The sequence below is a fragment of the Cupressus sempervirens genome, chromosome 5 (assembly GCF_028749045.1).
Source record: "Cupressus sempervirens isolate cs-2001-9-10 chromosome 5, ASM2874904v1, whole genome shotgun sequence".
Taxonomy (NCBI): domain Eukaryota; kingdom Viridiplantae; phylum Streptophyta; class Pinopsida; order Cupressales; family Cupressaceae; genus Cupressus; species Cupressus sempervirens.
In genome coordinates, this window is record NC_143122.1 from 738,335,230 (window position 1) to 738,407,318 (window position 72,089).

Genomic DNA, 72,089 nt, shown 5'->3' on the forward strand with positions numbered 1-72,089 from the left:
GGTTTCTTCATCAACACCTAGACAATAGAGGCCAGATGTCCTGATATGCACCAAAAAAAATAAAATAACTGAATTCATTTATATTACTACCAATGAAAGAATATTATATTACTACCAAAATTTATTCTCTATCATGATCATTATGAGGCTTCTTTTGTCTCAATGTTCTTTCATTAGTAGTAAGACAAAGTGCATCAATAATAGATGAACTAGGCAGTCTACGAAGATCTTAGACATTATCACAGAGTGGGATTGAAATATTCCCCTCCAAAGTACACACAACACCTAGATTCTAGTCATTGATTAGCATGACTTGGGCTCTCCACATCTTCAACAAGATACCATTGCAGCCCTCTCTAGAGCTATACAAAAGTAATGTTTCTTTTAGATTTTCAATCATAGAATCCCACACTCTGACATCTTAAATTAAAGAAGTGAGCAAAGATTTTTTCAATCTTTCCATGGAGGAAAAGGAATTGTATATAAAAGAACAAGCTAGGAGCCCTATTGACTATGGAAGAAAATTAGGATACATCCTAGATGCTAAATTGGACCAGGGAGATTATTATTAGAAATGATTGAAATTGGGTTCATGTTCAAAGTATCCCAGGTGTCATCACTGTTAACAAACCTTATATTAATTATTATCATTTGTTAAGTTTGAATATATTCAAACTTAATAATTCTTAGATAAGAAGCTCACAACTTTGAACACAACTTATCATTGTTGAAAGTGCAGTTTATAAGAAATTCATAAGGTATTGGCTTATGTTGAAGATATTGAATCATACCAATATACAATGGTTATTTTGGTTGAAAGGATAGGTAATAAGAAATGGGATATGTATCAAACTTATACTGCTCTATAACCTTCAATGGCCATTTTTTTCAATTCATAATATTCTCACCAAGATAAGTTTATCAATATTGATCTATTGTGACTTTAATGTTGCTGAGACATAATTAGTTGAATGGTTGTATACTTGTTTCACTCTACACTTAAAATAATTTTTGTGCTTTTATAAGTATTAGAATGACTTCAGTAAATAAGGTAACATGGAGCCGCATATCACATAGAGACATGTCTCTATGTGAGACATGTCATTTATGAAATTATCATTTGTTACCATTAACAATTGTTTGATTACCCTTACTCAGTGATATCATTATCACAATCATGATTGATTATATATGATGCAATACACCATAATGTATTGATATTAATTACTGATGCACTTCAGAAATAATGTGATTATTATTAATTTCAATATAAATTTTCATGTATATGTATTTAATAATATGATTGTTATTAAATACACATACACAATTGGTGATTATTAGTCATATATATCATAGAGATATATTATTATAAGGTAAAGGATGGATATCAAATGTCCAAGGTCAACATGCCACATATACATTTGATTGTATTTGTTAGAGTAATTTGACTAAAGTTGCATATCTCTAACAAATTTAATAACCCACCTCCTTCTTTAATACAATAACTAATGTGTAATTGATTCACCTCTCTTCACCTACATCCTCCAAGATCTTAAGTCACCATGCACCTTAACACCTCATTCTCTAACCTTCTACAAGATTTATTATCCAATTGATAGGTCTAGCCCTTCCCAATATTCTAAATTCAAAAGTTGCACTAGGACGCCTAAAAGGGGCTCATTCCTAGTAGCGTTGTTTTTGCCAAATTTTCTCTAAACTTCACAAACTTCTACACAACCACCAAAACTATTTATAGAATCTCATAGAAGGTATCAAACTATATCTAAATCTCTAATATTGGTTTAAGATCACAAGTTTTCAGCTCTTTTCTACCAAGCCCTAGTTCCTAGGACTTTTAGGGTTTAAAATGTTGTTTGGCCTTATAGGCTCATTCCCACAAAACCCATTAAGAAAATTATTCCACAAGCATTGTTGGCATGGTATTTCCATCCTTTCCACTAAATATTTTTCCTTCACTAGTCCTAGAACACCTTATGCACTATGATTCTTAGACAACAACATGTTAAACTTGCAGTCATAGTCATTAAATTTAGTGTTGCATCTCCATCTTATGCAAACTCCCAATATCCTTACCCTACATACTATCTCAACCTTCCAATAAAACTAGCCATTAGGTGCCAAGAAGTTTGGGTTGAAAGAATGAAAGAAAATAAAAATTTACCTCTAAACCCTCAATCCAGACTTAGGGTAAGCATCAAGTATAACATAGAGGAGGTTTATGGTGCTATTTATGGATGGATAAAAGTTCTTAGTCCAAGAATAAATTTTAGTCCAAAATATTTATGTTGCAAACTAAATCATGTAGAGGGAAAGGGTTAAATTTTAATGTGAGTGCCAATCCATCAAAACAAATGAATAAAAAGTTTACAATTTTTGGACAAGTATGAATAAACTAGGACTTTAATAGAACAATTCAACTCTTGATGACACCAAAATTTTCTTTCAAAACCATATGTGAAGATATAAACATTAAGTACATGTCCAATTTTTTTGTAGATATACATAGTAGTTCCACTACATTTTTCTTTTAGAACCATATGTGGGTCAGTGCAAGAAGTTAGGTCTCACTTTTGGCCAAAAAGTGAAAAAAAAAAAAAATTGGTTTTGAAATATTTTGTCAATTGATGCCAAAATTTGAGCCATTAAGAGATTAAATATTTAAAAACTTCAAAAAAATAAAATTTAGTACCTAAGATCTTCTTTTTGAATATGTAATTTATTTGTATACCCATATGATAGATTTTTTTTGGTATGGATATTTAAAAACCACTTTTTTAAAATACCTATTTTAGGACCATACCACACTCGCATATGGACACCATAATTTGATAGAACTAAATTATTTTTTGCAAATCCTTTTAAATGGAGTTACCCAACACACCAAAGATTGATGAGAATATTTTTCTTGAATTTTTTAATGAATTTTTTTTCAAAATTTCTAATTGTCTATTAAGGTAAATTTTAAAACGTCTCGTATATGGACACCATAATTTGATCAAAATTTCACTTTTTTTCAATTTTTTTAACTTCAAAAAATTGAATGTAGATTGATGGCATATAAATTAATTTAAGAAGAACCCTAAAATAAAAAATTTATTAAAGTTTTGATGAACATTTAAATTTTAAATTTAGGTACCACCTTTGATTTAAAAATAATATAAAAATAGCAAATAAAATTATAACACTATAAACTTTATATTTCTGAAATCAAGACAGTGAGAGCTCTAATGGGTTTTTGTTTTGTAAAAAAAATTGATCTGGAAGACCCTCTAAAAATTATTGCAAGGAATGAATTTGTTAGTTCAATACCTTAGCCAAATCTTGAGAGGCCAAGGCATAGGTATGGTTTCACCAAGCCTGTCTCAAACCGAAATTTGAGGTAGAAAAACACCCGTCTCATGTTGTAAGAAATGGGCACCGATTATTTTAAATTCAAAAAATGAGTACCCATTTTGAAAAACTAAATGTGGCATGTAAAATCTCCCAAAAACTAAAAAAATAAACTTTTTTTAGGAATGAGTACCTATTTAACACTTTTAAAAAATGGGTACCTATTTATTAAAAATTCAAATTTTTAATCTTTTGAGAAACAGGTACCCATTTTTTGAAAATAAAAAATGGGTACCCAATTTAAAAAAAATAGGTGTCCATTTTTCAAATTTAGGGTCGGGTACCTGAGCCAAAAATGGGTGCCTATTTTTTAAAATTGAGTACCCATTTCTAAGAGATCTCATTCTATGAATTTGACTTCCATGGAATTGCAACTCAATTTTGTGCATTCACCCATCTGTAGATATAAACATTAAGTACAACATGTCCAATTTTTTTTATAGATAATATACACATTAGTTAGGTCAAATTTTTCTTTCAAAACCATACATGCATATATAAACATTAAGTACAACATGTCCATTTTTTTACAGATATATTTTCTTGTGAAGAAAGACAACGCTTGACAATACGAACCCAAAAAATAATAATGAGAAATGGATACAATGTGGTCTTAATTCTAGAAACAAATTGATAAATTTAATTGTCCTTGCAAAAAGTGTAAGGGCTTAAAGAACTGAAGAATTCTAATCACAACAACCTGGAGTCATTGTAGGCAACATGGTCACATTGAAGGGGGCCACAATTTTTGTCCATTGCTAAAAGTGGATTTCCTACTAGAGGAACATGGAGGTGTGAATATCCAAGATGAGGATAACACTCCCATAGAAGAAGATGATAATGTGCCAGAGGACATGATTTTAAGAAGATGGTATTGGAGTAGGTGATGAAGAGGGTCATGATGATGATACTAGCACATCTGATAATGATGATGAAGATGGTGATATACCTTTACTTGAGAAGGTACATAAGCTCCTATACTAAGGCTCCCAAACAACTCTTCTCTTTACTATAGTGTTGCTAGTGAACTTAAAGGTTATGAATTATTTATCCAATGTAACAATGTCATGTATGTTAAGGTATGTCATCTTTGTCATCTTCAATGTTTGTATATAATTACTATTCATTATATTAACAATGCATATTTTTTGTTATAGGTTGATAGGTGAGTTTTTGTTACCACCATCAAATATTTTGCCTAGTTTGTACTAAGAATTATCTACCATTATAAATTAGATTAGAATAAAGTATCAAACAATGCATACATGTCCCAATGATCACATTCTATATTATAAGCAACATGAATTTACAACAGAATTCTTGATTGTCATATTAGTAGATATCAGTTAGATAAAATAACAAAAAAGGTCTCTCACAAGGTTCTTTAGTACATTCTCATTATTCCACATCTTCAATGATTATTTAGGTGTACTAGTTTGGCACATTTCATGGATTACCATGCATGCAATAGAAGTTAAGATGACATTATGTGAATACCTATGTATGGTTCTACATTTAAAGAGATAGAAGAAACCTGGTCACATTTTAAAGAAGAACCTCATATTCTAAAGATTTCATTAGCAGTGGACAATGTCAATCTATTTGGAGATATGGGATCTGTTTATTCAATGTGGCCTACTTTTGTTATTGACAATAAGATTTCTCTTTGGATGTCCATAAAGAGGGAGCACATAATGTTTTCAATGATTATGCCAAGTGTTTTTTCATTTAATAGTTATCATAATTAATTTACAAACAATGCATGAAAATTGTCATAATAATTATGTAATGTTTATGTTCATTCAATTGCTAGGCAAGTACCAAGTTAAAGATACGAACATGTATATTAAGTCCCTAATTGATGAGTTGTTGAAGTTATGAATGACATCACTATGTATGAAATCTCTAGACCAATAGGACATCAACAATTTCAATTCCATACAATTTTTGTATGGACAATACATGATGGCCCTAGGCTAACTCATTTTTGCAATATGTTATATTGTTAAGATCGCGTATTTTTTTGTCTATTATAGTGTTTACACACGATTTTTTTATACTTAAGTTCTGCATGATAATTGTACATGATCTTTTAGGTCTTAAGACAAGGGGAAAATTTTCATGTCCAGTTTGTGGTTCAAAGATGAAATCTCATGATTCAAGAAGTTTAGGAAAATAGGTGTTTGATAAGTTTAAGCACTTTCTCCACAATAATCATAAGTATTAAGTTACCAAAAAAAATCTTTTTAATGGAAAATAAGAGATATCATCAAGGCCACAAAGAATGACACCTCATATATGGAAGTTGGAATACAATCGACTAAATCATCGAGGTAATGTCCTGTTTGTGTTCTGAAGTTTAAAATTTATATTTTGATATTTTCTTATATTTAGTAATGATGTAATTGATGCTCATGAAGGTCATCAAGGCATCAATGGCCAACTTCCTAGAGGAATGAAAATTTATCCTGCTCAATTTAGTAGGTTACTATACTACAAGGATCTCACAATCATACATTTGTTTGATACTATGCATATTGGAAAGAATGTACTAGAAACACTATAAAAAATATTGGATGAAAGGCATGATAGAGAAAAAATTGCCAAATTTGTACTAACACTTATGAATCCAATCATGAACTAAAATATTTCATTGAATCAAATAGCAATGGAGACCACATAAATATGAGTGCCCTTCCTTAGTTATTAATGGAGCAACAAACTGATGATTATAAGAAGTCATTAAAAAACAAAATTTCTCACAAGATTTTATGCAAATATAAGCACTCTTGTATCAAATAAAGGTGATTTTGGGCTAGGGTTGAAAATACATGATTGATATATCTTATTCAAGGTAAGTCATGTTCTCTATTTACAATATATTTTTAAAATTAAATTTATTACCTATTGCATTATTTAATAATATATTGAAATGATCATTTTTAAATGATTGTAATATGTCCTACCTCTATCCCTACCAAACCAGTTTGACAATAGTATTAAATAAATTATATATAATCTTGGAAAATACATAAGGTTATAAGTGTTAGATTTGTATAATTTTATCTAAAATCTCATTTATATGTTCTTGTATATTGAATCTATTTTAGGTGGTTATCATCTAAAGAAATTGACAAAAAAATATAAAATATTGAAAGAGAAAAATTCTAGCACTTATGTGTGACATGCAAAAGTGTCTATATTCAACCTTTTTCAATGCTCAAGAATACTACCTCATACATCAAGTTGAGGAGATTGAATTGTTCGGACCTATACAAACTAGGTCAATGTGGATGGTTGAGAGGCACTTAAAATTTATGAAGGGCTTGGTTTGAAAAAGAGCACATTATAAGGGTTCTATTGTAGAGGGATATATGGTATACTAGACCATGGTGTACATTAGTGAATATCTTCCAAAGTTTGCAACAAATATCCATGTAGGTTACACTTGAGAACCCAACTCTATTAACAAATTTGAAGAGGAGTACCTGATCGGGAAAGGTAGAATGAGGAGAGTGAGAGGTAATTATAAGTTGTTATTTTTTAGTTAATTAATTATTTTCCATCATTTATATATTTTTCTTCTAACTAGTCTAATTATTTTCTTTATATTTGGTTGTGAGTGTGATGCACTACATTTGTATGTTGCAAACAATCTTGATTAGATGATAGTATGGATTGAACAGTCTAAAGAAAATGGTTGCTCATTACCATGGGAAGGTGTTGCATCATTCATTAAAGAAGCTCAACATAATGGAGATCCTAATGTTACACCAATGTTACTTGATCTAGTATATGGCTTAAGAGATATAAAGGTACGTAGAAGATTACTAATCATGAGCCTTAAGTTTAATATCAATTTCACAGATTGATACAAATAATCTTGACATGTTTGAATAATTGTAGGTCAAACACCATAGAGCTATGTACTACCATGGTCATAAATTTTGCATTAAAAAGTCAAATGAAACAAAGAAAACATATGATTCTGGGATAAGTGCAGTCTTTGCAGTCACCAATATTTTGTCTAGAACTAACATACATTCTCAAAAATCTAAAAATTGATACTATGGCATTTTAGATGATATACTTGAGTGCAACTTTAACTCATTCGAATTATTTCTATTTGTGATCAAGTGGTATAGGCTATGACTAAATCAAAATGATCCTGATAGGACTATTATTAAACATGATAGTGGATTTACAATCATTAATACAAGCTCATTTGATCTAGTTGGAGATGAGCCCTATTTTCTTCTAAGTGAATGTGAGAAAGTGTTTTACTTTAGCATTGCGCACAAACTAGGCTATTCATTTGTTGTTAGACATGATCTAAGAGGAAGATCACTAAAGTATAATGTGATGGAAGAAGAAGATAAGAAAGTATCATAAGATGAAGTAAATGATGATCATGAATTATTGTTACCCAATGATGAAGAAGAAAATGATAATGATTTTGGTCATGTTGACAATAATGGTGATGATGATGATGATGACGATGTTCATGATCATGCTGATGAAGATAATGATGATCATGGTGATGATGGTCATGCTAATGGTGGTGAAGATGATGATGATGGCAACAAAGATGGTGGTTGTGACGATGATGATCAAAGTGACATGTGTGATGATGGTGATGATGAAGACATGGATGAAGATGATGATCAATGACATGATCAATGAAATGTCTATCAAGGTACTATCAATGTCAAGTATGATGGGTCATTATTTTTATTTATAGAAATTTGTTTGATTTTGATGAATGCATCATGTACAATTTTTGTCTTCTACATAATTTGTAGTTTATAGAGAATCGTAAGCACACAACTTTTCATTCATTACAATTTGAGTGAATTTGATAAGCGAGGTGACCAACTTTTTGTTTCAAAACCATATGTGCAGATATAAACATTAAGTAGAACATGTAAATTTTGTTTATAGATACAAAAATTAGTTATACCAAATTTTTTCGCCAACTTAAGAAAAATGATTTACATATGCAGGCTATTCAATGCTTTTGACTAGGATCCTACACAGTCACATGGATCAATAGGTATACGTCAATAGACACTATAGATACAATTTTTCATTTGCATATCTTTTCTTTACCATCAACATCAACTTTTTTCCTAGTGCGTCTCTCATTTTATGGATTGAAGGTATCACCAAATAGTTATTTTTCTCATTTTTCTTCCTCAAGTGAGGAAAATGTGGCAATAGAAGACAAAAGTGAGACATCTAGTAGGTCTAAAATAGGGAGATCAACTAGAGGTCAAAAGATTAGGAGAAAATTCAACAAATGAATGCAATTTTTTCTTGTTGAGGGGGAGTCATCTCCTTATGATAATGAGAGCAAAGGTGATAGAGAGGTTCCCTTAAGGTACACACATCTTCAAAAAGAATGGGTACCCAAAGAACTACCTCCAGTTAACACTAATTTTTCTGTTAATGAAAGGATATATTGCATAGATCCATCTTCATTACATGATTTGGGCCTATTTTCCATGGATGGCATAAAGGTATGTTACAATAAAGTTATTGAATTGATTGAGTATGTAAGAGCTTGTTACAAGTACAACAATTAGATGCAGATTGTGCACTATAAAAAAAAGTATGTTAAGGTATGCATTGTCACCAAATTATATACGATGCAAATAAAATGATCAAATTAAAATTTTCACTATGTATATTGATGGAAGGCCAAGAGTAACAGGGAATATTGTAGGATTTATAAATAATTCTCAACCTATGACAACTAATAAGTTGGTGAATTGTATATTCGAGGCACACGAGGGACATCATGTTTTTGTATTTGCAATAAAATCAATAAGTGTAGGGGAAGAGCTTCTAATAGATTACAATTTGAATCATGTAGATACAAAAAAATCCCTATCATGAGACTAGTAAGTATAACATTTAAATCAATTGCCTCCAATTAATATTGACACTAATATACAATCTACTTTATTATTAATATTTTTTTTGGGAAGTCTATTACTTTTATTTTGTTGCTGATTGCTAAGAATTACTAATCTTTTTGACAAGGCAACAAAGGTAGACCACCACACACAAGCAGGGATGCACCATCTCACACACCTTTAGTGGAGGTAAACCTTGATTATTCTAATTGTTCAAATTATATAGAAACAAATTTCATAAATTATTATGTTATTGTCTTTATGGCTTTGGAGTTATTTTGATGGAATTTTACTGAAATTGAATTTTATAGATATACAGCTTAGTTTCACTAGATTTTTCTTTGAAAACAATATTTGTAGATATAAACATTAGGTACTGCAACATGTCAAATACTTTTGTTTCACTGTTGATTGCTAATAATTACTAATCTATTTCATAGGGCAACATAAATAGACCACTACATTGCATAGGTGCAGATGCACCATCTCATACACCTTCTTCAGCAGAGGTAAACATTAGTTATTTTAATTGTTCAAATTATATATAAACAAATATTATATTATTATGTTCTTCTTGTTATGGATTTGGAGTTATTGATGAAATTTTACTGATATTTGGGTATGTGCAGGATCATGGTGTGCCAAAAAGTGGCGATCTGAAAAATATGTAGTTCTGAAATGCCTCAAAGAATTTCAAAATCTATTTCCACTTTTTTCCCACACATCCCGATAATAAATGAAAACAATTAATACCTTTATAATTCCTACTATATCTTTCAATACCAACCTTACATGGTCATCTTTAAAACATCCTGAAAATGTGTTTTTGGCATGTTCTTATGTATTTTTTACTTCAAGCGTGTAGCCAACGACTTTTTTTAACCAAAATTTGATGTAATGAAAAGGGTTTCTTAAGAATTGTCTTAGCTTTTCATAAATGTAAGTTTTGTCAAATTACAAGTTCATTAAGTAATTATTACTTATTTTCTAATGGAGTTAGCTACAAAGTGCCGATTAACATATTGGTTGAAAAATAGCTATAACTTTCAAACCATATAAGATTTGTGAAATCCAAAAGATGTGTCACATTCTATGCTTTGACTAGTATAAGAAAAAAAAAACTTAATTTTGATTTTTTTTGAACTAGTTAAGGTGGTTAGACACAAGAGTTTTTTAATTCTGAAAATAGTATAGTAGAAAATTCATAATTAATTATTTATTTGGAATAAAAATTGCCAAAAATATGCGTCACATCCAGGCATGAGTCTACTTTTTATATCTAAAATTATATTTAAAGGAATAGTAAACTAGCCAATTCATCCCATTGTCACAACACATTAAACATACATGTTTAAAATTAGAAATTCATAATAGCTCATAAATGTACAGAGCTTCAAATCATATTCATGTAGACTACTATCAAACACTACACAATTTGTTGAATGCCAAACAAAAACTACTTAAGCAATGAGCTACTTAAATATAACTCTACGGAATCCTCTTTTAGGAGCTTCACTATTGAAGAATTACATTGTTCCTACCAAAACAAAAAGATCATAAATTCCAAAAAAAAAAATACTAAAATTCTAACTAGAATACACTCATTAGAATAGGTAGCATAACTATTGGTATTGTATCTATCATTCCATTCTCTTTTGCTACATGTTTTCTCTTTACTTCCAAAACAAAAATAATAATCATTGATATCACAACCAATACAAGTCCAAATCCTATTCTTTGCAAGTGTACTATCCTTGCTTCACGCTTAGTGAACCTCCTTGTAATGGGAACAAATATTCTATTGTAGATTGGAGTAAGAATGACTAGAAATAGGAAAGGAATTACTGATAAAGAAGCTACTGGGATTTTGAAATGTTTTCCCATGCTTCGATCCATTGTCAAACCCTCACACACAAAAAATGTTTGGAGTTGTGCTAGACCTATACTCAATAGTATTGTACTATTAAAAATGGGAGCCATTTCAATAAGAATTTTGGCTTCTTCTACTTGGGTCACCATGCATATTCTCCACCCAATAGGCTCCACCCTATTTTAAAATTGAGAAGAATCCTCCCTTAATATTATTGCTTTTTCAAGGAATCTATTAAATAAATTTAGAAAAATAAAAATAATTAGCATTTTTATTCTCTATTACACAATTTATGTAAGATGTTTAATAATAGTCCTAAAAAATGTTGAAGATTATGTATATGAACTAGTTTGTATGTACAAGTCTCTTGATAAGGATGATTTCTTCCTTATCATGTACTTCATATAAATTATTCAGATTCTATGGAGTTCTCAACTTATTGCTTAATTAGTATTATGAAATAACTAAACTATCCTCTCAATTTATCTAAGTGACAAGACAACACAAGTAATGTATGCATATGTTGCTTGGACTTTATTTTCTTTTTATCATTTGCTTCTTAAATTTATAATGATTTTGATTTTTTTTTTGCTATAGAAAGAGATATGGTATTACTATTGTATTTTAAATGGGAAATACAAGAAGCTTGGGGCAGTCTAAGAAAAGTGTAAGGTTGTTAAAGGCAGTGTGAAAGATGGATCCAAAATCATGATCATCATGGGACCTAAAGTCAAAATGAGCATAATTATGTGGCTATGGTAGAGCATATGCTCAATTATTAGTATCGATGTTTTTTATTTTCTTTTGATTATTGTGTCTATGTGTTTCTTTATGTCTATGTGTATAAAAAACATTATCTATAGAAGTTTCTGTATAGGTCTAATGTTATTTGTAGGGAATACTTATTTAATCATTTGGTTTTATAGGCCATGGTGGTAGTGATGAGTTGTAAGGATATGTACCATCACTGGATTAGGTTGTTGAAGGCACAATATTCATAAACAAGTTTCCATATATTTAACAAAATAGGAAGACATTATTATAATTGTACAATAATATATTACACCACATTATCCTACAGAAAATGTTTCTACAAAAAGTAAGATTAGAGAACCTAAGAGTGCCATTCTTTTTTGTTTGGCCACTCAATAGGAGACGCAATTATCTTGAAGGTAGTATTCTTTCCTTCTTGATTCAATGGTTACAAATTACTAAGATATTTCTTGGAGAATTCCTTGACTGACATGATTTTGATAAATATGTTGGATTTACTAATTCTAGTTTTCAATCTTGAAGTAATTAAACACATTACTTTTCTACCTATTATCATTTATTTACTGTGAATATGATTATTAAATGTTTCTAGCACCTACTCACCTTGAATTTCATATAATATATGTTTGAATGAAATATTAGTTCCTAATGTTAAGAAAATGGTATGAGGAATTGTCACAACTTCTCTAGCACTACATGTGTGGACTGCACATCTAGTTTTTGTGGTAAGACACTAAATTTTGAATTGGATTTGTTTTTAAGAGCATTTTCCCTATATTACACTAGTCAAAGATGATTTAAGAAGTATGGAACTCATAACTAAGTACTATGATGTTAGGGGGATCTATCAATATAGGTTGGGGGATAAATACACTAATCATGGAACTTATATATAAATTAATTTCTTTAAAAAATAATTAAGAGGTTTCTAACATTACAAAATAAAAATAAAAGGTTCAAGCCAACTTTAAGAAAGAGAAAATTTGAAAAATATTTCAGTATTTTAGTAAATGCAACATATATGGCATCTGGATGTGATGGTTTAACTTTTAACTAAACAATGATTGGACACTTCAAATTGAAAAAGTAGATACAAAAGCTTTCTTGCCTACAAGGTGATTATCTCTCTATAAATTTTTTTTGATGAGTGACTCATAGTTTATGGTTGACACCAATGGAAAGAGAAGTTCTTTATCAATGTTGGTATAGATTGTGGCCTCACTATGGTAGGTTCTATTATGTGTTTTTTCTCATTGTGATGGCTTGGTTAATGGTTTCTCTTATGATTCTTACAATAGGTACATAACTCTTTGATAGCTTCACTTATGATTAAATCATTGCTTGGCTACCATCTAGTCACAATTAATAATCTGTCTTTTGAGAAATATTGAGCTAGAATGTTGACTGGTAAAATTTCAGTCCATTCTAGAAGTTGGAGCTAAAGGAAACAAATGAAGGTTGAGCTGGTTACAATATTGCCTCATACGAGTTTCAATAAAAGATGTGTAACTTATTCGGTGTTTTTAATGTATACAATAAAAATTTTGTTTTTAGTATGTTGGTGACATCTTGGTATCTTGGTAGTAGATGGTGATGCCATAGCCCATGAAGATAGTGGCCACTACTAGATTGGGATCATTAAAGAAAAACATCTAATATGTATATATCTTATATTTCACATTTAATCACACCTTTCCTTCATTAACTACTATTTAAGATTATCAATGTATGCTAATCTTTGCCTTATATGCAATGATTTCTTTCTTTAAGCTAATCATGGCTCTTCCTTAAATAACTTATCAATGGATTAGATGACCATAACCACTCCTTGGGTGATAATTCTCCTTCAACATAAAAGGTAATTGACATGTGTTCCTAACTATTACTTTCTTCTAATATATAAAGTAGGATCCCATCATAACATATGAAGAAAAGATTCCTCCACCCCTTACACCCTCTTTGTTTACAAGAGCTATTATTCTGATGATTAAATGCTGATTATAACAAGTTTGAATCAGATTAGTGAGAGACTAATCCCAAATATGTGTCTACTGCTTATGGCTCCTTTTTTGCCGATCCCTCCTCTTGCCTTTGATGCCCTATGACAATTGACAATATATCAATATAAATCCTCTAAGACAGGCAAAGAGACATCCTTTTCCGTGATTAAGACTTTCCTAAAGAGAGGTATCTATTTATATATTTATGTTTTCAAGTAATTTCCCACTGAGAACAAGTTTAATTGAAGTTATCTAAATGGTTGATTACAATTCTTAGTAAAGAACAACTACCATCCAAAGTGCTTTGTCTTTAACAATTTCCATAACCATTATATTCCATATCTTCTAGTTTAAATATGTAATTGCTCTCATGCTCCATTATTAGATACGATATAACCTCCCCCATAATATATCCATGAAATAGAAAACATGTGTCAAACTAACATTTGTAGATGTCTTGACCTTTATCATCGAATTGTTACCTAAGAATTAGTAGTGATAATGAAGATTCATTCCCATATGGAGATGGCTTAAGAATTGATTGGGCTTCATATGCTAACTTTTCCTTCTCACTTTTCACCATTTCCATCCCTAGTTTGGTACATTAATCGATCTTTCCATGTTCTAAATGTATTTTATTTGGGATATCATTTAGATACTATTTGACATATATTATCATCAATATTTGTTGATTATTAATAATTTTTAATATTCCTATTTGACATAGAAGGATCACTAGTTTTCTATTGTAGCTTTCAATTGCAACATGAAACTCTTATGATGATATAGAAGCTATCATAGAATTTCTAGAATGAAAAAGGTTTAAATCATCAATTTTTTTTAACATGGATAGTTGCACTATGATAGGTGCTCTCCTGAAACCCAAAATTCATTGACATTAGTGGAATAAATGGCATAATGATAGAGATTCAAATCTAGCAAAATATTTCTCAAGGGTGGTGCAACACTACCTTCATAAGTTTGAAAATGTTCTATAGTCAATCTCATCAAGAGACAATGATGATGTTTGAAACTCCCTAGTTTGGCAAAAATGAAGGGAAGAGAATGAAAAGACCAAAGCATGATTGGGATTACAAAAGGGTACAACTCCCTTATTGCTTCTGTGGTCATGTTTTTGGCACAAAACTTCTTCAAGTCTAGCTCAATTCTCTTGGTGGATCTATGCCATTTCAACATTCTTGTGGGCTTATTTTTGGACTTTGAATGGCTTCTATGATTTTCTTCTTATAGGTCACTACTTCTTTCTATTGGTTCATAAGATGACGCTCCTTATTTCACTATGTAATTAATTATTGGAAAGCACCCTTGGTGCATTTAATGTATATGGGGTTTTGGGCTTATAAATTTTGGCTCTTCTTATGTATGATAGGCTACTTTATGCATGAGCCCTTTATGTATTTGGGTTTGAGGATTTCTATACAAGACTCAATTATGGGTTTTTAGATGCTTAGCACAAATATGTACCTATGCTTTTTTGTGGCTAGTATATAGGTTTTGATACAGATAGTACTTTATTTTGGACTTTGTATTATGATGGTTATAATGAACAGAGTTTTTCTTTGCTGGTTCTTTTCTCTGGGAGCCCTTTTTGAACTAGTTCTTTTGTGTTTTTAGTATGTTGGTGACATCTCAGTATCTTGGACTACTTGCAAAAACTTGTGGAAAATAAAGGATAGCTAAAAGTCCCAAGGATAAAGAAAAGGGCTAGGGATTGTGTCTGATTATTGTGCATTGAACCAATTAGAGTGTGAACAGGTCGTGAAGTACTTCAAATCTACCATTTGGCCACCAATAGCTAATGTTTTCACCTTGAGAATGAAAACTTCAATAACTATTAAAATCATGTTAATCCTTCATTGTCTAGAAATTATGTGTGGTTTTTTGATCTTGATAGTTCTCATTAGCTTGTGAAGTTATGCTCTTTAATTGGTCGATTATTGTGTAAAATTTGCAAGAATGCACTCGTGATCGAACAAAATAAAGTTACTAAAATACATTAGGTGGTTCAGAATTTTCCAAAGCAAGGTTTGTCTAAATATCTAGCAATAATTATAAATTAATTTCATGAAGCATTTTAGATTATATAATGTCCTCAATTATTCAATAAATGTCCTTGATTCTTCTTACTTTTAATAAGAAAATTGGAAAATGGAAGGCCACTGCCAAAGAGGACAAATCTAGTAAAAATTCAGATAAGAAAAAGATAATCAAGGACCTAAAAAAGCCAAAGAGGCCTCCTAGTGCTTTTTTTTGTTTTCATATATGTAAAATTATTAAACCTTTGTCAACAAGGTGTTCTCTTATTACAATTAGGTGAGAGCCTATAACCTATGAGCACAATATTCCCATGAAGACACATATCTTGTAGATACATTAGCCCAATGAAGACACCTAACCTATGGATGCAGTGATCCAATGAGAGTTAGAATTTTGGTTATTGTCACAAAAATGATTCCATTTATGTTAAAACCTTGCTATCATGGAAGATCTTCATGTGCATCCTTGTGGTGGTTGATTCTTTGAAGGGAATCCTTGAGAATATCAAACTTGACACCCCTAATGATTCATGGATTTAGACTCTACTCTTAGGGCCCGTTTGGTTGCTGGAATAGCACACGAATTGGCATTGAAAATTAGAATACGATTTATATTCCCTGTTTGGTTGGCAGAATTGGAATGCGGAATAGGATTACGAATTCCCAAAATAGCCCAAAACGAGCTTTTGTCAAATCTCAAAAATACTTGTAATTGGATTTGCCCTTCCCATTCTCAATCTCAATTAATCGTATTTGACAATCTGTCGGGTCCGTGTTCGACGAGTGATATTTTTGGGGTTAGGTTGAACTCCTGCTCATTCTGTTGTTTGTTGTTTGTGAAGAATGTTGTGTTTCTGCTCATTCTGCTATGAGGAAAGCTACGTTTCCACTCATTTTTCTGTGAAGAAAGCTCGTTCTGCTGTTTGCGAAGAAAGCCCATTCTTCTGTTTGTGAAGAAAGCTCCGTTTGTTTACTAAGGAAAGCTTTAGGGTTGAAGGTGCTAAGGTGAGCTCTTCTGCTACTTTTTCCCCCTTTCTGCCCTTTTGTCTCTGCCGTGCTATTTTTTTATCAGAAATTGGTGTTCTACACGTCTGTGGTTTAAGCTGAATGATGAACTTTGAGAGATCAAAGACTAGCCCTTCTTATGCAAAGAAAACAAATTGTTTGATTTCAGGTCCCCACCAAGAAAGATAAGACTTTCTGCTGAAAAAATGTATTTGCTAGTAACTCGACGCTGTTGCATGCTTTATTTGTATTTTGCCCACTACACATATTTCCTAGATCGTATTGGGACTTAATGCTTTAATCTTTCCCACTAAAAGTTTGCCTGAACTTTATTTTCCCTCTAAATGCCCTAGCAATAGTGATTACAGAACCACAGATGAAGAGAGCTCAGTCAACGAACTCTGGAACAAACCTTGGAACTTAAACTGGTAGATCTGCCCTACCATTCGCCAGGGGGAATGATGTGATCCTTAATCTCGCATGTGTGTGATTGCTAGTGGTCCATGGAGAATAGAAGCCCAATCAGCAGGCACGTTCGTAGTGGACCGGTGAAGCGAGAGGCAGGGGCACTAACTACTCATTCCTCTACATGCGCATGCAGGGCGATATGACTCAGCAAGCAGACCTTGAACGAAGATCTGACTTCTTCCCCAACCCACCCTCTGCGGCTGCCCACAATGGCAATAGGGGACCAATCCTTCCATAGATATATTCCCTCTCTGAATGGTAGTCGGTGAGCCGCCCCTCTATGGTTCTATTCGGGCCAAGTCGGAGGGTTGGAAGCGTAAAGCTGGCATAGCCTGACTGATATTGCTGCCCGGGTGAGTTACGCAAGAGAGAGAATTCCCTACTGTATCTTCTATGTAGATGCCGCCAACTTTCTTTCTATAGTTGGGTTGCCTGCTATGTGGGGATGAACTAACTTGCATGGGTCTGAAAAGAATATTGCACAATATGCTCTATATCAATGTACTATGTGAAAATGGCATTTATAAGAAGACAAACAATGATGTGGGAAAAGCCCAACAGTCTGTAGTAAAAATTGCAAATTGCCCAACATGTAATAGTACTTCAAAGTATGATATCATGTTAAGACTTAGTGAGTCATTCCAAGAACTTACAACTGAATATGAGTCGGATTCAACAAATCTGTGGCAAAGAATTGCAGATTTGGCTGAGTATGCTAAGAAAAATAGAGTATAGGTAAGATATTATAGTTTTTTAAACTGCCAAGTTTTCACTTTAGTTTTTCACCAAGTCCAAGTCAAAAAGAAGCTTCTTGAGTTTTCACTGGGCCTGAGCCTCAACACTTGCAATGAGATGGTCAACAACAACACAATCTGACATTTAATCACATATTATGGTTTGCAAAATCTAGTAAAACATCTCTGGATTAGATCATTAAGTAAATGAACTACAACAAGCTGAACTAGTTGTGGTTATTGACCACTAATGCCTATTGTTCTATGTTGATAACAAATCAACGCATACCTAAATTGAAGATATCAATCATGCAAATTAATCTTGGCTGTGGGGAAATAATAAGAATGTCACCTATTCACAACAATTTGGCTCATTCAAGTAATGGATAAAAGGGGCTGAAATAATAGCTATACCTGGCCACATAGATTGTATCTGCGTATATTACAGTCACATATTATGCATATATATGTTGCTGTGCAGTCAGTTTGGTTACTCAAAAACCATGCAAGTACATATACAAATAGCGTGTATATACATTAGGCCAGCCTTATCCCGAGTTTAGAGATGCTATAGATTTTCTATATCTTGCATGTAATATTTATGTTTACCCATATAGCATGATATATTCGCTTTCTAAAACTGCCCACACAACCCAACCCAACAGGTCACATAGAGAAACTTTCTATGAGCATACCACTCCAACCTTTGTGTTTGCTTAGCTTTGAATGCCAATTTGCATTCAGTCAATTATTACTACACCAACCATTTCCACAGCACCATTTATGCTGATTGCATGAAAAGTAAAAATTTATTACGTACAAAATCAATGACAAACTAGAAGAGTAGATCCATACCTACAATCTAGATTATTTTGTCCTAATTCCTGGTTCCATTCATCATTTCTCTACATATTTTTTGTGATTTATGCTCTACATTTTGTTAAGAAGTGTCCTCTCTTAAATGGGTATTTTGGGATGATAACGTGTAGAACAATAAATATATGATCAAGTTTTGGTGAGCCCATTTTTGTTTGACTTGTTTTTGCTTTTTTGAAACTGACATGTGCTGAATTTTTTATTTCTGCAGTTGTATATCTATGTTTATGTTCAGGAATTTCTACTTTGTCAAGTTAGAGATATATCTGAGATAGTACTAATTAGAAATATTCATATCATGTGAAACATATTTCATCTTAATTTCAGTTTTTAAATCATTCTGAGGGTTGTTTGACATATTGAGGGTATCTATTGTGTTAAATTAATCATTGTTATTTGTTATTTAAGAAATGAACGTTCAATAGTTGTCATGAAAATGCCACATTTACACATCAATTAGAAATATATAATGATGATTTTTAAAGGCTTTCGAGTTGGATATGTTAGAATTTATCTCTACCTAATAAATTCTCTTCTTTGAGTCTCTAATAGTTATTTAAAAAATGGTATGACTTCTTGAAGTTGTAAACAAGTTATATTGATGCTCCCACATGTATAGTACTTTGCATTAATACCATTGATAGGGACATTGATAGTAGAAATGGCTATTAACATTCTTCAACATTGACTTTCGTTTGAAGATTGTCTCTTCCAAGTACTCATAATGATGGGATTGAGATTGAACCATCCTTATTGATGGGTGTCCTTGAGTTTCTTGTTTGCATCATCATCTTAATAGGTTAATAACAATGGAGCTCTAAGTAGTGTTAATTGGACCTAGATGCAAATATTAAACACTCTTATCTGTGCACTGAAATAGTTCCTTGGCTTGAGGTTAATGACTATGCTTTTTGGATTTGCTAAGAATCTACTTGGATTAAATCAAGAGTTTTTTGGGCTCTTAGTTGGGATTTGACACATAATTCATCATCACGTCAGGATGTCTGCATTGTTGTATGTTGTTCATACCTAATGTGTAATCTTCATCCCTTTAGGTTTTGATTAATGCTGTAGTCCTAACTCTAACAAACGTAGCTGTGCTTTTATTTCTTTTGTACAGATCTTAGCCTCTTATGCTATTATTAAATTGTTCCACCCAAGTCTTGCTTATCTCAATTAGACCTCTTTTTGCAATCTTGTGTGTTGTGCATAAATGATACCTCTTTGTTCCAATGTGGATAAATGATACCTGCATACATTTCATATAGAACTACATCAGTCAACTTCTTTGCAAAAATTGAACAAAGAATGGTAAATAGGTAAAAGTTTAATCTAATAGTAATTGCACAAATTTTATGTCCAGCAAAGACCTAAGATAAGAAAGAAAAGGAACAAATCAATTTTAACACATCTACCTCAACATTTTTTGCCCAAAATTAGTTGCCACATGAAGAGCTGAAGCAATTATTTTTTGTAATATTTAATGACAGTAAATATGACTCATTTCCATGTTGCTTCCATATGATTTTCCATGTTATGTCCATGTTGTTAGTAATCACTCGTCAATATCAAATACTATTTGTGGAGATTGCAAAAAAAGAATCTAATAGTAACTCCATTATGTGGTTGTAGGTTATTCGATGGATCTTATTGATGATATTGAGGTTCATGGAGCCATAGTTAGGAAGATCAAGATCATGCGAATACTTGCTGTTTTGCTTGCCACATTAGCAGTATACATAGTAGCATCTTCACAAGAGGCTAGAAGACATAGGCGTAAGCGAAGAAGAGCTACATGTCCTTTTTATAAGCATATCATCCATTCCAATAACACAGATTGCCATGACCAAATACGAATGAGTAGAGTAGCCTTCTTTCGGTTGGCCAATATTCTAAGGCAAAAAGGGAGCATTCAAGATACGAAAAACATAACATTGGAAGAACAATTAGTGATGTTCCTCCACACCCTTGGGCACAATCTAAGGAATCAAAAGATTGGCCATAACTTTTCTCACTCGGGAGAGACAGTGAGTCGACACTTCCACAAGGTCCTAAAGGCTATCTTAGGGCTTCATAGAGATTATGTTTTACCACCTGTTGCAACTACACCTCCAGAAATAGCTGGGAAGGACCGTTTTGATCCGTATTTCAAGGTAAATATCCTAGTGGCATGTATTTCATTGCTAGAGAGTTATGATTATTAATTTATATTAGAAATTAATATTGCTTGCTATAGGATTGTATTGGTGCAATTGACGGAACCCATATGCCAGTTACTGTCGATGTGGACATTCAAGCAAAATATCGTGATAGAAAAGGCAATTTGTCACAAAATGTCTTGGGTGTCTGTTCATTCGACCATAAGTTTCAATACATTCTTGCTGGTTGGGAAGGTTCTGCAGCAGATAGTCGAGTGCTTGCTTCAGCTCTGTCTAGAGCAGATCCACTTGTGGTTCCTCCTGGTATATTAATTCATATTTGATATAATTATCTTGTCATTATATTAATTCAAAATCTTTATGTTGTATTTTGACTATATCTTTATTTCCATTTGTGTAGGCAAATTCTATTTAGTTGATGCTGGGTATCCAAATGTACCAGGATTTCTTGCCCCTTATCGGTGTACACGCTACCACCTAAAAGAGTTTTGTAGAGCAAACCCGATCAGCACTCCCCAAGAGTTATTTAACCACCGACACTCCTCTCTTAGGAATGTGATAGAGCGAACATTTGGTATATTTAAGCAACGTTTTCCTATATTGAAGCATGCAACATCCTATAGCTTATTTACCCAAACAAAGATTGTTTTGGCATGTGGCATACTACACAACTTCATAACCATAGAGGACGGTCTTCCATCCGAAGTGGATATTGAAGAGGATGACGATCGTGTTGGGATAAATGTGCCAATTCTTGAGACTTATGGAATGAATCAACGAGATAGAGATGATTGGGGTAAATTTCGAGATGAAATAGCCCAAAGGATGTGGGAAGACTACGACTCTCGAGCTTAGTTGTATTGCAAAACATTAACATTTATTTGCACTTTTTAGTATTTTGTTCATGGATCATAACCTATTCATGATTGTTTTGTATCATTCAATGCTATTGGAATCTTGAAACTAGTCTGTTATGACATGTTTACTGGAATCTTGAAACTAGTCTATTATAAACTAGTCTGTTATGACACATTTGTTGGAATCTTGAAACTAGTTTGTTATGACTCCTTTTTCTTCTGATGTATGACTCTAGGTTTATTTTCAGATTTCTCAGCTTTGTAATTTATCTGATACTTAATTCTCACTGCTGAAATATTCATTGCCTTATTTCCACGGTATTTTTTTGATACTTAAATCTTTTCATACTTTATTATATGTATTTATTTGTTATGATCATTTACTACTTAATTTGAAAGGCTGCCTGTGTTTTTTACTATGTCTGATCTATGACTGTTGCAAAAGTATACTACATGTCTGATCTTTAGATTTAACTTGAATGTATTGTTTATCACCTAAGTTTGTCTACTCAACAACCCTTGTACCATTGGCCCCTTTCTCACGGTTCTTTTCTAAGACTGAATTCCTTATATCTGCATATTCTCGACTTGATAAAGCATCTTCATCAAAAACATGCTTTGAAAAATCCATGTTGCTGGCAAGTCTCCTTACTATTCTTTGTTGCTGGAGTTGCTGCTGTAATTAACTTGTTTACTAATTTTTTTGTGTTTAAGCTAACTTGCAAGTGTAGCACGGTGGCTGTATTATTACTAGATAACCCTTTTATACTACTGACATATCATAGTGTAGTATTGTATAATCATTTTGTTATGTCAACCATTATATTCGATGTGATTGTTGGTAAAAGAGTTATGTTAGATATTGATTGGTTTTTGGAAGTTCTACAGCTACCCATTGATAGTTGTAAAATGTCAATCACCAATCTTTTAACAAGAATGGATGAGGAGGTACATGTGACTGCGATCGCTACTTCAGCTAAAAATGCCAAAGTAGTGTGGGCAAGAGAGATGGAACGAAAATTTCTTGATTTTCTTTTTGAGCAGATTCAATTAGGAAGAAAAGGTGATGGGGGCTTTAAGAAAGAAGCTTGGACAGCAATACAAAAGAAATTCAATGAAGATATGCATATGAATCTTGGAAAGGACAACTTTAAAAACAAGTTAAAGACATGGAAACAAGGTTTCAGAATTATGAAAGAGCTACGGAACATGAGTGGTTTTGCTTGGAATGAGACGACTCAATGTGTCGATGCCGAGGATAGTGTGTGGGACGAGTTGCTGAAGGTAATGTTTTGTAGATAATATTTTAATATCAGTAAATTATCTCTCAATCAATTGTAATGAAAGACATCTAATTCTTTAATTTTTCCATCATGTAGAGGAGTTGCTTCAAAAATGCTAGAGTGTACAAGAGGCAACCGTTCTTCTACTTCAATGAGTTAGCAATCATTTTTGGGAACGACATAGCTGAAGGAAATGCAGCAGCAACAGCTATTGAGACCGAAGAAGAGGGGCAACTATTTGAAGAGGCTGTTGATCTTGATGATGATGGGGGCTTCAATACGCCTATGGATGGGGGCTTCAATACTAATGAGTTTGAAGAAGAGAACCTTCAATCAAACAATTCTACTACATCCGTAAGACCAAATCCTTCTACGCCAACAGCAAGGAGGCAAAAGAGGAAGAAGCCAAGCATGGCTAATTGTTTGGATGTCATATGCGAGAGCATCCAAAATATAGATCGAGGCATGACTAAAGGTCATAGTATAAATGTTGATAAAAGAGAAGAGAAGAATGATATGTCAAGTGCATATGCTGCCCTTAAGGCCATGCCCAGAATTACTCAAGAGACCATGATTGTAGCATATGACTTTTTTACATCTGAACCTACAAAAGCCTGGGCATTCGTAGGGATGACTGAAGAGGAGAGGGAAGCTTACATTAGATATAAGTTCGGAGGAGCTCTATAATATATTACAATCTTTATGAACATAAAAATATTTTTGAGACTATTCGTGAATTTAATATCTTTTTGAAGCCATATGTGTAATCCTGATAGCTTATATTTTATACATTACTTGCAATAGTTGTTTCTATGTTTACGGATATAATGATATTGTTGAGTGGTTCAAACTTGTGAAGATCTATATTCTCAATCTTTTCTCTGTTTGCTTCAGCTTCAGTAGCACTGTTTTACTAATAAGTAATGCTTGAATTATGTTTTATGGATTACTCGTACAAGTTGTTTGTATTCCCCAAGTTGTGATGTATTGCTGTATGCAGTGCTGTTATGTATAAAATAACTTATATTGTTGTTGTATGCATTGTTTTATTCAGCAATCTGCATTGCTGTTATGCACAAAATAACTCATATTGTTGCTGTATGCACTTCTCTATTCAGCTGTATGCACATTTTCTATTTAGCTGTATGCACTTAAATTTGTATTCATGGTGAATACTTGAAGCTGTACTTCCACATTAAACACTCAAAAATATGAAATTTAGGTCCAAATACTACAAGATGCTGCTACGTACTTGTCCAGCTATTACCTGTGATGTAGTGATGATAAAACACTCTTTAGCCACATGGCGAAGCACTCCCACATGCTTGTCAACCAGCAAAAAAGGCAATAGCAAATAAAGTAGTGCAGAAAGAAACTTCTTCTCTTGTTTATGTTGAGTTTAGGGTGTGTTAGTAAGTTGTGGGTTGTATCCAGATACATCCTAGCATATTAGGATGTATCAAATATGTTTCTATGATGAACTGTTGCCTGTACATGACACTTTGGATATGATACATCGTAACATGAGTATGGGATATGATTGCAATTAAGCCAAAGTTGTAATATTACATAATCCTTTATTACATTTGTCATCAAATTGAGCTCAAATAGGTTGGTACAATACTAAAAACTCTAGAGCTATTGGAATCTCATTTAGGATATTAAAGGTTCAGTTCTATCTTTTATGAATGTAATCAATTTTATTGTTTTGGGATATAGCCTCTCTTATTATGTTGCTTAATTCTGTATGAGTTGGGAAAAGTTACATATCTACTCATTTCAATTGTATAACTTTATATTGATTATTGATAGTCATAGGCAGATTGTGAGTTGTGATTACAAATGTAAATGTGCATGTCTTCACTGTCTATAGATTAGGATTATAAATCTGAGTTCATAGGTTCTTTATACATTCATAAAACTACAAATTTGCTCCTTTTTATTTTAGAACATTGTAAGTTTAAATGAGCATGCCATGGATATTATTTTAGAAAATGAATAATCATGTGTCAAAAGTTGTAAGTCACAAGGTATTTGCAACGCTAGCAAGATTGGACTGAGAAGTCACAACATAATCCATTGAATACAAATTTCAAAATATATTTTACACTTTTGTAGTAATTTCTCATTATGTTTGTTCATTATTTATATAGGTCGATGGATTTGACAGCTTCTTCAATGTGTCGATGTGGTGCTGGACCTGTAGCAATGAAAATGTCACATATAGAGAAAAATCCCCGGCGTAAGTTTTTGTGTTGTCCAAATAAAAGAAATGGCTGCAATTTCTTTGAGTGGGTCAAAGATGACTCATCTACATCAACCACATCAAAATCTACACAAGAAGAAAGGAAAGATTGCAAGTTGTGCATTGTGCGGGAGACATCTGCTAGGGAGATTGGTTCCATGGCGAAAGTCGAAATCACATTTCAACGTAGACTTAATTCTATTCTAATATTTATAAACACACTATTGGTGATGGTGATTGTAATTTTACTAATGAAATGACCATTTTGTTGTAAAGAACTTATGATCATGGAGACTAAATCTTTTACAAACTTATGAAATGAGCAAATATTACTAATTTGACGAGTATATTATTGTGTATAACATTTTTTGTGTTTATATCTATTCATTTAAAAAATGTTAAAAAAAAATAATTTTACCGAACTTATGAAATGAGTAAATTTTACTAATTTGACAAGTATATTATTGTGTATTCATTTAATAAATGTTAACAAAAATAAATTTATCGAACTTAAGAAATGAGCAAATTTTACTAATTTGACAAGTATATTATTGTGTATAACATTTTTATGTTTATATCTATTCATTTAAAAAATGTTAAAAAAATAATTTTACCGAACTTATTAAATGAGTAAATTTTACTAATTTGACAAGTATATTATTGTATATTCATTTAATAAATGTTAACAAAAATAAATTTACCAAACTTAAGAAATGAGCAAATTTTACTAATTTGACGAGTATATTATTATGTATAACATTTTAATGTTTATATCTATTCAATTTAAAAAATATTAAAAATAATGATTTCTTATTAATTTCATTAAATAAAATAGATTTATAAAAAAAATTCTCTTTACAATAAATTGAAATAATTAACCCAATATAATAATATATTAAAACAAATAAAATATATTAAAATAAATAAAATATATTAAAATATAAACTTAAATGTATTCCAATTCCAATATTGTACAAACAAACAAGGGAGTAACATATTCCCAATCAAATACTATGCGAACCAAACAAGAATGGGATTGGTCTTTTCCATTCCCATTCTCCATTTCTATTCCTATTCCAAATTTCCATTCTAATTCTCTATTCCTACGCTTGCAACCAAACGAGCCCTTAATGATTCATCTATGGTTGGTGATGGTGCCATTCTTTGCTCCATATGACTAGGCTTAAACAATAGAAGCTCCCCTACTCACTTGCATAAACATCCCAAGATCTAGATGCATGCTCCAGCCTTCTAGATCACCATAATGACACACTGGAACAACAACCATTATTGAACCACATTTCCAAATTTGTACCAATGGAGTGAGAAAGAATAGTGTCTTTAGGGAGCCACGCAGAGAAAATAGGCTATTGGTTCATTTCGCTCTTATAGATATCATGTCACTAATTTCATTTTGAATATGGTACTGCATTGATCCTTTGCTCATTCTTTGAAATGACTCCCTTGTCAATCGTGATAAGCATCCCAATTGCTAGATAATGGCTTGCTTTTCACATCTCTTTCCAAGAAACCACAACGATAACTACTACCAAACCATTCCATAAATTGTGTCAAAGAAGTTGCATAGAGATGACTTTGGGCATGCTTCATGACCCTCCAATGGAAAGGATGCTAATTCCAATATTTAAAATCTAGAAAACGTTTCTTTCTTGAACACTAGCACTGATTCTATTAGAAGGTCGTTGGGAGCTTTTGTTATCAAATCTCCCATTAGCCATGATACATTCATAACAAATTGCTAGAGAACCAAACAAGGACCTAATGCTAGATGAGGGCTCACCATTATCTCAACTTCAAAATCATTGAACAAATGCATTATAGAATGGCAACCATTGCCAAGCCTCCTTCAAAATTGCACTAGTCGAGTGAGCAAAGAAGATGATCTAAGAGAGAGTCCATAGGTAGGCATTTGTTGGGGGATTCATCCACTCTATTTTTTTTTAAAACAACATAGTTTGGTCGAAATTTTGACCATTTCCTCATGGTTTTCCACCAATAATTAGTTAACATTTTGACCATTTCTTGAAAGTTTTCCACCAAGAACAAGTCAAAATTTTGACCAACCCTTTGGTCATGACCATGGCATCCTAGTTGTGGGATGGGCCAAAATTGGAAATTTTGACCAAGTCTTGAAAGTTTTCCACCAAGAATTGGTGGAAATTTTGAACAATTCTCAAAAGTTTTCCACCAAAAATTGGTGGAAATTTTGACCAATTCTTGAAAGTTTACCACCAAGAATTGATTGAAAATTTGCCCAATTCTTGAAAGTGTTCGACCAAAAATTGGTGGAACTTTCCACTAACTCTTGAAATTTTTCCATCAAGAATTGGTCAAAATTTTGACCCATTCTTGAAAGTTTTTTACCAATATTTGGTCAAAATTTCAACCAAAAATGACAAATCAGTGTCAGAAAAAATAAAGACATTTTGATGAATGTATTTGCTGAATTTTTTGACCAACTAAAAATTTGGACAAAATTTTAACCAACCTGGGTCAAAATTTCAACCAAATTTCATCAAAAAATGTGTCCAAATTTACAAGTGTTAGGACCCCTAGGGACCTATTTGGTTTGTTTGAATGGGTCAAAAGGGGTCATAGCATAACCTATGACCCCTTTCAAACCTATGACCCCTTTCATTGCATTTCATGACAACATATGTCCCTGGGGGTCCTACGACCCCTAGGGATGTATTTGGTTTGTTCGAATGGGTTGAAAGGGGTCATAGATTATCCTATAACCCCTTTCAATGCATTTCATCACAACATATGTCCCTAGGGGTCCTAGGACCCCTAGGGAACTATTTGGCTTGTTTGAATGGGTCAAAAGGAATCATAGGACAACCTATGACCCCTTTCAACACATTTCATGACAACATATGTCCCTTGAGGTCCTAAGACCCCTAGGGACCTATTTGGCTTGTTCAAATGGGTTGAAATTCATGATAACATATGTTCCTAGGGTCCTAGGACCCCTAGGGTCCTATTGGGTTTGTTTGAATGGGTCAAAAGGGGTCATAGGATAACCTATGACCTCTTTCAACAATTTTAGGATAACAAATTATTACTATTATTATTATATAATCTAGTAATATATTAATATTATATTTAATATATAGTCATATATTATTATATAATATAGTAATGTATTATTAATATTATTATTATATTATTATAATAATATTATTATATTATTATTATTATTACATAGTAATGAGGCCTTAGACTAGGGCAATCGATGTAATGGGTCAAATGGTGTTGTTGGCTTGCCTACAACCCCACTCAATCCATACCATCAATAAGCCTTTGTAACTACGAGTGTAGGATCCCTAGGGACACATGTTGCAATGCAATGGGTCCATTGGGGTCCTAGGCTAGCCCAAGACCCTATTGGACCTAATCCATCAATTAGGGTCCTAGGAACCATATGGAACTATTTTATTTGTTTTAATGGGTTGAGAGGGGTCATAGGATAACCTATGACCCTTTTCAATGTATTTCATGACGACATATGTCTGTAGGGGTCCTAGGACCCCTAGGGATCTATTTGGTTTGTTTGAATGGGTCAAAAGGGGTCATGGATTATCCTATGACCCCTTTCAAGGCGTTTCATGACAACATATGTCCCTAGGGGTTCTAGGACCGCTAGGGACCTATTTGGTTTTTTTTGAATGAGTTGAAAGGGGTCGTAGGATAACCTATGACCCCTTTCAACACATTTCATGACAACATATGTCCCTAGGTTTCTTAGGACACCTAGGGACCTATTTGGTTTGTTCAAATGGGTTAAAAGGGGTCATAGGATAATGTATGATCCTTTTCCACACATTTCATGAGAACATAATGGGTTATAGGATAACGTATAACCCCTTTCGATGCATTTCATGACAACACATGTGCTTAGCAGTCCTACAACCCCTAAAAGCCTATTTGATTTCTTTGAATGGGTCGAAAGGGGTCATAGCATAACCTATGGCCCCTTTCGATGTATTTCATGACAACATATGTCTCTAGGGGTCCCTAGGGACCTATTTAGTTTCTTTGGATGGGTTGAAAGTGGTCATAGGATAAGCTATGACCCCTTTTGATGCATTTCATGACAACATATGTTCACCCCTAGGGACCTGTTTAGTTTGTTTGAATCTGTTGAAAGGGGTCGTACGAGAACTTATGACCCCTTTCGATGCATTTCATGACAACATATGTCCTTAGGGGTCCTACGACCCTTAGGGATCTATTGAATTTGTTTAAATGTGTCAAATAGGATTATAGGATAATGTATGGCCTCTTTTGATGCATTTCATTACAACATATGTCCTAGGGGTCCTATGACCCCTAGGGACCTATTTGTTTTGTTTGAATGGGTCAAAAGGGACCATTAATGCTGGATGGGCAGGTGAACCATAGTGATACTATTGTTTCGATATTGGAGAGCCTCCAATGTTCATGACCACCCCATATTGAAGAGCCTTCAAGGTGCTATAAGTGTGTTTGTGCAAGTGAACCATAGTGACATCTTAAGGGATTACAAAGATCATTTCAAATTAAACATATATGATATAAATTTAAATTTAAAATTTCATCAAAATTTGATAATAAATGTTGTCAAAATGTTCTTCATAGATTATTTTATTTGAATTGAATATTAAAAAACATGATCAAAATGATGGATATTCCATAAACATGAACAATGCACATGACCCACGATAAAGTTAACAATACTATACCAAATTAATATGTATATCATTGTGCACATAAATGACATATATATATATATATATATATATATATATCAAAGTTCATGTATCTGTAGACAAGTTATGAAAGTATATATCAAAATACATAGATCCATATACATAATGTGGCTGATCATGCCATTGAAATGTTTACAATATCAATGTGTTTGTAAATAATGTGGCATATGTCATCTCAAAATGTCTCATGATGCATCCTATGACAGCTATATTATCCTATGCTATTGTTGGTTGATCAGAATGGAGCCTCTTCATTGCACTAGGTGGATCATATGCCTTGTACATGAAAAAAGAAGGAAAACCCAAAGTTAGACTACTAAATTTATATGATTCCATGTATCTAACATTGAATTACTCAAACACATAATGATCCTTTTTTTAATGAAGATTTATAGTATTTAACTTTCATCATAAATACTTCTATTTTCAACCTCTTCTACTGATTAGGAGTCATCTTATATGTCCTTGACAATGCTTGAGCCTCTTTGATTGTGGATTGTATATGTTCAAGTATGTTTTTCAAATGGATCTAAAAATTAAACTATAACATTATAATTCATAGCATACTAAATTTATAACATATAAGCAAGAATTCAAACTACAACTTTTCTTTGTTGACTCCTCCTCTAGATATAATGGTTGCATGAGCAAAGATACAAAACTTTGATGTCTAGCCTGCTATGCACTAGGTGTTTCCTATGAGATATCAAATCTTAGTTGTTAATATCATGGAAATAAAATTTTAATTTGTTTATGAAAATAAAAAATAAATGATACTTATACTTAGGATGGGGCTTTCGCTATGAATGGAAATGCCAGAGGATTCGTGATATTGAATCTTCCTGGTGTCATCACTAGTAGCCAAACCATGTACAATAAAGAATGTAATTAAATTTTATTACCAAAAATATTTTACAGGTATGCATCAGTATCTAATCATTTTAAAAGAATATAATTACTTTTCCCTTCTCTAGGGGTTGTGCCTTACCCCTACACTTTGGCCCCCACTGACTGATGATACATGCAAGAGAAAAGAAAGATTAGAAACCATATATGCTCCAATATCAAATAGAAAAATAATGACAAAACAACACAATGTACCATAGATGTCTCAAGGACAAATGAAATAGCCAAGAGTATGACATTATCAACCTATTTTAGCTCCTCCTCAGTCATCAACTAAACATGAATGAAAATCACATACATTTATAAGTTAGTATTGGCTAAAATTAATCTATTATAAAGATTAACTTTAAATCACATATGACGTATAAAAAAAATTTATACATGTACTGATATCATAGGATCTCATTCCTTTGCATGCCCCTTCTCTCTCATGTTAGGGTGTGTAGTCTCTGTATGTGCATCTACTGTATCCTCCTCCTCAAATACAAATCGATGCTTAAAAAGTTCACCTTTAGGACCTAGAAAAATATTCTTTCATGTTATGCAAGTATAGGGAACACAAACATGTGATGAGTTCGCCAATGATGGACTTGTGGCAACATCATCAATATGGGGAGACACCATTGACCTAGCCTGGGATATCAATAAGCTACTCAATCTATGGATGGCTCTAATAGTCTAAGATCTAGCCTCTACAATGATATTAGGATGTTGCACTTGAGGAGGGGGATGACATTAGTAGGGGCAACAAAATTAGTAGCTTTCTTTTACTGGACAAACGGTTTATCCTAAGGAGCTCCTCCTCCTACACCCATGTTGGGCCTTGAATGCTCTAATAGTTCACCTTGAGGTGCAACACAAATTTGGCTTACAATTTTTTAATGAAATAAAATGACTCCTCTAAATTTTTGTGTGGAATTTTGTCAAAAACCATCCACTAACCTGAAAAGTTTGCACTCGTAACCTCATTTGTGTACCATTTAATTGATAATTTAGGCTTTGTTGTTCTACTAGTTCACCAGTTTTTAGGTCTGCAAAAAGATTAACTATATCATCCTTAGTTATATTTAAGGTTGAAACCTCATCAAAGTCCAATCCATCATCAAACATGGCATGCATTTGGTAATGCCAGAGATGAGCAAAATTTTGTTCATTAGTAACTATTTGAATATTATCCACTATGGTGTTTAACATGGATAACATGGGAGCCAATGTAGGTATATTGTTATATGTGGTTTACAAAATCCCCAGTTTGATGAGATTTTAAAATATCAAATCTTTAATTTGAGGAGAGTTTTGAGGGAGTAGGGGATGATTTGGTGGATGGTATTTAGGGGGTACTAGATATTTCGCTAGAGTGAACATTGTTTCTTGGCTCAGTGTCATCATTTAGGTCAGCCATACCTATTAAATGGCAAATCATAGTTTCTATTAAAAAAATCTAAATTTCAGCAATTTATATTTTAAAAACCATAATTTTTAACATTATATTTAAAGTAACTAATTTATATTAAAATTCATTCAAACCATTAAAAGATACCAAAAAAATATTACTCATATCTAATACTCGTTCCTATATCCAATACCCATTCTTATACTCGATACCCAAAATGGAGCAACTCAAACAAACAAACAAACCCGAAATTGAAGTGCCAAAAATTGCTCTTGGTTTTTTTGTCTTTAAACTCTATGTTGCAGGTTTTGGGTATCTGATTTCATATTAGATACCCAATAATAGATCAAATACCCAAAAAGGCTTGGCCCAAAATGTTTTGCCTTGGTATCAAAATGGGTGGAAAAAAGTCTGAGCGGATTTTGAAATAGTTTTAGACATTTTCAAACTCCACTTTTTTTAGATCTCCACTTTTTGACACACCATGATCCTATACATACTCATTTGACTATTTGTAAGAATGGACAACCTCTCAAGTAGGTAGAGAAATTGGGGTATGTCCCTTTTATTCTTTGTATAGTATAGGACCTTGGGTCTTAGGAAAGACTAAAGGTTTTCTTTCTTCATTCTTTAATTTTATAATCTAAAGGCTTCAGCCTTTAATGATAAAGAAAAAAAAGATTGCTAAAAAATGAGTAACGATTCTTTTTCTATCCATATGTATAGAGAAGTGAACTTACCTTTATGTATTCTTACATGAATTTGAATTTCAAATAATCAAAATTGTTCTTTAAAATTTACTATTCAAGTTTCACAATTTTTATATTATATATATTCATTTTACTTTTCATATTTCTAACTTTAAAATAATTAAAAATGTTAATGTGTAACTAACAAATACATATCTTTTTAAGAATGAAATAGGTAGTGCAATCATGCGGCAAAAGTTATTACATTTAGTAGAACAAATATGTAACTTCTAATTTCATTTAATAACACAAAAGTTTATCATATTATTTTCTATATATTTAGGTTTATAAAGGAGTTATATTAATTGATTTAGCTAAACATTGGAATTTTTAGAACATCATCAACCTATTCCTAATTATACCAACATAAACATCAAATAAATCATCAATACATAAAATTAATCAAACCAAAAAGAAATCATTATTTCATCTCTTAAAAAAACAACCAAAGTTGAATGCAATTTTAAATTATAGTTCTTTGAATCCAAATTCAATACCATTAGATTTAATTAATTTTTTTAGTCTTATAAATTGAATATTAGATTTTTTATGTTATAGTTTCATCTAAAATAGTATTAATCAAATTATAATAAATATTACCATTACTACCAAATCAATTAGATATGTTATCAATTATATTATAATATTATAAAAATATCTTTTTCCAAATATAAATTATGTATATTTGTACAAAATGAAGTCAAAAAGGTAAATTATACTTTTCCTTAATTGACCAATATAGTTTCATCCAAAGGCTTTTTTGGCCTTGGCCATGAGGTTAGTGGAAATTAATAAAAACCATTAGATCATGAGGTAAGAAAATCTTTGATAGTTGAAGCTTTTGATTTATTTGGAGAAAATATTTTTATTATATTATATTCTATGTTTTCAAAAAGACATTAATCTAGTAGAAAATTATAAAAAAAACTCTTGAAACTATTGGTTTGTCTAAAAGGTAAAGTAGCATTTCTCTTATCTACTTTCCTTAAGTGTGGGATCACTTATTTGATCTAAAGCTTATGTTTACCAATTGAAAATTTTTCACTATCGTGTATGTAAAAAAATTGGATCTTGAGATATTTGACAACTCTTATAAAATTGAAACTAACAATTTCTTACCTTTGTTTCCTATGAGATACCTTATTGGAGAGTTTATGTCTAGTGCAAGATTATAGAAACAACATGGAAATCTTAACTATCATGTATATGTAAACAACATTAGAGGGTGAGATATAATCAACTCCTTTAGAATTGAGACTAAAAATCTCTTATTTGATTGAAGAGTTGTGTTTAAAGAGAGATTATGGAAACAAAATAAAAATAATAGCTATCATGTATGTAAAAATTGGGACTTCTCAAGTCATAAGTTTAGTAAAAGGTTATAGAAACACCTCGACCTCAATCTTAACTAGAAGATCTTTAAACATTGGATAATGAAATATGGTAACTCAATAAGAAACATATTTCTCTAACCTATCATTTTGAAGTATTAAATGTTATGTAAGTCACCTACCCACTATCTATATTGATGATTTTCATTTATGGGGCACACTTAGAAAAAGTAAGTCAAATTTGACTATTTTAAACTTTTGAGGAATCAAACTATTAACCTAGGAATCAAACGTCGCACCTAGGAATCAAACTTCTAAGTATGTAATGTTTAAGCTATTCACATTGGACTATTTATTTTGTTCCATCCCTACATTTTTCCTATCATCTATCCCTTATCTTATCACAATTCATTTTCTTCCATGACCTAGGTGCAGGTTAACCAGAGAGAAGGTGCTTAGAAACCTTATATTGCAGAATTGGAAGTTCTCAGTAGGAGCAAAGAATACATGTGAGTGAAAATGTCATATTTTTAGATTCATCTTTTTCTTTCTTTCTTTTCCACATCAGGATAGTATTTTTGTATTTTGTGCTCATTTGTTTCTTCCCTATAGTGGCTAAGTAAGTTCATTCTTTGTGTGCAACAGAATACATGTGAGTGGAGAATACTTACTTTTAGGTTAATAAATTTCTTTCTTTTGATGTGGTATTTTTCTCTCTTTTGTTTTTTTTTTTGGTATAGTGCTGAGGTTGGTTCATTCTTTGTATGTACGGGAGAACATTAGCAACAAGTTGGTAAAGTGGTGTGGGGGACAAGAAGACGAGTAAAATGTTGGAAGATGACTCTAATCAGGTATCTCCTCATCAGAGGTTCTGCGTGAAAATGAATGAAAAGGGTACTACAGTTGTTTCATGGAGGAAACTGTCCGAATTAGGATCTCAACAGAGCAAAGATGTCAGAGGCTCAGGAAGCAGTAAGCCACGCAGCGATGAAAAAGAGACTAATGTTATTCATTGGATCGATGCATGTGATTCTGACGATGAGAAAGAATCCTGCAGGTTTAAAATAAAAATGAGAGATAATAAATAGGGCACATCTACGTGTCTTATTGTCCAGTGAATAAGCATTATTAAAGTTTATTGTAGAGAAAGAAGATCCTTTGAATTATTTATTTTCGTCATGCCAATCAAAGACTCACTTTATTATGATGGTTGGAAAAATTTGATTAACCTGAGTAAAAAATATTTTTATTTCTGATGGAGCGTGAAACAAAAACATCCATCATTTTTAAAATTGTCTTTGAGTTCTGTTTATGAATTAATTTTATTTAAGATAAGAGTTTCACACTTTTGTTTCAGTTGATGGAAAGTCTAAATTTACTGTGAACAATGGTCTATATTGATATGTAGGTATTCTTTTGATAATATACAATTGAGGGTTTCGACATACACAAACTTTATTAGTTTTTTTTTTTTTTTTTTTTTTTTTTTTTTAATACAGAATGAGAATATCACTGATTCAGTGATAAAGATTTATGGGAGGGAAGAGAATTATTTGAGAGTAAAATGCTTGCGCATCTACCAAAGCTATTAGGTTTTCAAAATTTACGTAAATATTTATTAGATTGTGTGAATATATATATATATATATATATGATCAGACTATATGATCTATCATCTATCTATTTTTATATAGTAATTTATCATAAAACAAATTCTCAATAAAACATTAAATTGGAATAGGAACCTTCCAAGCTTTTCCATTCCACGCTGGCATAGAATTTTACTCCAACAAGTTTTTGAGAAGTCTTAGGTTTTCTATAAACAATCAAATGGATTTGGTTCTTGGACAATGAATATTGATTGTACTCATAATATCAGAGTTCAGAATGAGGAGATCCTGATCAACATTGCATCACCGGAGGGAGGAAGATCATTTTTTCTATTGTAGCATTGCTTCCAAATGTCATTGACCCAAGCACAAAGAAAGGGACATTCTTATTGCTACAAATGAGCTATTAAGCCAAAATTTTGAATTCCCTCGACACTACTTAGAACGAATGAGTTAATTAATTACCAATAGGAGTCATCATATTATATCTAGGGAAAGGTGAAGAAATCTTTTGAATAAATAAATATACATAAAACAAGTCTTGTAGAATTATTTTTTACTTGTAATGTTTGATAAGAAAGCATTTCTGGTAAGAATAGATTGATGATTTTGTTATGAGGAATCAGGGTTTTCTTATTACTGGTTTTCTAGCCACTTGGAATGCTGAACCAAAACCCGTACAAGATAGATGGGCTTTCTCCTCTTTCTTAGGTGATTATGGTCAAAGAGCTGCTACTAAATGAAGGAGGCCTGAAAAGTCTTTAAATGGTCTAAGGTCACTCTCTTCTTGCAGCCAACCTCCATGATCTTTCTCTTCAACAATCTGTATAGGTAAAGGTGCAGAGATCCATAAACACAAAAAATAACAAAATGTTGTTATGAAATCTGCTGATGGAACTCCACTTTCTAATCAATTAGACAACATGCAAACCTTTTTCAATTATTATAAACAACTTTTTACATATGAATCAGAAGATGACCCTTTAATTATCTTTGTTGAGGAAAGTGCAGTAGGTTGTAATCTTTGCAAAATTAATGAAGAGTACAGTAACTTTCTTGATAGGTCTCTTTCTATTAAAGAAATCGATGAAGCCCCTTTTATTATGGTTGTTGACAAGAGCCTTGGGATGGATGGCCTTCTTGTTCAATTCTATCGTCCTCTATGGTCCTACATTTGTGAAGATTTTTATTATGTTAATCTCCAAAGAGTTGAAACTGGAACTTTAAGTCCAGCTATTAATTACCAAAGGAAAAGAAGAAGATTCAATTGCGGCTTGAAGACCCATTACCTTGCTTAATACCTCTTCCACAATTATAGTCAAAGCCTTGGCTAGAAGAATTAATCCCATTACCCAAATGATAGTTCCACCAAAGAAAACATGATTTTTAGGTGAAAAGTTTATCCGTGACAATCTTGTGCCAACCTAGGAAACTATTGAGTCATCCCAACAAACTGGTCAGATGCACCTATTGTTCTCTTGGACTTTGACAAAACATATGATCATATTCGTTGGTCTTTCATCTTCAACATGATGTAATTGCTTAGATTTGGTCCTAAAATCCTCCACTCATATCAAAATGCTTTTCTTTGATGCTAATGTTAGATTAACTGTCAATGGTTCTCTTTCTCCTCAAATCCCTCTTCAAAGATGTATCTGTCAGTGCTTTCCTCTTACTACATTTCTATATGTCATGGAGGCATATGGTCTGGTTATTTTCTCCACCATGCTAAGGCTAATGAGCTTATCCATGCCATCTCTTTACCTAATAATGCCACTGCCCTCAACTCCCACTTCCTTGATGATAGTATGTTTTTTATTCAAAATACAGCTGACAAGGTGGCTAATACTTTAGATACCTTAGATGTTTTCTATACCGATTATGGATCTATATTAGCTTTGCATAAAAAAGAATATTTTATGTCTCCTTCAAACTCCCATCTAAATTGGATTCCTAGAGAGTGGAAATAAATTAAACATGGTAGGACTATTAGATATTCCTCAAAGGTATGTGGAAGTGGTTTTCTAATAAAATCAAAAGAAAACTTTGGAATTGGACAAATAGATTCTTATCTATGGATGATCGCATACAAGTGGCTAAAAATTTCTTGCTAGCTAGTCATGTATATATATCTTCATGTTGACTACCTTCTAAAAATTTCTACAGCCATCTTACCCAACTCATCAGCAATTTCCTATGGGCTAGACAGGGAAATCAAAAGGAAATGCTTGCTACTTCTTGGGAGGATTGCATTCAACCTAAGCACAAAAGAGGATTAGAAATCAATGATCCATACACACAAGGTGTTTTCCTATCATCTAAATGGATAATTAGAGGCTTGGAGGGTGATATCCCTTGGAAGGAATTAATTAGATTTCACATTAAAACAACTTGTGTTGGTAGTTTTTGGGGGACCATTAGTTGGAAAGATAAGATCCTCTTAGATCCTTTTTTAAAACTTAAGGATCTACACCCTTACTCCATCTTGCTTTACAAAATTAATTTAGTTTGACCAATCCCCTAGCCATGGGATAAGTTTCCTATATTCTTCTATATGGTGGAACAAGTTAGTTCAAGAAGATCACAAACCTATCGGGAGGTTCAGAGGAAAATGAATTCATAAAAAAAGAATTAAAACCGTATGCAATTTATGGAACCATTCTATCTTTAACTAGAAATGATGGCCTCTCTTGAAATCACACTTCTAGCTCATAGCATCTAAAAGTAACCAATTCTTGATATCCAGGAGCTCATGATACCTGAACTTTACAACTTGTTATCTTTTAATTGCCATGCTAAATTTTTGAATGAATAGGGAAGACCTAATGCACATGGAATCCACTACTTCTCCCTTTGAACCATTTACAAACAACTCCTTCATCCTATTTTTATCTCATCTCATCTTAATTCCAAGTGGAGGTGCTCCTTCTTGCAATGCAAATGGAATAAACTTACCCTCCAAATTTGGAACTCTAAAGTTGATGCATAGTGTCAAATCCTAACATGGAGATTCCTTCATGTCAAAATGCCTATTGGTAATTGCCTTAAGTTTGTTTATCCTCTGCCCAATTGTCTCATTTGTGCTAAAATAGAAACTTTGGTTTTGTAGTCATTATTGCAATTCATGGCACTCTTTTTTTGTTGCCCCATTTATTGGAGTTAATGTTCTGATAGTAGTCAATAATAATTGTTGCACATGTGGCAAGCCTTGTTGAGTTTCTGACAACACAAATTTAGTTTAGGATTGAGTCAAAGAGCTTTAGTTTGAATCAAGTTCTTACTGTAGATGTGTTGAGTTAGGTGTCCATAAGTTTCATAAGTTTCAATTAGATGTGTGTGTTGTCAATCTAATTCATAGTCATTTAGGTATGTTGTTGAGTCAAGCTATTGTATAAATTGGCATCTATTATTCAATAAAAACAACCTGGAAGTTTGTTCTCTATGTTTAAAATGTATTGTTCTATTATTCCAATACCATCTATACTGTACCCTCAACCTTGGTCTTAGAAATCAAATCTTCTTGGTCTAGATAGGTTATTATCAAATGAATTTGAAAACTTTGTTGCAATGTTGTATTTGCTAATATTTCAAAAGATGTTTCAGTTCATATTCTCCTTTATCACTTATGCACAATCATTGAAAGAAGTCAAGATACAAAAAAATAATTTTCATCCTTTTAGATATTGCAAAACATGGAACCCATGATCAAATGGTTTTCAATTATTGTAGTATATGTTGCAACTACTTGAACTAAATCTTGATGCTTGTATATAATTGTACTATATACTACAACTAAAAGAAGTTGCTCAATTCATTGTGACCTAATGGATAAGTAATTGAAAGAAGTTGCTTGGTTCTTTGTTGCTAAATCACATTTTTATAGACTTTCAACTTCATATGGATAAGTAATTGTAACAATTTTTTTCTTGAAATGTTTCATCTTTATATAAATTTGTTATTAAAAAAAATTGGCTACTTTCAATAAGAAAGAAGTTTGATATCTATGTAGGATTTGCTTGAAGTTATTTGAATATTTGATATAGAAACATACAAAGTTTCTAAAAGAAGGACAAGGTGAGTTAAATTATTTATTAGAATGGGAGAACAAAGTAAAAGAGTGTTAAAAGAAAATGTAAAATTGATTTGTGAGTTGGATTATTCAAAAGAAAAATAAATGAAACTAGAGAACTTAGAAAAGTTTGCAACAATGAATGAGAAGTCACTAGAAGATGTAAACTTTTAAATTAAATTAATTATATAAAGAGCAAATTGAAGAAAAATTTGTGGAATAAGTACATAAATTGAAAGGTGAAAGAATGACCCAGATTTATAGAGCCAAATAAAGAGCTAGAAGAAACGTTAAAATTATTTGATAAGATTAATATAAGAAATGGAGAGTTAGGAGAAAAAGTAAGGTTGCTTGATAATCTAGAGGAAAAGGAAACAATGAAGAAGTTTAAAGAAGAGAATAATTTATACAAGAAGGAAATGTCAAATATGTGATGCTTCATGTAGTACACATGATATGGATTTATTACTAAAGAGTGATTTTTCTAAAGCTCTTTATAAAAAAAGTGTATTGACAAACATTTAAATTACAATGACAATTCAAAAGTACTTGGTGATTTTGATAGTTTATTGGTTTAAAAATAATGGAAAAAGAGTGGGATAGAGCGGTAAATGGCCAAGAAAGAATGGACAAGGAATTAAATGTCCAATTAAGCCATTAATAAGAAAAATGAATGAATGATTAGGATAAACAATAGATAAAGAAAATATTGCAGTATTCAAATTGTAACAATGCATTATGATCAAAAAAGTTTCAAACACAAATGTTCAAGTTTGAACAATGACATAAATCTAGCAAATATAGATTTTTTAAGGAGGGTGAAAAATGGTTTGAGTAAATGAGTTTGCAACAAGCTCACATTTCTTGTTTTGATAACTTGAAAATCAAGATTTCAAGGATCGCAAAAAAAGACATTATAAAATATGAAGGTTGTTGAAGAATGACATTTTGGAAAAAGTAAACTAGAAATGCCTTGGATAGTAAAGAATTGATATTAGAAAGAAGATGGAAGGCAAGGGACAAAGGAATTTGAATGCCTCACTATTCATTGTAAAAATTAAGGAGAAACATCTCAATGTAGTACTAAATATTTTGATGCAATTCTTGGTAGAAATTATAGGGAATGTTGGTATGTAGAAATTTCTACCACAAAACAAATTGTCAATAGATCATTAAATATGGAACCTTCTAGTCCCTCCATTCTAGAGTCCTCTTCCACCACATAGTATTAAATATGCATGTGATTTTTACTATATCAATTTCTAAAAAGTTCATAAATCCTCTATAAAGATGTATTTGGTTATTGGACAAAGGCATCAAATATAGATTTATAATATCTATTTGTGTGTTTATTTCCAATTTATTTGATCATGCTTTGATATGAAGTGTTGATCCACTCCATCCTATCGTTTCCCTATATTTTCCTCCCAGACCCTCTTGCATCTTGATGCTAGATCATGTAGTTGATCTCAAGCATTAATGATAAAAATATCACACAATCAAACCTCCAAAATTAAAAAAGATGCATCAATTTTTTTAATATTTTTGATAACTATACTTTTAACATACATCTCGATTGTTTTCTATTGTTTTGTAGAAGTTACATTGCTAGAGTCTTCTATGGCCAAACACGAGCCCTGGATGCTATGTGCATGCACAATCAAGGCATAAGTCTTCATATGCGAAATTGGCTTGAGTATTTGGCCATTCCCCATTCAAGGAAAAACAATCCCTTCTTGCAATTGACATAGCTTTTCATGTGTTAATTTTTTTTGGAGAGGACAATATGGTGTTCACTACCAGCCCTTCTAGAAGTTGAGAAATGGTAAGGCCATTGTGTAGAAATTTGAGTACAGCGTACTTGATTCTAGAAGCAAGTGGAATTGTACATTTGAGCACAACACTATCTCCTTTAGGCGAGTTCATCAAATATGATTCAAATCATAATCAATACATGAGTTGCATGGTGGTGATGAGAAAAGGTTATCTTTAGAGGTAAGTCGATTGTTGAGGTCTAACAAAGATGTAGGTATTGATGTTTGGGATCTCCTGGCCAAAATGGGCAATGGATTCAATGAAGTAGATGATTTTATATTCGGAATGGCTAAGAGCATTGAAATTTTAGGTGTTTTTATTATAATTGCATGGAATAGGAGCACAGGACAATGGGACCTTGTGATCAGTGTTAGAGAAGCATGTCTTCAATCTCCAGAAAATAACATTTCTGATAATAGGCTAATGGGACCACATTTATTGATCTGATTTGGAGAAGAATCAGTAAGAGTGTGCTAGTGGAACAAATTCTGACAAAGTTGAGGTCTTATCAAGGTCTCATTGTTTTCTAAATTTAGGAATAGGAAGGATGGGATGTCACAGGCTATGTCTGTTGGACTTCATGTGGTAGATGTTGGGATATGAAATCTAATGGTCATATGATTTTTTGATTCAAATCAAGTCCCTTTGTATTCAAAGAATAAGTTGTATAAATGATCCTATGTTGTTTAATATAATAGTTCCACAATCTTGACATAGGCACTACAAGTTGTGGTGAAGTATGATAAATACCTTTGTACTTGTATTTAATTTTCTTCAAAATTTTTATGAAATTGGATTTGCACATTTAATAAGTTTCTTTTCCACAATATTGCTATTCCATTTGTAAGCTCTCTAAGAAACCTTGTGGTACTTGGCCTAATGAGGATGTTAAGGAGAGTTTCCTTATATGGTAAGGTAGGAACATTTGTTAGAAATCCTTGTTCCTAACTCCATCATTAACAAATGAGAAACTTGGTTGGGAAAATCTCTTTTATAAGATTTTGTGGAAATCATTCCAATATCCACAATGTGCCTAAATTGAATCTTCAACCTTGGCCAGGAGTGGAAGTCTTGGGGAAAAAATGATTTTATATGATTTCTTTGTCATTTTACTTTTCAACCCCAAGCACTCCACCCAAGGTGACATAACTGAGTAGAAAATGAATAATGGAAGAATAGATGGGAGACAGACTCCTCCCCATTATCACATAAAACATAAAATAAAGGGTCCTGAAATCCATGTTTACAAAGATTATCTCCTAATAGTTATCTAGTTATTTCTTGATACCCAACACAGACTCTTCCCCATTACCACATAAAACACAAAATGAGAGACCCTGAAATCCACATTTACAACTCCTTCCCATTACCACATAAAACACAAAATGAGGGGTCCTAAAATCCATGTTTACAAAGATTATCTCCTAACAATTGTCTAGTTATCTCTTGATACCTAACATAGATTGAATATTTACCAGAGAAGGTATTGTTGTGTAGTTTTCACATCATCGCCCCATTGCAAATGGGGGCCCCCTTTTGTCTCCTGGTCTTGTCATTTTAGCTTTAATCCTTGGTAATATTGGGATCAGTCTTTTAAGGTCCCCTCTTTCAAATGAGAATTGGTAAAATCAGCCAAAGCTAGAAAGTGTTGTCCATTTGGCTCTAAGAATGGAAATTGTTTGCTTGTTTGAGAATTGAATGTTTCAACTTACTATTTTAGATATAAGTCTACTTTTAGTAAGTCTCACTGCCTCTAAATTGACCTTGTTTTGACTTTGGAACAACCTACTAGTTTTGGAAAATCTATTTTTAGTAAGTCTATTTTTATTAAATTTTACTGTCTTTCAAATTGACCCTATTTTGACTTTGGAACAACTTACTATTTTTTGAAAATCTATTTTTAGTAAATTTCACTCTCTCAAATTGACCTTGTTTTGACTTTGGGACAACTTACTATTTTAGAAAATCTAATTTTGGTAGGTCTATTTCAAAAACTAGTGAGTTTTGGTCAATAAAGAGCCAAAAGGGTACTTGTTTCTATATCCAAAAGAATGAGCAAGCATGAAAGTCAATTAAAAAAAATGGCCAAGTCTAGAATCACCCTTGAAATATCCAAAAGTGGAAAGACATGGAAACATTATGAAAAATGTGTGTAGCATAATTCTTCCATCATGGACAAAATCCATGATCACTCAAAAAAGCCCGCCTTTGAGAAAAATGGTTGTTACAAAATTCTTCCATCATGGACAAAATCCATGACCACTCAAAAATCCAGCCATGGAGAAAAATAATTTTTGCAAAATTCTTCCTTCATGGACAAAATCCATGATCACTCAAAAATTTCTGCCTTGAAGAAAAATAGTTTTTTTTGTAGAATTCTTCCATCATGGACAAAATCCATGATCTCTCCTAAAATCCTGCTTTGGAGAAAAATGGTTGCTATGGAATTCTTCCATCATGGACAAAATCCATGACCACTCAAAATTTCCACGTGCAAGAAAATTAGAAATCTTGGAAAAAATGGCTAAGTGTTTGAAATCCCTCCTTCATGGTAAAAAAAATGCCAAGAGTTGAAAATTTATCCTTCATAGAAGAAAAATTTCGAAGTGTTAGAAACTTTCTCCTTCAAGGAAGAAAAATAACAAGTGGTTGAAGTTAATCATTCATGGAAGAAAAAATGGATAAGTGTTGGAAACTTTCTCCTCCATGGAAGAATAAAGGGCCAAGTTTCGGAAAATTTTGCCTTCATGGAAGAGAAATGGCTAAGTGTTTGAAATTTCTCCTTCATGAAAAATGAAAAAAATTAAATGTGTTGGAAATTCCTCCTCTAGATCTCTAAATTCACCCCCTTCAAGTGTGCACCCAAGACTGGAAAAATGATTGATGATGATAAACAAAAAGGAAAAATTCTTCAAAAATGTAAGAAAAGACATAATAGTGATCTTAAAGCATTTGAAGAGAAAAGAGGAGAAAGGCTTTAGTTTTAGGAATTCAAGAGAGACGCTCAAATCCAAAATTCTAGTACCAAGATTAAAGTACTAAGTGATCTAGTCCTAGACATTCAAGGTTGAAAGATGAATGTTCAAATCAAAGAATCCAAGAACATGGTGAAGGAAGTTCAATATGAAGAAATTCTAGAGTAACATAATCATTAGCAAGGGATTCCAATCCATTTCAGGGAGATAAATTTCCAAGAAAGTAAAGGGAAGATGAGAATGTTTGAGGAGAGATTTTCAAAAAAGTCAGTCAAAGTTGGACCTTAGTTAAAATCATGCAGTTGGAAAAGACTCAAGCTTATATGGCCTCTATCATCATTTCATGGCATCCAATTATCTTTGGTGAAGAACTAAGGTCTCCAAGTCAAACTTCTATGCATTTAGAGAATGGAATAAAGAATAATTTATTCAAGGAAGACTGACTATTTATTGAGTAATGGACATGCATAGTGGATATTTATTGCACTCCCCTCTCTTTTTGTGTAAGCATGCAATGTGGAAATTCATTACCCACTATGGTAGTGGATTTCTTATTGCATTAATGTAGATTCCTTTTCTTTTCCCTAACCCTAATTAGGGATGATGTGACACGATCTTGGTCATTGGTTGTGATCATCTAGGCCACCTATTATAATCAAGGACATATATAAAGGCCTCATTTCTCATCTGTAAGAGGGGGATTTTTATGAGGTTGTTGCTATGAGCTACTAAGATAATAAAGTTTTCATTAGAGCTTGGTGAATACTTGATGTGTCTTAGTGGTTTCTTGTTCTCTTAAATTTCTTCAATTAGATTAAGTTTAGCCTAGTTAATGTGTGGTGATTACAATGAAGAATATGATGGTGTATTGATAAATTCTTTTGGTTTATACTTTTGATGTTTTAGTGATTATAACTTGTTGTGCAAAGTTAACCTAAACCCCTTTCATGCATATGCTTAACATCTATCATTTGTATACATTGTTCTTTATGATGGGGTATGTACTGGTATGAAAATCTTTGACATAACCCTTGAAGATTGAAACAGTTCACAAGTAGTTGTAGTATAACTTGGAGAAGTGAAGCTTGATAAATTGAGGAATTTGTCCACTAGAGTACTATTTGTTGTCATCACTACCCCTAGGATTAGAATAGAATTCTTGAACCCTATCCTATTAATGTTCTGCATATTTTGTCAAAACTCCAAAAAGTACAAACCTTAAGATAGCCCCCACATCCAGTATGGCTTGAAATGAATCTGAATAAACACATAAGGCCCCTTTTGATCATAGGAAAATCACATCAACTACTGATCTTATCTAGTCAAGGCCTACTAGGAACCTTGAATTCATGGTATGATCTTCTAGCAATCTTAGCATACATGAGACTTTATTCAAGAGATGATAAGATATTTCAGCATTTTCTTCTACTGTTTGGTGGGTCATAAAACACACATCAACAAGTACCTCCTCAAGCCAAAACATCTGGTCCTAACAAAGAGCAACATGCCTTAGAGGCCAAAATCTGAGAAAGCCCTTGACTGTCGACCTCTTTGTCTTTAGGAGGCCAATGTGAAGAGTGCTTCCATCTATAACCAACAACAGATTTCAATTTATAAAGAGTCTTGTAATGAACATCATTTGCATAGATGCATTTCAGATTTTTGAATTTGGTGGGCATGCTAAATATTTTTTTGCTAATCTAAAGCTTTGATTGGGTATGGAATAGCTTTTGGATATCAGAATATGGAAGAACTGCCAATTATAAATGAAAGAGGGAAACATTTGGCTACTTTGATGAAGAGCCACGAGGGCAAGATGGAAGGAGACAATGCTAGAGTTACACATGAGGAAAGTATTCAATTTTCTTACCAGGAGGAACTGGCAAAGACAAACTCGCCAAGTGCCAGGACAACTATTATCATTAAAAATATTTCGAATTGATTTTGCAGCTGTGAAGTCTTATTTTTGGAAATTTTAATTAAATGTAAAATATTTCTCTAGGACGATATTTTAAGTAAATATGTAATAAGTACAGTTACATTGCCATTTAATCTAGTGTGATAGTCGAGAAGTTGTTCTTCAATTCTTAAATAGACATTGCAAGGAATGTAATGAGAAGAGATGAGATGTAGGAGATCCACAATCGGCATATGACTTTATTTACGATATTGAACATCTCTCAATGTTCTGGTCTCATATATTTAATTAGGGTTTCCATGAAATTATTATTGTTATCAATCTTCAATTAGTCTATTCCTAACAGTCGGTTTAGGCATTGGAGGTTTAGAGGTGTGTTTGCAAATTATGAGATCTAGTTTTTCATTATAAAGACTTGTCGACCTTCATGCTAGATTGACAATTGCAGACTTGGATAGAATTTTGAGCACAACTTTTAAGTATAATTTTCCTAACTATGTCCAAAAAAAAAGCACTGCTCTTGTATTCTAAATGCATAACTCATTGATCTTAAAAGTATACAGGAACCACAAAGTTTACTGTAGACTATTTGCATTACTGATGGACTATTTGTAGTACTGGAAGACCTGATTTGGAGTAGAGAGAGATTTTTATTTGTATTTTGAATCTGCTTCTTGTAGTTCTTCATGCACTCTAGGTTTGATTATTATATTAATTTTATTATTATTATTGAAGAAAAAATAAAATTGAGTTTTTTTTAAAGCATGAAATAATATTTAATATTTGTAAAAATGTATATCAAAAGATATTTTAGAAAAAGTTTGAAAAAATTATTTTAAAGGATAAATTATTGTGTTTATTAAAAGACAGGTAAAACTTTTATCCTAGTCCACAAGTTGAACCAGCATCTGAGACAAGGGGAAGCATTCTATGATAAAAAATGTTCCAAGCCAGCCCATGCTCAGAGACCCATTTAGCTAGAGAATCAGCCACATCGTTCCACTCATGAGGGATATGCATAAAACACATAGAATCCAAAGAATTGCACAATTTAATGATTTCCTAACTAGAGCCAAATGACAATCCACATGCACAAGGTTCCTTCTATTCAATAAATTCACAACCACCTGCGAGTTAGTCAATACTTCTTTTCCAGCCAGGTTGACAACATTGTTCCATTGCAACCAAGATAGCCAAGGCTTCCATGATGTTATTAGTATGGTAACCATTGTATATAGAGAATAGAAGCTGAATATCACCAGAACTATCATGCCCAACTCCCCCAATACCAGCCAGACCAAGATTTCCCTGAGAAGAACCATCAATGTTGATTTTAAGAATGCTCACATCAGGAGGAGACCAATGCCCCTCATGATTAACACGTGACAGTGTTGCCTAGCTCTATTTCCAAAGCGGTTGTTATGTACCGATAAGTGTCATTGATCAAGAAAATTATTAGAATCTTGGTAGACTAGAAAAGTAAATCATTGATCTATTGATTTATTGATAAAGCCTTTCAAAAGAAAAAGAACATAAAATATAGTTTCTATTCATACACAAACTAGCTAGATTAGAAAGGTGAAAGAATTAATAATAGGAATATCCATCTTATCACATGAAAAAACACAATTCTTCTTATAACAAGATGTTTTCCATTGCCTCATATTTTTCTCCCCATTTTAGTGATCTCAAAATTTTGAATGAATTTTATTAAAATCAAATCACAAAAGTAAAAAGGAATTCAATTTTTTTTTTTAAAATAAAGATAATTTCAAAAAGAAATGAGACAGTTACTATCCTCTCAAAATGCAAAGCAAATTGATGAAGAGACCAAAACCTAACCTCATAGACTTTAATATTTTACAACTAGTATATGGAGGTATATCTAGTCCTCAAAAAGGATAAAATGCTATTTTATATGCTTCTTCTAGTCTTGGACACATCAAGTTCATTTGTGACTCAAATTTGTAGCCAATGGGGCATCTATGGGCTACTAAACATTACAAAATGCTTTTAATTAAAAAGGAAGGCATTGGAATCTCCTAAAACCTTTTACACTTAGAATATCACTTTTTAATGCACTTTGAGCTCAAATAGACCTCACTGTTGAATTTTTAGCACCCAAAAAACCCCTATTTCCATATAAAATTTATCCAATTTGGACACAGTTGCAATTTGAGGTAAAATAATTTTCTCCCATATATTACACGCTTCTTAAGGTGGAGATTTTATTATTATTAAAACATAAATGAAAAAAATGAGAAATCCCTTTTTGAAGCCTTGATAAATTTTTTACTTAAAAAGTTAAAAAGGCCCATGAAAAAATAATGTTACAAAAACAAAAAAAACTTTTTGGAAAAGGATGATCACATCAATGTAGTACTGAGAGGTCTGAAGCATGTCAGCATAGTACTAACGAATGTCAACACTGATGTCATCACAATTTAGGCAAAATTTGACTATCTTTCCACCATTGTGTATGATTTTTTTTGTCCTTAAAATATATTGATGGTTTTTTTCTCATATATTGGGCATACAAAGGTATTTCTGGACAAATCGTATACCGTAGGAAATCTCTTTCTGAGCTCCTCATGATGGTGCAAGTCATAAATATTTTTAATAATGTTTGGTTGCCTATTGATGCAGTCAAAGTTAGGGGGCTTAGTTTTTCACTTCGAGATACATCTTGAACATCCGATCTCTAATTTAGGAATTCTTTATAGCATTGAAAAGGTCTTCCAGAGCTTTTTCTAGTGATGCTAGTTGTTTTTTAGATTCTACTCCAAGAACATTCTATTTAATCATTTGCATTTTTGCATTATGGTGGATATCTTGGTTGTTCTAGGTTTGCGGATCAATTTTGTTGCTTCAGATGATTTGTTATGGGTTGTACTATCTATTATATCATCCTTATGTTTGTTCTAGTCTATTTAGATATCATTTTTATGCATTCTTGCAAGCACACTAAGATAAAGTTTTATATTTCATTTGTATTTTTATTTTAGTTTTTTTTCTTTATTTTGCCTTCTGATTCAAGCACTATCATCTGAGGACACTCATGAAAATTATTGTAATCTTGGGATTTATCATATCTTGTGCCTTATTATACATGAATTACTCTAATTAAAATGTCATGGGTGCTTGATCTATTTTTCCTTTTTTTGACATCTTTCTTTGTCCATTGGGTGTCCCTTCTATGAAACTAACCTCGTGACGTGTCTAAAATTGATCACCTAGGTACATGCATATGTATTCTTTTGTGCATCTTGATCATGGTTCCTTGTCATATAGCTCTTTTGGCTCACTTTTCTAGTTGCCTCTCACCTCACCATTGCTTGCATTAGTGGGGTTCTTCTATTGGGTCTTATGCTTCCTTGGTTTGATGGAGTGAGCTATTTATTCAATTTTTATTCCTATGTACTACGTGGATGTAGTGGCCAGGTACCTATGAATTTTTGTGAGATGGATAGTTTACCATATTGAAACTCTTCATTTCATTCCTATTTTTGTTCTAGTCTTCCATGTTTGATTGATGAAATCTTTAGGCTTCGGTTTTTATGGCATATGTATCTTTGAGTTTAGTTGTTTGCCTTTATGTGCATTCTAATTTGAGTAGTGTCTTTTGAGAACATTCATGTAGATTATAGTCTTCTCTTCCTGATCAGGTTCTATTTTAGTGGAGGTTCTTTGGATCAGCAATTACTTTTGAAAGAGTTTTGCAACTTCTACATGCTCTAGTGGTATTCTTCATGTGATTATCTTTTATTCCTATCTTTTTGAGACATTCCCTAGTTTGGAGTCTTCTTCACTCCTTCACTAGTTCTTTTCAACATTATTTCCTCTCTTTTTTGGAGTAGAGTTTTTCCCCTGTGAGTTTCTCTATTTTTCATATTTTCAAAGATTTGGTTGTGCTTGGGTATGTCATTCTAGGCTAGCTTGTTGTTGAAACTCAAATTTACTTGCTATAGTAGTTTTTAGGTATTTAGCTACTCCCTATGTTTAGCTTAAGGTTGGGTGTTAGAGTAATAAATTATTTTTTTATTCATTAAATCATATTGATTTAATTATTAAGTCACTTGTTATCTCTAGTTTACTTAAGATAAACTTTGGACATATAATAATTAATTATTTTATTTATTATTGTCATTCAACCTAGGTTAATTACTTTTTAGGGTTTTGATCTTCTTTTATAAGAATTGATCTCTCATTATAATATCCATTCATTCAATACAATTTGCAATTCTTGTTTGCACACCAAGAGTGTCTCATCTTCTGTGGATCTCTAAATTTCAGCCTCCATAGATTTTTGCTCCTCTATTGCTATAGGTGTTTGCATGTAGTGATTCTTTGGAGTTGTGGGATTGATCTTTCATCAACTTCAACAATAAAAGTAAGGGAATCCTATAATAAAAACTATATGTAATAGGACCCCGATCCACCACTTTGCCCAAGATACTCAAGAGAGAAACCAAGATAACATCACATAAACCAAAAGCCGCAATAGAGGGGAGTAGAGGTTGCTTGCTAGTATCGTTCTCACAAAAAACATGAAATACTATTTAATATGTGTAAAAATAAAAAAATAAAAGATATTTTGAGGAGATGATGGTATTAATATATTAATTTTCTGTTAAAATATAAAAATTATATTGTAGAATTCTTGTATTAAAGTATCTTATTTTAGAAAAAGTTTTAAAAAATTATTTTAAATGATAAATTATTTTTTTAATTATGTTCAATATTTTGTTTTGTGCTTCTCAAATAAGTGTCATTGATCATAATTATTATTAAAATCTTGGTAGGCTAGAAAACAATATCATTAATCTATTTATAAAGCCTTTCAAAAGAAGAATAAAATCAAATATTATTTTTGTTCATACACAAACTACCTAAATTATAAAGGTGAAAGAATTAATAATAGAAATATCCACCTTATCACATGAAATAAGACAATTCTTCTTATAACAAGATGTTTTTCTTTTCCTCACATTTTTCTCCCTATTTAGTGATCTCAAAAGTTTGAATGAAATTTATGAAAATCAAAACAAAAAATTAAAAGGGAATTCAAAAATTTCATCTTAAACAAAGATAATTTCAAAAAGAAATAATGCTCTTACTATCCTCCCAAAATTCAAAGCAAAATTGATGAAGAGACCCAAACCTAACCTCAAACTTTAATGTTTTACAATATTTTGAGGCATATGTAGTCCTCAAAAAGGGATAAAATGTAGCATATATTATGGACTATTTAGTTTATCCTTTTTTATTGTTTATAAAAGTCATCCTACTAATAATCTTATGGAGCCTCTTGCTATTTTATATGCTACTTGTGATCTTGGACCCACCAAGTTCATTTTTGAGTCAGATCTGTGGGCAATGGTGCATCTGTGGGCTTGAAACATTAGAGAATATTTTTAATTAAAGAGGAAGGGATTGGAATCTCCTAAAAAAATTTATAGTTATAATATCCTTAGTACAAAAACACATCCAACAATAAACTTAGCTAAGGAGAAAAGCCTCCAAACTCAATTCCATAGGATTTTTGAAAGGAACCTTTTAAACCTTCCAAGCTTGGAAAAACCACCTTGTCTTCTAACTAGTCACAACTACATGATCCATAAATATCCTATAAAATTTATAAAAAATGCCTCACTAACACTAGGGAGAAAATGAAAATAATAAAACTTTCCCAAAAAGTAAAGACATGTTAAAATTATTTAATGCTCCAAAACTAAGAGCCATTAACCCTATCACCACAAGTATTTCAAAAATAAATAAATTTGTAATCCCACAAAATATAGCCCCAAACTAGAGGCAACCCCATCACTAAATCTGGATGTGAAGAAATCTGTGCCTCTCATTGAGAAAAACTAATACCACAATTGTTCTCCACTCTAAATCTTCAAAGATGGTAACAAGCCTCCTCATGTAATATGCCATAAAAATACAAATATTGCTATTTGAAACAAATATGAACAAATTTATTATCATTTTGTTTCAACAACTTTATCCCTTTAGAGATCCTAAAGAGAGAATTCCCCCTATCATCCTCAATTATTTAGCTATAAATAGATCTACATCATTTTCCAAAGTTGTATCTATTAACATTATAGTCAAGTTTTTTTATTAGTGACACACACTTAATGGTTAGCAACTACCAAGCTTGTCTTGTAGTTTATAGTGTTAGCCAAATTTTTCAAGTTCTATGAAGTTTTATAGTTGCTACCAAGTTCTAGAAATAGTATTTAGTGTACACTAGGAAGTATCTACCAAGTTGATGATTATCAGTGTAAACTGGGCTTCATAGTGTTTACAGAGTTACTCAGTGCAAATTACATTCTCCAGTTTTTACCAAGTTCAGAACATCAGTAATGTGAGTCTAGTGTTGACCAAGCCAGGATGTGTCAAACAAGTAATTCAATTTATATTGAGGTCATAGTGATAGTGTTGACCGAGCTATGCAGTGTCAACCAAGTGATTTAGTTTATATGTTGAGTTTTGCACTATTCACCGAGTCACTAGTGTTGATCAAGTTTAGACTTCTTGGAAGTGATTAGTACAAATTGAGCTTCTATGTCTACTAAGATCATGACAATGCTGAGTGTTTATAATATTTTTTGAGTATCAGAACTTTACCAATTTTGTCTTTAGTAGCTGAGTACCAACAGTTGGGCCAACTTTGTGTATTTTGGTGAAACTTGTATTGTAGCCTACTTTGATGAATTTGAATTTGAATTGGTGTATATGTAATGTATTGTATTGTATCCAAAAGAAGTTACATGTAAATATTTATCTATCACAACAAGGTAATCATGTTACACTCCAAAGGAATCTTAACTAGAAAATTAGAGTTATAGATCAGAGATTAGCAACTAGTTAATCCTACTAGGTGGAACAGTTGAATTGTTTCACAAGGTAGACTTAACAGTCTTTTGTAAATCTCTTTACCAAGTGCATACTTCACTATATGTTTTGTAAATCCTCTTACAAGGTCGTCCCAGTAGTTCTTATTACTCCTAATAGGATAGATCATCTTAAGTGATCATTGTAAGCCTTAACCAATCAACTTTATACCTGTAGTACTAAAGCTTGTGGGTATCATCACCACCCCAATTTTACTTCCTATTTGAAAGATTTTTGAGTCACCATATATTATACCAAAGTGTTATAAATTTTTTAATGCTTTCAATTTTTCATGCATGCAATTAGATCAAAATACATATGAATGATTAATTGGGGGATTATGAATAAATTTTATTGGTTCTTGATTCACGCCTCCCCTCTTAGTAACCTAGCCTGTCTTATATTTCCAACAATTGGTATCAAAGAATTTTGGTTCTCAAAGAATAAGTTTAACAACTTGAGAAAAGATCAATGGTAATGGAGGTAATCAGGCCTGATAAGGCTATTGACAATGAAAATTTTGATTTGGAATTGGCTATTGGACAACTTAAGAAAGCAAAGGAGCAACTCTCTCAATCCTTGAAAAGAAAAGAAAAATCTTACAGTACAGATGAATGAATAACTCTACACTAAAGAAAGAATTGAAGATATCTATTCAAAAAGTAATTCATATGAAGCTAATGAGGCAATTAGAAACCTATTAGAAAAGAATGGTAACCTTCAAGAAGAAGTTAGAAAGCTAAAAAGAGAACAAGAAATTTACTCAGTAAGATTTTGTGAAGTCATGGAGGAAAAAGAAGAGATAGAGGAAAATAATGATAAAATTTAGCATCTATCTCTAGAATAGACAAACCTCATTGATCATCTTACTAATGCAAATAAAGAAACCATGAATCTAAGATTAGAGAATGAAAGATTATAAAATGATCTAAACATTGAAAAGAAAATGAATGGAAGGATGATGAAATCTCAAGAAGAGAATGAGAAAATTCAATATAGATAAAAAGGTAAAAAAATGATACATAGAAGAAGGTGAATCATCCAAGCAAGGAGCTCAAAAGAATCAAAGGCAATCACTACAATAAGATAAATCATACATCAAAGAAATTTTGAAGTAATGGTAAAGATAAATTCAATGAAAAATGTTACAATTCCAATAAGCATGGTCATAGAGCTAATGAATGAAAAGAGAAACCAAAATTTGAAGGTAACTGTCACAAATGCAAGAAGCATGGGCACAAGTCTTCTAAATGCAAAAACAAGATATTGAACCTAGCAGAAAAATTTGTGAAAGCTATATTTGGTTGGGACTACAACACATGGTGTAGTAGTATTGTAGAGAATTTGGACACATTGGAGCAAACTGTGTGAATTATGTATAGTTTATATTTTAGCTTGATAATTTGAATTTTATTAAGGGAGAAATATAGCATTAATTTAAATTGATTTAAAAATTGATCTATCATAATAGTTAAAATTATAATAAAACTCATATATTTTATGCAAACCATCTCTAATTAATCCTTCTATTGAACAACATTAGGGTTATTGACATTGCTCATAAATACTCATCCATCACTTTAGTAATATTATTAAATCCAATAATGCTAAAACATACACTAATCCAAGAGAATTCACATTGGATCTTTTCCCTCAAACACAACAACGAGATTTTCCACTATTTTATGCAATTAAGGAGACATTACTCCATACATAAATAAATAAACATGTGCCAGAGTTACACATTATTACCTTATTAAGATTAAGAGAATGATAATTATCATAGTTAATCAAGTTGACATTTTAACAAAAGGATTTTATTTGGCCAAGACTATTATGATAAAAAAAAAAATTCCTAATATATACATGTATACTTGAATTGATTTTGTGGATATGAAGATATTTAATTAATAGGAAATGTCTATTCATTAAAAATAAATGTAAAAGGTTTTATGAGGATGGTATTTTAAGTAAATCTATACTAAGTACAATTATTGTGATTCTTCTATATATGTCCTTCCATCGAGAAGTTTCTCTTCAATTCTTAGACATGCATTGCAAGGAATGTAATAAGAAGAGCAGAGATGTAGAAGATCCACAATTGACATATGACTCTATTTACCTACCAATGGATTTTAAGTACAATATTAAACATCTCTCAATGTACTGGTCTAGTACATTTAATTAGCATTTCCATGAAACTATTGTTATTATCAATCTTCAATTAGGTTGTTCCTTGTCAATGGGTCCTTGGATAAAGTCTCGCTGTGCGTATGGCTCTGACCATGAAAAGGGATGAGGCCAGAATTATGTCTCTCACCATTGTTTTATTTTAGAAAAAGTTTGATAATTTTATGTTGAATAATAAATTGTGTTACTTTTATGTTCAGTGATTTATTAATGTATTTGTTAAATAAATATGATTTCTTAAGAATATTATTAAAATATTGATAGACTATAAACAATATAATTCATCTATTGAATTATTGATAAAGCCTTTCAACAGAAAAGAAAATAATATATGATTTTTATTTTTATACAAACTAGCTAGATTATAAAAGTCAAAGAATTAATAATAGAAATGCTCACCTTATCACAAGAAATAACACAATTATATTTATAACAATATATTTTAATTTTTCCTCATTTTTTCTTCCTAATATAATAGTCTCATAATTTTGAATGAACTTTATTAAAATGAAAAGAAAGGAGTACAAAGGAATTCAACAGTTTACATAGTTGAAACATAAGAAAGAAGAGAAAGGACTGGAACACACATCTTTAAGCTATAGATAGAGATATATCTTAAATAAAACTAATTTTGGATAGAAATGAGGCACTTACTATCCTCTTCAAATTTAATGAAGAGATCCAAATCCAAACTCATAGACTTTAATAGTTTATAACTTGTATCCGGTGGTGTATATAGTCCTGAAAAAGAGATAACATAGAAATATCCTATAGTCTATCTAGTTTATCATTTTTGTTTATAAAGGTCATCTTACTAATATTTGATAAAGGCTCTTGTTATTTTATAAGCTTCTTGTGATCTTGGACAACCAAGGCATTGGCTATTCAAATTTGTAAGAAATGGTGCATCTATTGATTGGGAAATATTTGAGAATGATTTTAATTAAAATGGAAGGGATTGGAAACCCCTAAGACCTTTTCTAGTGATAAGATCCTATGTACAACAACACAATGAAAAATGAACTTCAATAAGAAGACAAGTCTCCAAGTGCAAGTCCATTGGGTTTTTGAAAGGAACCCAAAACCTTGTAGGGTTTTTCAAAAGAATTGCAAACCTTTAAGAATTTTTGTAAGGATTCTAAACCTTCTAAGCCTACTAAGCTAGCTTTTCTTCCTAATGAGACACAACTAAGATGAGTAAGTTCTCTTTGAAATTGATAACAAATGCTTCTCTAACACTAGGGAAAAAACCAAAAATAGTAAAACTCCCCCAAAAAGTAACAACATGCTGCCTTGAGTGAGACCAAGCCTTTGCATTCCCTCAAGTTCTCCTTACTAGATCAGCTCAATGAGCTAAAAAGGTGATGGGTTGGGTCATGTTCTATTTACTTTGAGTGGCGTATGTTAAGTTCTTGATATGTGTGTTGGAAATGAGAATAGAGTAACTGAGAGGGGGAGCGGGTGAATCAATTATTCCAAAAATGTTCCATAGTCCCTAAGATGTCTGAATATACCCTTGATCTGATTAGTAAAATGCTGAAACTTGATAATGCAGCAAAAGACAAATATTAAGAACTGATATATTATCATGCACAAAGCAATTTAGCAATTAAGAACGTAGGAGACACCAGATTTAACGTGGAAACCCAATATGGGAAAAACCACCAATGTAACTAGGTACTATTTTTCACTCTTCTAAAGTGAGGCCTATTAGGAGCCAACCCTGTTAAAGGTTACAAAAACACACTATTAGGTGTGACCCTGTTAAAGAATTTAATCACCCTGTTAGGAGTGGCCTTGCTAGAGGTCTTTAGAACAATTCAACTAAGCTGTCACTTTGTTAGAGGATTTATTGAATGGCTGTTAAACCAACTCAGTTAAGAGATTTTGAATACACTATTACAATTGTTAAAAAGCAACAATGAAGTGACCTGACATAAGGTACAACTTATCTTTGCTGATTGCAGATCTCTGTTATGCTTGACTGAATCCTTACTGATCAAATACAACTTTGCAGCTCCTTCAACACATCTGATCCTTCATCAGACTTTTATCAACATTCACCTCTTCATACTATAATTCACATCCATAACTTCCCTTTTTTTTTTAATCAAACACTTTAATTCATAACTTGAATGACCATATATACCTTTCAAATTATCTTAGTCGACTCAAATCACTAACTAAAACAAATAATTACAACAGTCGGCTAAAAGTAATTAATTAGAAAATCCCTATACTGGACGACCCTGCACAGTGCACTTTGTTCAAAAAATAATTCCTATGTTAACCGACTAAGCTCAGTTGATACAGTGAACTTCATGACAATCCTTCAATTGTCGAGAGAATTCGGTAAGTACTGAGTTTCCTAAGATAATCGAGTGAGCTTGGTTGGAAACTAACCTTTGGAGACCAAGTGAATCTCGGTTAACACTAAATTTTCCATGATTCATTTGATGACCGAGTGAGCTTGGTGGAAACTAACCTTTGGAGACTGAGTGAAGCTCGGTTAACACTGACTTTTCCATGATTCATTTGATGACTGAGTGAGCTTGGTGGAAACTAACCTTTGGAGACCGAGTGAAGTTCAGTTAACACTGACTTGTCACATTTCCTTCCTTGACCGAGTTAGCTTGGTTAACACTATTTTTTCACATTTCCTTTGATGACTGAGTGAGCTTGGTTGGCACTGTAAATTGTATTCCAGACTATCTGAGCTCGATGAACTTGAGACTAATGACTGATATGACTTTTGTGTGACATCAAGGACAACATTATTCAACAATATCCCTCTTTGGCATTGATGGCAACACAACATGTCATAACAAAAATGAAATTTTGAAAACAAGTTCAACAAGATAACAGACTTCTCCCTCTTTCAATAGTCTCCCTTTGTTAAGGGACTTCATGGCAAGCTTTTCAAAACTTCACAAATTTCAAAAGGATATGACAGTAAAATCTCTCACTTTTTGACAACACATGCCAAAGATAATATAAGTTAAGTGATTTATAATTTACCTTTAGTACTGATTCATATGTAATGATTTCTGATGAAACTGCATCAACAGGTAGATCTTCAATCCTGTTTGCATTGATGCATTACTAGAACTTATTTCTAGTGGACTTCAGATAGGGGAATGACCCATAACTTACCTCTGAGTTACAAAAATGTATCCTTAGGTAAAGGCTTTGTGAATATGTCAGCAATTTGTTCTTTCGTATGGACATATTCCAATCTGATCTCCTTGTCTTGTACCAACTCTCTAAGAAAATGATATTTTATTGTAATATGCTTGGCCTTTGAATGCATCACTGGATTCTTAGATATGTTGATTGCACTAGTATTTTCATAGAACATGATGATTGGTTCATTGATTTCCATCTTCATTCCTTGCAATAACTACTTAAACCAAACAATATTTGAACAATTTACTGATGCAACAACATACTCTATCTCTGCTATAGATTGGGATGTACAATTCTGCTTTTTTCTTGTCCAAGAAACCAATCCTTTTCCATGAAAGAATGCTCCTCCACTTGTTCTTTTTCTGTCATCAAGGTTTCCTGCCCAATTAGCATTAGTAAACACTTTCAAATCCAAATTACCTCCAAATTTTTACCATAAGCCATAATCTTCAGTTCCTTTCAAATATCTCATTATTCTTTTGATTGCCATCAAGTGAGTTTCTCTTGGCTTTGCTGAAAATCTTGCAACAATACCAACTGCAAGGGCAATATCTGGCTTGGTATGAACTACGTGTTGCAATTTTCCAATCATAGATCTATACAATGTTTGATCTACCTCTTTGGATTCATCATCTTTGGTAAGTTTCAATCCAGTACACATTGGAGTTCAAACAGGTTTACAGTCCTCCATACCGAACTTTTTCAATATCTCCTTGATGTATTTTGATTGAGTGATGTAGATGCCATTCTTATTTTGTTAAATTTAAAGACCAACAAAGAATTTTATTTCACCAAACATAGACATTTCAAATTCCTTGTTCATTTTTTCTAGAAATTCTTTGCAAAGATCATCATGTCCTATGAAAACAGTATCATCTACAAATATTTCTGCCAGGACAATCTTATTATCTAGTCCTTCCTTTATATACAAGCTACTGTTATCATTAGTTCTTTGAAAACAAATCTGAATAAGATAGTTATGCAATCTTTCATACCATGCTCTAGGGGCTTGTTTTAGACCATATAGTGCCTTGTGTAATTTGTAGACCATGTTCCTTTTATTTGGATCAACAAAGCCTTCGGGTTGTTCAATGTAAACCTCTTCATCCAGTATTCCATTGAGGAATGCTAACTTGACATCCATCTAATAAACTTTGAATCCTTTGTGAGCAGCATATGCAAGTAAGGTTCTGACTCCTTCCAATCTTGCAACAGGAGCAAAGGTTTCTCTATAATCTATGCCTTCTTCTTGAGAGTATCCTTTGCATACTAATCTAGCTTTTTTTCTGGATACCTTACCATCTTCAGTCAACTTGTTTCTAAATACCTACTTGGTTTCAATTACATTCTTATTTTTAGGCCTGGGTACAAGAGTCCATGTCTTGTTCTTCTCTATATGTTCTATTTCCTCATTCATTGCCTCAATCCAACTATCATTTGCCAATGCATCTTTAAGGCTTCTAGGTTCAAAATCAGCAATTAAACAAGTATTTTTCTTGCTTCTTGTCAAGGTTCCTTCAGATTTGTCACCAATGATTTGATCTGGTGCATGATGTCTTCTAACATATTTAGCTAATATAGGTTCTTTGCCTCTTGAATGAGTTTCATTGCTATCTCCTTGTATTTCAATTTCATGTTCAGGTTGTTCTGGCTCAATAAGAATTGGCTCGGGCACTTTAGACTCAATAGACACTTGCTCGGTAGTGTTTGAATGTTGTTGTGGCTCGGTTTGAACTTTTTGCAACTCGATTACTGATGACTCGGGAGTTGAGGAGTCTTGAGTGAACTGTATGCTTGGTATAGTATTTGGTGCAATGTAAACAAATCTTCTGTAATCTTCAGGTACCTTTTTTCTTTCTTCCTCAGATTTTTCTGCAAACTCATCAACTTTCACATGTGCACTTTCTATGACTTTGTGAGTGGATAGAATTAAACATCTACATGCTTTGATTTTGCACAAATATCCTAAAAATATTCCTTCATCACCTTTTACATCAAATTTTCCTTTTCTAGATTCTTTCAAAATATAACATTTGCTTAAAAATACTTCTAGATAATTTACATTGGTTTTGTCACCATACCATAATTCATAGGGAGTTTTGAATGAGTCCTTCTTCAACTGTACTCGGTTTAAGGTATGAACTGCTGTGCTAATGGCTTCCTTCCAGTATTTGATAGCAATGTTCTTTTCTATCATCAGGATTCTTGCACAATCCATGATTGATCTATTTCTTCTTTCAGCTATTCCATTTTGTTCAGGAGTTCCTGGTGCCAAGACTTGTCTTTTAATACCTTTTTCAATGCAGAAGTTGTTGAATTCATGTGAGATGAATTCACCACCTCTATCTGACCTTAAGCATTTTAGTCTTTTTCCTGTTTCTTTTTCTACCCTTGCCAAATACCATTTGAATTTCTCAAATGCTTTTGATTTGTTCCTTAGATACATGACAGTCATCATTCTTGAGTAGTCATCAACAAAAAGAATAAAAACTTTTCTCCGGTATAGCTTTCTATTCCAATGGGTCCAAATAAATCAGTATGCACAATTTCTAATATATCTTCAGACTGATACTTTTTACTTTTAAAACTAGTCTTACTCATTTTACCAATCTGACAATTCTTGCATAGACCATCCTCAAGTTTCTTAATGTTAGGAATGCCTCTTACTTTCTTCAATTTGCTTATTTTTACCAGGTTATCAAAATTGACATGACACAACCTTTTATGCCATAACCAACTTTCTTCAATTTGAGTAATAAAACATGAGCATTCACCAAGTTCTAGATAAAACAAGTTACCTTAAGTTTGGGTTCCAGATCCTATCAGCTTTCCTTGCTCATTCAACAGTCTTGCCTTTCCATGCATGAATTCCACCTTGAATCCAGTATTGAGTAACTGTGCCACACTTAGCAAATTATGTTTAAGACCTTCAACCCAATAGGCATTATTACATACAAGTTCTTTGGTTAGACATATTCTTCCTCTTCCTTTTATGAAACAAGGTTCATTATTACCAAACCTTACACTGCCACCATCATAGTCTTCAAACTGATCAAACTTAGTTTTATCACCAGTCATATGATGTGAGCAACCACTGTCTATAATCCATGTATCATTCTTACTTATATGAGAGACAAGTGCCATTTTACCTTCCTCATCACTATCAAAATAATCTTTAATGGCAACATAAACAATTTCATCCTCACTATTATCAAAATCTTTAGAATTTTCAGCCATGAAGCATGATTTCTTACCTTTGTTCTTGGATGATTTGAAGTCTTTCTTGCCATTCCATTTGTAATCTTTCTTTTCATCATTGTTTTGCTTGTTTGGACACCTTGCTACAATATGACCAATTTCTTCACAAGAAAAACAAATTAGAGGAACTTTATCTTTGTATTTTCCTCTACCTCTAGAGTATTTCCTTGCTAGTAGAGCTTCAATCACTTCGAGGTCACTGTCTGAACTTTGGCTTGATTCATCTTCACTTTCTGACTAAGATTCCTTCTCCCTTTTTCTTTTCACTTTGAGTGAGAGCTTGGCTTGAAATGCTGATTCAATGTTTTTGGAGACTGGAACATAGTTATCAAAGTTATCTAGTTCAAATGCAATTAGTCTTCCAACTATGGCCTCAAGATTTATCTGATGATTTGCTTCACACCTTCTTTCCTAAATTGCAGAAACTTTGATTGCATAAACAGGAAGCAAGGTTCTAAGAACTTTGCTTATAACTGTTTCTCCTTTGATATCACCTCCAGATGCTCTGATTGCACTCACACATGCTTTAACTCTTTCAACATACTTTGCAATGTTTTCATCCTCTTTCATCCTCATTTGATCAAACTGTCCTCTTAGACTTTCTGCTTTTTCTCTTCTTACATTATCATCTCCTCCATAGATCTCTTTTAGCTTGTTCCACATCTCAAAGGTAGTTGTGGAGTCCTTAATGTCATCAAATTCTTCATAACTGAGAGCAGATGCTATGTCTATCATCATATTGTTGTGAGTCTTCTTTTCAGCAATGTCATTGACAGACAATGTGCCAGGAGGTTCTTCGTATTTTTCTTCAAGGTATTTTAGTCCACTATCACCAATAGTAGCCAAATGAAGTCTCATCAATCCTTGCCGTGCGGAGAAGTTATCTCTGTTGAGTTTTGGAATTTCTCTTTTGTAGGACATCTTGATCTTTGACTTAGATCCTTGAAATCTTTTCTTACAAGCACCAAAAGCTCTGATACCAATTGTTGGAAATGAGAATAGAGTAACTGAGAGGGGGAGGGGGTGAATCAGTTATTCCAAAAACTTTCCACAGTCCCTAAGATGTTTGAATATACCCTTGATCTGATTAGTAAAATGCTGAAACTTGATAATGCAGCAAATGACAAATATTAAGAACTGATATGTTATCATGCACAAAGAAATTTACAAATTAAGAACACAGGAGACACCATATTTAACGTGGAAACCCAATATGGGAAAAACCACCAATGTAACTAGGTATTATTTTTCACTCTTCTGAAGTGAGCCCTGTTAGGAGCCAACCATGTTAAAGGTTAGAAAAACACACTATTAGGTGTGACCCTGTTAAAGGATTTAATCATCCTATTAGGAGTGGCCTTGCTAGAGGTCTTTAGAACAATTCAACTAAACTATCACCTTGTTGGAGGATTTATTGAATGGTTGTTAAATTAACTCAGTTAAGAGATTTTGAATACACTATTACAATGGTTAGAAAGCAACAATGAAGTGACCTGACATAAGGTATACCTTATCTTTGCTAATTGCAGATCTCTGTTATGCTTGATTGAATCCTTACTAATCAAATACAACTTTGCAGCTCATTCATCACATCTGATCCTTCGTCAGACTTTACTCAACATTCGTCTCTTCATACTATAATTCGCATTCATAAATTCCCTTTTTTTTTTAATCACACACTTTAATTCATAACTTGAATGACCATATATACCTTTCAGATTATCTTAGTCGACTCAAATCACTGACTAAAAAAAACAATTACAATAGTTGGCTAAAAGTAATTAATTAGCAAATCCTTATACTGGCTGACCCTGCACAGTGAACTTTGTTTAGAAAATAATTTGTATGTTAACTGACTGAGCTCGATTGATATAGCGAACTTTGTGACAATCCTTCAATCGCCAGGAGAATTCGGTAAGTACTGAGTTTCCTGAGATAACCGAGTGAGCTCGGTGGAAACTAACCTTTGGAGATTGAGTGAAGTTTGATTAACACTGAATTTTCACATTTCCTTTGTTGAACGAGTTAGCTCGGTTAACACTATTTTTCCACATTTCCTTCGATGACCGAGTGAGCTCGGTTGGCACTGTAAATTATATTGCAGACTATCTAGCCTGGGTGAACTTGAGACTAATGACTGATATGACATTTGTGTGACATCAAGGAAAACATTATTCAACAATGTGATGGTTCATGATGGTGCTAGTTGTTGGTTTAATTCAGTGCAATTGTTTTAGTTGTTGGGTTTGGTGCAATAGGTGGTTTCTATTTTTCATCTTTTGGTTTCTATTGGTAACAAGTCTAGTTTTTGGGCCTTTTTTCTGTGGCTATTTTTCTCTCGACAACCAGGTTAGTTTGTTTTTAGTTTTATATTTTTTTTCTTGGTTGTAGATGTTTTTTTTGGTTTGGGTTTTGTTTGTTAGCTGTCACTTCTTGTGACGTTATTGATAGTATCCAAGGACTTGATGTTATTTTAGTATAATGTGTTCAGGCACTTCCCATTTTACTTAATTAGAAAAACATGCTTCTATACAAAGGGAGATGCAAGCCCCTAAGTAGAACAACCATAAGATAGAAAAAAATAAAGAAAACTCTAATGGTCCAAAACTAAGAGCTAATAACCCTATCTCCACAAGTCTTTCAAACATAAAAGGGATTTGTAATCCCTCCAAATACAACCCCCAACTAGAGGCACCATGATCACCCAACTCTAGATGTGAAGAAACATGTGCCTAGTCCTTGAGAAACACCAACATCAAAATGGTTTTCAACACTTGATCATCAATGATAGAAAAAAGCCTTCTCATATAATAGACCATAACAAATATAAATGTTTCAAACAAATATAAAAATTTCATTAGGTAGTTATTTCAGCAACTCTACCTCATTAGAAATTCTCAAGAGAAAATTCTCTTTATCAAACCCAACCTATTTAACTTTAAATAGAGTCACATCATTTTCCAAAGGTCTATGTTGCAAAGGAGAATGGTCCGCATGCAACAACCATGTCCAATCATAAACTGAATCTAAAATAAGCACAATAGTAAACCTGAAATGGACACAAAGAGAAGATTAGATAACAATATGGGAATCCTAAGGGAAAAAAACCATATGTAATAGGACCCCTATCCATCACTTTTCCCAAAATTCTCAACAAAAAGGTATCACATGAACCAAAAGCCCCAATAAAAGGTTTAACTTTAAAAACATACGGTTAAAATTATCACCAAGGTAGAGGAACCCAAAAACCTCTTCCCATAGTCCAAATTGAAGAACATCTACCATAAAGAATAATAAAACCTAAATGGGCACAAAGAGAAGCTAACATAATAGTAAAAGTACCTTTCACAATATGAAGAGAAAAAGAGAAGAAATCTCCCTCCCTCATCTGCCACTTGAAAAGCGCATGAGAGAACCAAAATGCATCAAGTGGATAGGAACCAAAGACTCCAAAAAAAAACTGCAAAAGCTATTAATAAAATAAGGGCTTGAACTCTTTGGCAAAAACCAACATTGCTCAGAAAGAGCCAAGGAATGAGCCAAGCCCCAAAAAGGAGTAGAGTGAAGAAATCCATAAGTTGTTGTAGCATCGCTCTCCTCCTTACAAGGCATGATCCAAAAATGTAACATAAAAGCTCCTAAACTACAAGGGTATAGGATAAAAATGCTTAAGAAACATAGCCCACAAAAGAGAGGTGTTACACAAAAGACAATAAATTTCTCCCCTATAATTTGCACAGCCTCCAAACGCTTGTAAGAAAACCATGATAGAAGAAAATGATCCCTATACAACCTCGAGTAGCTAAGGGAAGAGGCCAACACAATCATAAAAGGGTTACCATGATCGTTATTGTTAGCCTTGTTAGTAATCTAGTGAATTAGGGGAGATGGAAAGAAACAAAGAATACATAATAAAACACTAAATACCCAAAAATAAATAAAAAATTATAGAGTCATACTTTAGAAGCATAATAATCCAATTCTTCATTGATTTCTTCTTGCTATAAAATAAGTGTGTAAAATTTTTTCTTGAGTATTTTGTGTTCTATTGTATATTCTCTGTCTTTGCCCAATCTCCCCTATTTCACCAGATTACTGACAAAGTGGTATCAAAGATAGATGCAGATGAATATCGCTATTTATTAAATAAAGGAGAAGTTGTTTCACTAGATTTGTATCAGATCTATCAAGCTTTTCAACTCTTAGTGCCTTTAGAAAACTTATATCTGACCTCCTAGCCTTTGCTCCTCACGTGCTCCAATCCTTTCTCCATAAAATAAATATAACAACATTTGAGAATGTTAGTGGGCAGTTAGCTTTGGTACTCAACTCCATAAAATAAATATAACAACATTGGAGAATGTTAGTGGCCAGTTAGCTTTGGTACTCAACTAAACTCTTAATTTTTGTACTCCTTTGAATCCTAATACTTTCAGAAATATTCCTAGAGAATGAAATTAAATTGAAAACTATCTATTGAATGTTCAGAGGTATCTCTTAGTAGAGAGTGACTAGTTTTTATTTTCACTATTAGTTTATCTATGTAAAAAAGATTACTCATATACAATTTTGAACTTCCTTGAAGTAATAGTCTATTCCCTAAGATTCCAAATTGCGAGCATTTATCTTCTTATTTTTATGGGAATTCCCTTGGATTCAAACATAGGTCATTTCTTAGGATTAACTACATACATAAATAACAATTACATGCAAATATAACCAATATTAGAAAATAGTAAATTTCGTAGAGAAAAACACAAAACACAAAAATTTAATGTGATTTACCCAATACCATGACTACGCTCACAAACAAAAAGTCCAATATTATTATTATTTAGTAATTACAATCCACAATCCCTTACATTTCAATACTACAGAAAGAAGCTACAATCTCATCACTCATTATGAAATCCCTAACCTTGCCCTCGATCCCACCTTGTACTATGATGGGGAGCACACCTTGGGCTTTACCCCAAGACACCACAAGGGGCACTATCCCTTGACCCTATCTTGGGGGTGCTACCCCCAAACCTCTTTAGTAAAATCTTGGGGGAAACCATGCCAAATAAAGTGGGAAAAAATTAACATATTAGTCTGATTAAGCTCCACATTATAACATCATTCTTGAACGATTGGTTAAAAATTGGCATAGCCTACAAAGATTAAGAAAAATGGTTTGATTCAACAATTTTGTTTACAATATTTCAATTCTAGGTCACACAAATTTGAAAATTGATGAGTTCATTTACCTGAAGATATAGTAAATTAATTAGATTTTAATAGATGATGTAACTTATTTCATCCAAATATTTTGATTGTTTTGAAGGTATGGGGAGCTTCTATTGATGAATCTTGTGAAAAATATGTATAACAAATGGATAACAACAAGGAGTGGAGGAGATAAAATATTTTTCAAAGGAACAAGGGAATGGGTTATAGGTAAAATATACAAAAGTACCAAGTTATGGTTTGGTTTGAGAGTGGGGAGAATCTAAGAAGAGTCTAGACTCATTAATGACAGACCATAAAAGAGTCTTTCCAAGAAAGGGTAGAAGTGAATATTCACAACATATATAGATTGTCTCTTTTTATTCAAACAATTTTAATCTATTATTGAATATTGAAGAGAAAAATAACAAGAAATAATAAAAATTATTACAGATATAAACTACAAAAAATATTTCTAATGAAAACACTGAAAGAAAATGTTGATTGGTTATTTATTCACTGATTCCAATTGATGAAAAAGCCTCTACTCATAGAAGACTTTGAGAACCTATATACTTGGGTGAAGTCTATAGGTTTTTAATATTTGGACAATTGCATGAAAGGTAAATACTTGATCCACATGAAGACATGTTAAAGTGCTACATAATTTATTGGGAGATGTAAGGATTATAGATAACTTTGTAGTTTAGTTAAATTTGACTACATAAGTAGGGGAGAGATTAGTTTTTATCCAAAAAATATAAATAAAAATCCTTTTGAACTGGACAATATCTCAACCACAAGAATTACAATATCTCATTAAGAAGGGGCCATGAGAGATGGAGTGTAGCAAAAAACATTAATCATATGCCCATCTTGTCGACAGGAGATGGCTTGGTCTACTACTCTCTAGAATATTATGAACTGAAGAAATGAGATACTAAAGGGTACTAAAAGAGATGATGGAAAGAGATAGAGGAAAATAGACATAGAAAAAATAACAGAGTTGAAGACAACTTTTCAATACTTATTGCATATATTCAATAGATACAAATTTACTCCACAAAAAAAAGTTGCTTCTCTATACATAAAATGCAAAAAGAAAGAAAACCTCTATTTTCTTTGAGTATTTTTGTTACTATAGAAACACACAAATTCCTCTTTTTCCTAATTTTTGTAACTATTCTCCCCTTCAACAACAAAGCCCTTGTTTAAATTTTTTCTTGACACCTCATTCTTAGCTCCTTGTACATTGAATGTGAGCAAGAAAAAGAGTATTGCAAGAGAGATATTTGAAGCACATTTTATAAATGTTTGATGTCCACTATAAAAGTCTCTAAAGAGTATCATAATAATATATTAAATATAAAAACTTTTCGAAACAAAATAATGAGATAGAAAACAACAACAAGGAAATGAAGTCTATGGAGATAGGGCAGGTGCGATTAATTTCAACACTCTCTTTTAATCACAACTATTGTCTATGATTCTCAATCGATCTCTTTGATGCACAAAACATTCCTTTCCCAATGGTTTGATGAAAGTTTCCACATATTGAGCTTTCGATCTGTAATGTTCCAAAATAATTTTGTCATTTGTGATGACCTCCCTAATGAGATAATACCCTGTGTCAATTTGTTTGCTTCTTTTATAAAAATATTGATTCTTTGATAATGTTATGGCTGAATTATTATCATAATATATTTTTGTTGCATCCTTTTTTTCTTTTCTCAACTCTTTCAACATTCTTCTCAACCAAATTGCTTGACATGCTACACTTGTGGATACTTCATACTTTTTCTTCAACTGATGAAAGAGTCACAATTAATTATTTCTTTAAAGCCCATGATACTACACATAATCCAAAATGGAAGACATAACCTGAAGTTCTCTTCCTATCATCAATGGATCTTGCACAATCACTATTAGTGTATTCTATTAGCTTGAAATCATTTCATCTTGAATATAGTATTCCACAATTTCCTGTTCCACTAATATATTTCAAAATTATTTTTATTGCTTGCCAATGAGAAACTTTTGGAGAACTCATGAATCTTGAAATGAGTCTAACTCCAAACATTATATTTTTCCATATGGTTATTAGATACATGAGACTCACAAAAATTTTCTTATACAACATTTAATTTACATTAGATCCCTTGTCATCCTTTCTTAGCTTCAAACCTATGAAAATTGGTGTTCACGTTGATTTCTATTTCAACATATTAAATCTCTTCAAAATATCATTTGCATACTTTTCTTGAGAGATGAATATACTATTTTGATTTTGATTCACTTCAATACCAAGAAATTACATCATTAAACCCGAATCTATCATCTGAAATTAATTTTTCATAGTTGATTTAAACATATAAATTAATAAATCACTCATGAAAATCAACTCATCAACATATAAACAACCAATTAAGATCCCATCTCATTCATTTAGCTTAGCATATAAGGTAGGCTCACTATTGTTCCTGTTGAAGTCATTTTGTAAAAGATAACAATCAATTCTTTTATACCATCTTCTTGGGGGCTTGCTTGAGTCCATAGAGTTCCTTCTTGAGCTTATAAATATTATTTCCATGACCAATAATCTCATACCCAGGTGGTTGTTCCTGTTAGTGTAGTTTTTAATTTTTCCTATTTTGCTAGGTTTTTCCTACACATTTAATAATCTCACTTAGGTTAATAAAGCATGTCTTATTAGGTGAATAGTTGTGAGGTGTCACCTTCCTACATGTGAGCATCCATTAGCTATCTTGGGAAGATACTTTGCTATCTTTAGTCTGATAGATGGTTGCTCCTCATTGGTTGGTGTTGCCACCTCCTCCCTCTTCCTAGCCTATATAAGCATGCTACCTAGCTTGTATTTGGTTCTCTTATTTTTAGCATCCTCTTAATGCTATTTTTCTTCTAGCATTTGCATTACTCTCTTGGAGACTAACTCTATGTTGCTATTTTGATTTTGTATCATTTGCATTCATAGTTTAGATATTTATTCTTTGCACTAGTTTTCTAGGTTATCAATCTTTTCAGATTCTAATAGTTCCACATTAACCTCTTCTTCCAAGAAGCCAAATAGAAATGTTGATTTTACATCCATTTGATTAATATTCCCACTTATTTTGAGAATCATAGGAGCAAACTTTGAAAACTACTAGTAGGCAAGGCTTGGGAAACAAGGAGATTTCTTATGGGCTTGCAAGCACAAGTTTAAATCTTCCTTGGATGTTTCTACTAGAGTGTGGTACTGGACCAGCTAAGGGGTTTGGGGTTGGATCTTGAGGGATTTTGCAAAACTCTTATTATAATTTCTATTGTATTTGGTCATAACTAGGAAGGCCTTACAGTTAGGCACATTGCATATAGTTATTTTATGAATAAAGTGTTGTGAATTGGTATCATATCTTGCACCATTGTTGTGTTTCTGCTATGTGGTTTTTTTCTAAGGGCTAGGACATCTCCTCTGGGGATTCTCATGCCTTGCACTATGTCACATATATCCCTCCCCCTCCAATCATCTCTCCCCACTAATTATTATCTATTGCTAACTCTTTTCTTTCACCCTCTCTCCCTTCTCACTCATCCTAATTATTCTTTCTTACTCAAGCATATACATCCTCCACCATATCTCCTAGGCCTTAATTATCTCCTTTATGAAGCTCTATAACATTAGTCTTCTCCTCCCCCTTCTCTCCTTGCCTCATCTCCCCACTCCTCTTTCTACCTTATCTCTCCCATCCCCCTCAAATAATTTTCTCTCTCTATTTTTTATATAATAATGCTTCTCTCTCTCTCTCTCTCTCTCTCTCTCTCTCTCTCTCTCTCTCTCTCTCTCTCTCTCTCTCTCTCTCTCTCTCTCTCTCTCTCTCTCTCAAAACATATCTATTTATTTTATGCCATAGTTAACCTCTTTATCTTCACCTCATATATTTCTCCATGATCCCTCTCACTCTATACCTCATCTCTCCCCTTCCCCTTCTCGTATATCCCTTCCCCTCCAATCATGTCCTTCTTACTATTCTCTTTCACTCTGTCTCATCCATCCTCCATCATACCTCTGAGACCTTAATTATCTCATTTCTCAAGCTATATATCAGCTATGTTCCCCTTTCGCTTCTCTCCTTGCCTCATCTCCCCACT

The 72,089-nt window shown here is 32.4% G+C and overlaps 2 protein-coding genes across 2 annotated transcripts; both read left to right on the forward strand.

Moving 5' to 3' along the window:
- Positions 1 to 20,753: 20,753 nt before the first annotated feature.
- Positions 20,754 to 22,127, forward strand: LOC149558047 (uncharacterized). Its single transcript, XM_089830603.1, has 3 exons — positions 20,754 to 21,266; positions 21,350 to 21,575; positions 21,673 to 22,127. Exons 1-3 carry the CDS (start codon positions 20,754 to 20,756, stop codon positions 22,125 to 22,127), a joined length of 1,194 nt encoding a protein of 397 aa, XP_089686729.1.
- Positions 22,128 to 23,065: 938 nt separating this feature from the next.
- LOC149558048 (uncharacterized) lies at positions 23,066 to 24,099 on the forward strand. The gene is made up of 2 exons (XM_089830604.1): positions 23,066 to 23,413; positions 23,509 to 24,099. The coding sequence occupies exons 1-2, from the start codon at positions 23,066 to 23,068 to the stop codon at positions 24,097 to 24,099; spliced, it is 939 nt and encodes a 312-aa protein (XP_089686730.1).
- Positions 24,100 to 72,089: the final 47,990 nt, after the last annotated feature.

Coding starts and splice junctions, on each gene's coding strand:
- LOC149558047 (XM_089830603.1), top strand. CDS start 20,754: ATGGATCTTATTGATGATATTGAGGTTCATGGAGCCATAGTTAGGAAG. Junction 21,267..21,349: donor GTTTTGATCCGTATTTCAAG/GTAAATATCCTA, acceptor TGCTTGCTATAG/GATTGTATTGGTGCAATTGA. Junction 21,576..21,672: donor TCCACTTGTGGTTCCTCCTG/GTATATTAATTC, acceptor CCATTTGTGTAG/GCAAATTCTATTTAGTTGAT.
- LOC149558048 (XM_089830604.1), top strand. CDS start 23,066: ATGGATGAGGAGGTACATGTGACTGCGATCGCTACTTCAGCTAAAAAT. Junction 23,414..23,508: donor TGTGGGACGAGTTGCTGAAG/GTAATGTTTTGT, acceptor TCCATCATGTAG/AGGAGTTGCTTCAAAAATGC.